Consider the following 72,089-nt stretch of genomic DNA (forward strand, 5'->3'; position numbering starts at 1 on the left):
AATCCTAAGCAAAAAGAACAAAGCAGGAGATATCACGCTACCTAACTTCAAACTAAACCACAGGGCTACAGCAACCAAAACAGCATGGAACTGGCACAAAAACAGACCCACAGATCAATGGAACAAAACAGAGAGCCCAGAAATAAGGCCACACACCTGCAACTATCTAATCTTCAACAAGGCTGACAAAAATAAGCAATTGGGAAAGGATTCCCTATTTAATAAATGGTGCTAGAATAATTAGCTAGCCATATGCAGAAGATTGAAAGTGGACCCTTTCCTTAAACCATACACAAAAAGTAACTCAAGATGGATTAATGACTTAAATGTAAAATCCAAAATTATTTTTAAAAACCCTGGAAGACAACCTAGGCAATACCATTCTGGACATAAGAACTCGCAAAAATTTCATGACGAAGACGCCTAAAGCAACTGCAACAAAAGCAAAAAAGTATAAATGAGATCTAATTACACTAAAGAGCTCCTGCACAGCAAAAATAAACTGTCAGTAAACAGACCACCTACAGAATTTGCGAAAATATTTGAAAACTATGCATCTAACAAAGGTCTAATATCCAGTATCTATAAGGAACTTAAACAAATATACAAGAGAAAAACAAACAACTCCATTAAAAAGTGGATAAAGGACATGAACATAAACTTTTCAAAAGAAGACATGCATGAAGCCAACAATCACATGAAAAAAAAACTCAATATCACTGATCATTAAAGAAATGCAAATCAAAACCACAATGAGATGCCATCTCACAGCAATCATAATGGAAAACACATGCACACATATGTTCACTGCAGCACTATTCACAATAGCAAAGACATGGAATCAACCTAAATGACCATCAATGACAGACTGGTTGAAAAAAGACGTGGTACATATACATCATGGAATACTATGCAGTCATAACAAAGAACAAGGTCATGTGCTTTGCAACAACATGGAGAAAGCTGAAGGCCATTATCCTTAGCAAACTAACGCAGAAACAGAAAAACAAATATTGCATGTTCTCACTTATAAGTGAGAGCTAAATTATGAGAACACATGGACATAAAGAGAGAAACACCAGACACTGAGGCCTAAAAAACTATGAAGGCTGGGAGGGAGAGGAGCAGAAAAAATAACTATTGGGTACTAGGCTTAGTATCTGGGTGACAAAATAATCTTTATATCAAACTCCCATTACATTAGTTTACCTGTATTACAAACCTGCACATGTACCCCGAATCTAAAATAATTTTTATTTATTTATTTATTTTTGAGATGGAGTCTCCCACTGTCACAGACTAGAGTGCAGTGGCACGATCTCGGCTCACTGCAACCTCCACCTGCTGGGTTCAAGTGATTCTTTCTCAGCCTCCCAAGCAATTGGGACTACAGGCACAAACCACCATGCCCAGCTAAACTTTTTTGTATTTTTAGTAGAGACGGGGTTTCGCCATGTTGGCCAGGCTGGTCTCAAACCCCAGACCTCAAGTGATCAGCCCGCCTCGGCCTCCCAAAGTGCTCAGATTACAGGTGTGAGCCATTGTGCTCAGCCTAAATTTTTTTTTTTTTTAAATAAAAAGACCCCTACCAAGTTTTTTTTCTTCACCCTCACCACAGCAAAGCTCAAGAGACTTGAAACTTGGGTCTACAAGTCACAACTTAAGAGGGCCCCTCCAGGCTCCTGAAACTGCGCACCTGTTTGAGACTCTAAGGTAATGTTAACCAAAGAAATTCTTTCCCAGAAACAGATGGAATTGTAATACATGGACAGCTTTCCTAAGATCATGGACCAAGACTTCTCTGCAATTATGAAGACCTTAATTTTCCTCCTGTTTTCTGCTATTCTCACCCTTTCTCTTTCATGTAGGAAAATTCATGGGACAATAACCTGCGGATGGCTTTAGCAAAAGCTTATGCTCTAGCAAGAAACCAAATAATTGTTGGATTTGTGGTCTAACGCAAAAAGAAAAACTCTTAAGAAATCATTCCATTATTGCCAATACCTCTTCATGTTCCCATACTCACCTTGAAAACCTCAAAGGAAGAGTGAAAAGTTATCCCTGATATGTTAAACATCACCACTTATTGTTTTCCTATGATCTATAGAAGCAGTACTCTTACTTTTTCAATCAATAGCCTACTTGCTACGAGGAACAAGTAGGCTATTGATTGAAAAAAATCCTCTCTGGGTGATGCCTTTTACAAGGTATACTGGTATACTGGTATACTTTTACAAGGTATACTGTGCTTTCTGGCATCAAATATTAGAGACCCAGGAACTACCTATGCGGGTACAAGTAACTGCCTATATAACACTGCTCACCAATAGGTGTGGTTATGCACAGCTACAGTATACAACAGAGGGGCCACCTAAGAGCAAATTTCTTTTTGTATTTTATTCAGGAGCTATGATTATTGACTGAGAAGATATAACTGACCTTCGCTCAAACGCCACTAGGTGGCCTTCCTTTCCAGCTCCCGAGGGCCTATACTGGGTCTGCCTCTTCACTTTAAAATCTTGCTGTTTGTCCAGTTTCCCTTCTGCCTTCCAGACAGCTTTTCCTAAAAATCTTCTTAGTATTTTCTATAATCAGACATCAAAAAGGTCAATAATCAAAATTCGTATCCATGTTGAAATGAATATGGACAAATTTGCTTCCAATGAGGAAAGGTTCCTGTCGTGTTTCTGGGGCCTCACTTTTGGCAGTAGTGGGGTGCCAGTTGTATGAAATTTAAAACTAATTCATAGATTGGGAAAAAATGTGGACTTTGTGGCCAATCAAACCTCTCAGGGATTCAGATGCATAGAGGCTACCCTCTGACAAATGGATGGCAAGCTTGGCTGCTCCAAGGTTTTCTAATATTTACATTTCTGTTAATGGATCTCCAGATCACTAGGAATTGTGTCACCAGACTAACCACAAAATTGAATGCCTCTTTAGATCAATCTTTTTTTTTTTAATTTTTTTTATTATTATTATACTTTAAGTTCTAGGGTACATGTGCATAACGTGCAGGTTTATTACATATGTATACTTGTGCCATGTTGGTGTGCTGCACCCATCAACTCATCAGCACCCATCAACTCGGCTGGAAACCATCATTCTTAGCAAACTATCACTAGATCAGACAATCTTGCAGCATGCTATGGGCCTCGTTCTCCATCATATTCCAAACAAGGAGTATGACCAATGGGACTCAAACACTAATGAATTATACTTAGTGCCTGAATTTTCAGTTGTTCAGTTTTGATTAGTTAATTCATGGAGACTCCTGCTGAAAGGTGAGTTTCAGTTTCTTGGCATTGGATTGTGTTGTCCTCACTCAAACATTTTAAATACCCATATACAGCTGTCTTCTATGCATTGGATGGCAATAACAAAAACATAAGAGTCATCTAACTTATTTTACATCGTGAAATTGTAAATTCTTGACAATTGCTGGATCCAGAAGAGTGATCATGAAGACTGCAGAGGATGGTGTAACTCCCCATGTCTATGGCTTTGGTCAGTCTCTTTTGGATGAGAGGATGACCAAATGGGGGGAATTGTTAAACTAAGTATGGTTTAAAGTGGCATTTTTACATAATGAACTGTGGCCTAGCTTGATGTGTAAACAAGTTGTCAGTATACACAGTAGTATGCCCTTGTAACAAAGCGACAGCGTCTCAGTCAACAGTAACAGCCGGACACTCAGCTGAAGGTCTGAAAGCTGCTAAAAGCTGCTGAAAGCTGCTAAATTATTCCCAAATAAGGCAAATGCAAACTGCACCAATCAAGTAATCCCTATATGTCATTTTCTGTTTTCTGGTTGTAAATATAGCTCACCGCATTCGAGGTGGGTGCATTCTGAATAATCTTTGGTCCAGAATGCTGCCTGTTCTAGAAGCTACTGCTTGCTCAAATAAACTTTGTTGAATTTAACTTGTCTTAGGTTTTTCCTTAATAAACTCCATGAGTTATATGCTGTTTTATCTCCATGAAACATAGCAATTTGAAGATTACAAAGGTTAAATACCCTGTCTAAGCTCTCACAATAAGTTGTAGAGCAGCACTATTGCACCTGTCCTCTCTAAATGTTAAAGCAATTTTAAGTTGAAGATTAAAGAAGATTTCATCTTCCTTGCAAATAATTTCAGTATTTTCAAAGTGCCCAAATGGTAAAATCACTTATATTTTCTAGCAAGCAAACAATTTATAATTTATTCATCAAGTTATCCTGAATAAGCAATTTAGTTTTTTTGATGATTAAGACATATTGCTATGTCTTAGCATAAGTATCAGCATAAGACAGTATTAGTGTAAGACACATATTACCCAGATAGTTAACTAGCTAATCTCTATGATAGGGGATGGGATTTCAAAGTTTCTTAAGACTTAGTGTCTGTTCTTAAAAAACTAGTAGCAGAGTCAGAAAGATAGGTAAAGTGATGATGAAATGTGGCAAGTTCTATAGTTAAACATTTGTGTAATATGCTATGGGAAATCAAATGAGGGAATGAGAATACCTCTATCAGAAAATAACAGTATGTTTCAGAGAAGGAATATTGAAAAGTGAGTAGGAGTTGATCAGATAGAAAAAGGGAGAAAGACATGCTAGACAGTGGGAACAACACAGAAGTATAAAAGTACATGACATGAAAAAGGCATGAATGGTGAAGAGACTCTTTCAATAAAGCAGATGTATATGGTATGTGGTAAAGAACAGTGGGGAAGGAAGCAAATAAGGTTAACTGTGATCAGGTCATGAAGGACTTTGTTTACAATGACTAATTTATCTTTATAGTGAAAACATTTGGAGCCGCCGGGCGCGGTGGTTCAAGCCTGTAATCCCAGCACTTTGGGAGGCCAAGACGGGCAGATCACGAGGTCAGGAGATCGAGACCATCCTGGCTAACACGGTGAAACCCCGTCTCTACTAAAAAATACAAAAAAACTAGCCGGTCGAGGTGGCGGGTGCCTGTAGTCCCAGCTACTGGGGAGGCTGAGGCAGGAGAATGGCTAAACCCGGGAGGTGGAGCTTGCAGTGAGCTGAGATCCGGCCACTGCACTCCAGCCCGGGCGACAGAGCGAGACTCCATCTCAAAAAAAAAAAAAGAAAATATTTGGAGCCACAGAAGATGTTCAAGCAAGAGATGAACAAAATTGTATTTGCATTTTACTTTCAGATTCTAGTCTACAAATTTTACATTTACATTCTATTCTGCAAACAAATAATTCTATTTACACTACCTTTAGATTATTCTTGTGCCAATGTAAGTGATGGGATGAGAACAGAGAATCCTGGAGGTAAGAAGACTAAATATATGAATGCTCCACTAAACCATGTGAGAGATTACAATTACCTGAGCTAATACACGGATATAAAAAAAGATGGAAAATGTATTAAGAAGTAGAAATAGATTTAATTAAGACATAGGAAGGAGCGCTCCCAAGGAAACTTGGGAGTATGTCACAGGCTGCCGTCCATTAAAAACAAACAAACAAACAAACAAAAAAACAAAACAGACATAGGTATTGAGTAGTCCATGAATGGTAAAGAAGAGGAGGAACCATCAATGACCTCACAGCAGTTTCTCTTGGAAGTGATTGAATATGAAGTTCATATATAAATGAAAACATAACTTGCATTATGACTTAGTTTTGTTCAACAGATCAGAGTCCAATTACCTTTTGTTATCCTCATGGGAATTGATTGCACAGCTAACCTCAACGGGCTTAAAAATTCTTCCCACCAGTACAATAATTATGTGAGAAGCTTTGCATAAATTAACAGTAATCTAATCCAACTAAAATTTGTTATTTGATTACACCTTATCTAATTTCTAAAAGAATTGAAATAACTGGCACTGAAAGGCAGAGAAATATTGTTTTATTTTATAAAAAGACTTCGAAAACCACTATGGAAAATAGGGAACGTGTTTGTTTTGTTCATCACTATCACTTGTTTACTATTATAGTGCTTGGTCCATAGTGAATATTTGTTAAATAAATAAATTGAAAGCAAGTAAAAGACTCACACTAAGTAGCTACAATATAAGTAGAAGAAGTGTTACTGAAAAACTTTGAGTACATTAAGTTTTTTAAATTTGAAACATATTTTCCAAGAATTTTCAATGCAGTCAATGCTGAAGACTTTCCATAGAAAACCTGTAGCAAAACATTACATTTATCATAGCAAACATTTTTAAATTTTGTATTTAACACAAAAAATACTTTAATTATAACAGGAGGTGCAATGTGCCACTAGCTAAATATTATCTTAAAACATACTACCATGCATTACCATAAACTTCTCATTGTCAAACAGTTTTAGGAAGGGTCAGGACTAGTTTTGCCAGTAAAATATTGTGGATCTGGGGGAATATTGTATTAAATAAACGTTAAACTGCAAATCAACGGACATTTCATTTTGCTGTTGAAGTTTCTTCCTAGAGTTTTCTTCTTTCACATTGTTACATTTTGCCAGCCAGCTGTAGATGAAAACACAATGCAATATGTTACACTCACAGTCAATGGATTCTGTTTCTAAGTTATGCTTCTCACAAAGTCCACACTTTTAATACATACTATGTGTTATGTTGTAACTTAATTATTATCAGAATTATTTTGAAATGAGAGGCAAAGACCAAAAGAATAATAAGATGTGACTACAGAAACTATTAAAGAAGCCAAATGATTTACTAAGAAAGCCAAATTAGAAAACAAAGAGTTTTATATTAAGGATGACAGAAAGATGACTTCTCATGAAATACATTTATTTGCCAACTGCCTAAAATTCATTCATGAATTGTAATCCAAAATATATACTTCGAAGCTTTAAGACACTCTGAAGCTAGAGTGATCAATTCCTCTTAGTTTTCCTTAGACTTTACTACTTTTAGCACTGAAAGTCCCAATATCCCATGAAACCTCTCTGTTCCACATTAGCAGGGACGGTTAATCACTCTATCTGAAACACATCGGAAAAAAAACAAGAAAAATGTGATTTTATACCATGTACATTCATTCATTCATGTTTTATTAAGCTCTGACCTAACCAAACTATTCATTTCAATGTAAAATAAAAGCAATTAACCTGAATCCACTTATTAAAGTAAAAAAAGGAACTATGTCCTTCAGTTTCATTATATGTTTTCAAGTAGTTTATTATCCTGACTTGTAACTGAAAAGAATTAAGTAGTTCCAGTAAATTCAGAACTATACCTTTCATTGCAAAATAATTATGTTACGGCTAGATCGAATACAGCAGACTTCACATGTCTATTTTTACTCTGTCTCTCACATACTGCTCCTCCGTAGTTATAAATTTCACAAGTGATAACAGTTTAAACTAAGAAATTAACTCAACAAAAAACTCATGGTTAAGATAGTTCTCTTCTTCACGTATTGAAGAACTGGTAGCAAATAAAAATTAAATTATATCAGCAAAGCTTATCATTGGGGAGATACATTTAGAATATGCATATAAAAAGCAACTTCAATGTTGAAATGCTAAATTTCATGTAGAAGTAAAATATTTTTCCTTAATAGGCCATTTTATTCCAAAAAAAATTATAAACACTATTCTCATATTCTTACTCAGACATAGACATAAACATCCTCGATTTTTATGGTGCCCTAATGTTTATATCTGATTCTTCACTAGGATTTGAGGCTGAAAACCAACTGGGGCCAATGGAACCCAAGAAGAAATCTTCTGTGCTGGGATATGGCTTCAGAAAAAGGTTTTCTTCCACGATTAGGAGTGAAAAACTAGGCAAATGTTCTACCTTGCCCTTCCCTGCATCAAATATAGTCTGTCAGCTTGAGATTCCTGGGGCTTCAGTTATAAGTATGTGAGGATGAGATCCTTCAAAGGGAAGACTGAGAGAATAAAAGAAGCCATTTAACCAACACCTGAACCATCTCTCTCTGGTATTTTTTATGTGAAAGTAATAAACCTCTAGGGTTTAATTCCATTTCAGTCTGGTATTCTAATACATGTGGCTCAAAGTATCTTAATTGATACCCCAGTTTTCCAACCACAAAAACAAAAATACTGTAGCTGTCAACTTGATAAAAGGCAACTTGTTGGATAAACAACTAAACTTATCACTTTGGCATTTGTCTTTACCTATTTCATTGTTTTTATATAGTTAGGGTTTTTTTCTCTGAATTGAACTTTTATTCTGCCTCAAGATGCACAGGACTTGTAATTTCTCCCGAGGACTAACATCATGCCAGCTTCCACTCATAAATAACCGAAAATCTTGTTATAAGAATTACTGCCGGGAGCGGTGGCTTACGCCTGTAATCCTAGCACTTTGGGAGGCCGAGGCAGGCAGATCGCCTGAGGTCAGGAGTTTGAGACAAGCCTGACAAACATGGAGAAACCCCTGCTCTACTAAAAATACAAAAATTAGCTGGGTGTGGTGGCAAGCGCTTGTAATCCCAGCTACTCTGTAGGCTGAGGCAGGAGAATCGCTTGAACCCGGGAGGCAGATGTTGCAGTGAGCCAAAATTGTGCCACTGCACTCCAGCCTGGGCGACAAGAACGAAACTCCACCTCAAAAAAAAAAAAAAAAAAAGGACTAACATGTCAATACAGAGACAAAAAGGTCCCAGAAAACTTTCCCACTTGAAATGTTCATAAAGGGAATTTCCAGTTTCCAGTTAATCATGTAAAGAATGTGGAGGTCAACAGTCCTGTCCACACAACAACAACAAAAGCTGAACAAACTGAAAATCAACACCATATTATTGATTCATCAGAGAACCTAGGTCATAGGGCAAACCACTGTCCCCAAAATTGTAGAAGAAGATAAGCAGATAGAATAACAACTTATTGAAGCAGAAATGCATGCACAGAAATACCTACGTTAACCAATCCGGAGTAGAAAAATCTAAACAATAATTAATACATTCCTGGAGGATTTGTGTGAAAAAAGTTTGAGAGTTAAAAGCTCCAAAGTGGGGGTAGTCTTAGAGATGCTTTCACATTTTTGTGAGTTTTACTGCCAAGAGATAACTAGGTTCTCACAGTGAACATCAGAGAAAAATGTCTTAGTTATTTCAGCAGGAGGAGAGGAAAAGCAGCCATTAGGAAATACTCTGAGAGCATTCAGTTTTTCACAAGGCCCGCCCTCAAGAAAGACTATTTTGTTAAAGCTGTATTCACTGGGGCTTTACCAGAGGCTAACCAACCTGGAAGGAAAGTATTTAACTCCAGCAATATCTGGAGCCCCTGTATCACCTAGGTGGTGGAGGAATGATGAGAAGCAATTACAAAGGTCATAGCTCAGGGAAACAGGCTCACTAAAAGGCTGAGGTCAAACCACAGGGCAATATGATGATTCTCCTTCCACCCACATTCTAGCAATACATCAGTGAAGACCTATATGCCACAGTTATCCAGTATATCATGACTTCCTTCCAACAAAAAAATCACAAAAGACCACACAATTTGAAGAGACAAAGCAAATGTAAGATCTGGATTCAGATATGACACAGAGGATTATCTGACAGAAAATTTAAAATAACTGATTTAATAAGCCAAATATTCTAATGAAAAAAGTGTCAACATGCAAGAACAGATGGATAATGTAAGCCGTGAGAAGGAAATTTTAAGAAAGAATACAAGGAAATGCTAGAAATCAAAAACGCTGTAACGAAAAAGAAGAATACCTTTGATGGGTTCATTAGTAAACTGAACATGGCCCGTGAAGGAAACAGTGAACTGGAAGATAATGTCAATAGAAATTTCACAAACTGAAATGCAAAGAACAAAAATACAGAAAAAAAAATAGAACAGAAATGTGAGATGACTACAAAAGGTATAACATATATGTAATGAGAATACTGGGAAAAGAAGAAAAAGAGAAAGGAACAGGAGAAATACTTGAAGCAATAATGACTGAGAATCTACTAGGATTAATTTCAGACACCAAACCACGGTTACAGGCATTTCAAAGCACACAGAGCAATATAAATGTCAAAAAGTCTACACCTGCGAAAATTATATAAAGAAAATCAAAGACAGAAAAAACACTGAAAAAGATCATAAGAGACAAAAATACCTTAACCAGAAAGCAATAAGGATAAGAATTATATTGGACTTCTTTTTTTAAATTGCAACCTGTGCCATCAGAACCAACTGCTGCAGCCACATAGGTAGCCAGAATCATAGGAAAGGTGGGCAGGGCTGGGCAGGGCTGGGCAGGGCTGTGCAAGGTAAGGCAGGTTTCTGGCTGCCCACCATGCACTGCTTTGGAGAAGGCTGGAAGCTTCTCAGCCCAGAAGGAATTCCTAGCTAGTTTTAAAGTCAGTGCCTCCAGAGCCAGCATGGTGGCCGTAGACAACAAGATAGAGCAGGCCATGGATCCCTGGATCTGATGAAGAATCATCTGATGCATGCTGTGTGAGAAGAGGTGGAGATTCTGAAGGAGCAGATACTAGAGCTGGTGGAGATGAACTCCCAGCTGGAGTGCAAGAACACCCTCTTGAAAACCCTGGCAAGCCAGAGCAGCTGGAGAAGTTCCAGTCTGGTCTGAGCCCTAAAGAGCAAGCTGCTGAATCCCAAGTGCCTGAGGCCCTTGGTGGTTCTGCAGTGTAAGTGGTTCTGTCCTCAGAGTGAGCAAAGCCACTAAACTTGTTTTACCTAGTTATTTCCAGTTTATTTTTGGCTTCCCAAGCATCATCTCATGAGAAGTTTACACCTTGTATAGCTGGTGTCAAGAGACGTCCTAAGAACATGGCCAGGCCGGGCACAGTGGTTCATGCCAGCAATTCCAGCATTTTGGGAGGCTGAGGCAGGCAGATCACTTGAGGCAAGGAGTTCGAGACCAGCCTGGCCAAGTTGGTGAAACCCCATCTCTACTAAAAAAATACAAATATTAGCGGGGTATGGTGGCGCACACCCGTAATACCAACTACTCAGGAGGCTGAGGCACGAGAATTGCTTGAACCTGGTAGGTGGAGGCTGCAGTGAGCCGAGATTGTGCCATTGCACTCCAGCCTGGGTGACAGAGCGAGACTCTGTCAAAAAAAAATAAATAAATAAATAAGAAAAAGGAAAAAAAAGAAAAAGGGACATGGCCACCTGGGTCCACTCTAGTGACAGATCCCCGACAAAGAGTAGATCTCTGGAGGCTGAGTTGCATGGGGTCTAGTAACTCCAAGCCAGTGAGCCTCTAATGCTACTGCACCCTGGGGGCTCCCAGGGACTGGGCAACTTAGTTGCACCTGGCAAAGAGGAAGGGTAGTTTGAGATGTGACACCAGTTTTCTCCAGAAAGTATAAGGGGCCTATTTCTCATTCCATGGACGTCTTCAACAACTTCACCTGACAGCAACTGTTCCTATAAATAAGTCGCTTGTGTTTTAAGCAGAGGCAGCCTCCCTTTTCTCCTCTGCTTTGTGAAAGCAGAGGACACAGAAGGGACAGATTGAGCCAAGTCAGCCTTCTGTTGGTTAATATGGTATAAAGCATGGTTTTGTACACAGTGCAGTGTGAGATTACAGCTTTAAGATGACTGCTTACAAAGTTCTGCTTGGTTAGTATTGGCATAGTTTTTCTTAAAGTCACAAATGCACACACACACACACATGCGCACACACACACACACACACACACACATAGGGCTTGATCTGTGTCTTAGTGTAGTGATGTATACATACACTCATCCACCTACATGTCAAAGGGTCTAAACAGCTTTGGGAGTATTGACTGGTATCTTATCTCTTAAGGCTAAGTCTTTTGACTGTATTCATTTGCCATATTGATTCCGTTTCTCCTTTAGGTTAAGTAAATCTCGTAAGTAAAGACAGGGAGGGTGCCAGCCTCTGAATGCAGCCACAGATGCCTTACTGCTGCAATCCTTTCCCCAGCTGTCCACTGAAGACACATGAAGTCATTAGAATGCCAAACCCACCATTCAGTGGTGCTGACTTCATAGAATGGGGTTAACAGATCAGTTTGCACTTCACAGTATCATTTAAATTATGTTTAATTATTTTAAAATAAAGAAATAATTATGTGGAAAACTTACAAGTGAAAAGAAGGAAGGTGTCCTACTGTGGATGAAGGATGGACAAGGGAATGGCTTTAATCCAGTGGAGCCTGGGAGGTGTATGCAGGGAGCTTGTCTGTAGGGGAGTGATATGGTTTGGCTCTGTGTCCCTACCCAAATCTCAACTTGAATTGTAATAATCCCCGTGTCAAGGGCGGGACCAAGTGAAGATAACTGAATCACGGTAGTGGATTTCCCTATGCTGTTCTCATGATAGTGAGTGAGTTCTCACGAGATCTGATGGTTTTATAAAGTGCTTCCCCCTCCACTTGGCATTCATTCTCTCTCCTGCTGCCCTGTAAAGAGATGACTTCCACCACGTTTCTAAGTTTCCTGAGGCATTTTCCCAGCCATGTGGAGCTGTGAGTCAGTTAAAACCTCTCTTCTCTATAAATGATGAAGTCTCCGGTATTTCTTCATAGCAGCACGAGAAAGGACTAATACAGGGAGTGTGTGATAGTTTCTAAAACTTTATCCTGATGTATGTTTCCAGGATTTGAATTTTGATTTTTCAAATGTAGCTTGAAATTTCAATAAACTTTCCTCTTTTTTTGTTAAAAAAATAACTGTCCTAACAACAAGAAAGTACAATAAAATATTTAAAGTCTTGAAAACAACCCACCAACCTCGAATTATCCATCCGGCCAAATTAATTTTCAAAAGTGAAGGACAAATAAAGACTCTTCCAGACAAACAAAAACTGAGGCAATTGTTGCCAGTAACACTACCTGGCAAGAAAGCTTAAAAACAATTATTTAAAGATAAGGAAAATAACACAGGTCAGAAACGTGGATCTAAATAAAGAAAATGAGAACATTAGTAAATGAATAAATGAAGATAAAATAAAACATATTTCTTATTTTTAATAGTCTAACAAATAAGTTTGTTCAAAATAATAATAGCAGCAATGCATACAATTATTATAGCTATAGATAAGTTAAATGAATGACAGTTATTACAGAAGGAATGGGAGGGAGAAATTAGCAATACTTCATTAGAGGGTAATTGTACTACTTCCAAAGTGGCATAGTGTTATTTGAAACTAGAGTTGCATTTATTGTAAATACATATTTTAATCTCTACAGCAACCAATAAGTAAAAGCAGTTTAAAGAAGAGTAAAGTATAAAAAAAGTATAATGTATATGCTAAGAAAGGTGAGAAAACAAAATCATATCAAATCATCAATTAAGATTGAGGAGGCAGAATAAAAATGGAAGATAAAAATCAAAAGAAAGAAGGATAATGAATAGAAAACAGTAAACAATGTTGCAGATATTAACCAAATTATATCAGTAGTCACCTTAAACATCAATGATTTAAATATACCAATTAAAAGACAGAGACTGTCAGAGTGGATTAAGAAAAGAAGACCCAACTGTGTGTTGTCTTTAAAAAAAAAAAAAAAAAACTATTTTCAATATAAAGACACATCTAGATTAAAAGTAAAGGAATAAAGAAAGTGAGTGGCTATATCAATTTCAAAGAGAGTAGACTTCAGAGCAAGAAAACATGTCAAGGATAAACAGGACTGTTATCTAGTGATAAAAAAGTCAATTACTCAAAGAGACATAATAATATTTAATGAATGTGTCTAAAAACAGAGTGTCAATATAGATGTGGCAAAACTAATAGAAATGCAAGGAGAACGATACTATCTACTATTACATTGGAATACTTCAACATCCCTCTATCAGAAATAAACAGATCCAGCCAGAAGAGCATCAGGAAAGATACAGTTGAACTTAACACTATCAACCAATTGTATCTAATAGACACTTATAGTATATTTTACCCAGCAACAGGAGAAAACACATTATCCTCAGGCTTACACTGATTCAGCAAGATAGACCTTATTCTAGGCCACAAAACACACTAAATCAAATTTAAAAGAATATAAATTATACAATGTGTGCTCTCAGAGCACAATGGAAATAATTAGAAACCAACAACAGAAAGATAGCCAGAAAACCACAAAATACAGAAAGATTAAGCAACACACTAATAAGTAAGACACACGGCTACAAAAAAGTCTCAAGATAAATTTAAAACTACTTTGAACTAAATGAAAATGAAAATACAACTTACCAAAAATCATTTGATGCCACAAAACTAGTGCTCACAAGGAAATCTATAGCAGTGAATTAATATGAATTTATATATTAAAAAGAAGAAAGATCTGAAATGAGTAATCTAAGCTTTCACCTCATGAAACTAGAAAAAGAGTAAACTGAATCCAAAGTAAGCAAAAGAAATAATATAACACATATTTGAAATAAACCAATGAATTTGGAAACAGGAAATCATAGTAAAATCAATGAAACCAAAAGTTGTTTCTTTGAGAAGATCAATAAAATTTATAATACTCTAGCCATGCTAACTAAATATAAAAGAGAAGACATAAATGACTAATATCAAAAATAAAAGGGAAGCCATAATGAGTGAACATCAAAGTGGTAAAAAAGAAATAAACTGTATGCCTACGAATTTTATAACATAGATGAAATAGACTAATTCCTTCCAAAATATAATTTTCTAAAACTCACACAAGAAGGAATAGATTATCTGAGTATGCCTGTGTCTATTAAAAATGTTTAATCAATAATTAAAAATCTTCAAATCAGAAAGCATTGTTCCCAAATGGGTTCACTGGTGAATTCTATCAAATATTTAAAGAAGAAATAGCAAATTATCTGCAATGTCCTCTAGCAAATAAAAGCAGAGAAAACCTATCCTAACTTGTTCTATGAGGTCAGTATTACTTTAAAGCAAAACTAGATAAAGACTCTACAAGAAAACAAAACTAAAGACGAATATCTCTCATGAATATAGGTGTAAAAACCCTCAATAAAATATTAGCAAATTAAATGCAAAATGTACACAAATAATTATTAACTTTCAGGTATGCAACATTGGTTCAACATCCAAAAATGAATTAGTATATTCCATTACATCAATAGATTACAGAATGTAAATCACCATATCATATCAACAGATGCAGAAAAAGCATTTGATAAAATCCAAAATCCATTAATAATAAAAATATATCAAAAAATTGTAATAGAGCAGAACTTCCTCCAACTGATAAAGAACATCTATAAAAAATATTCAATATTGTCAAGATATCAGCTTTTCTCAAATTGATCTACAGATTCACTGCAATCCCAATCTATATCACAGGAAGTTATTTTGTGGTTATCAAAAAACTGATCCCAAAGTGTATATGTAGAAGTAAAAACCCTAGAATAGCCAACACAATATTAAGGAGAAGAAGAAAGTTGGAGGACTGGCACTACTCAATTTCAAAACTTAAAATAAAACTATAGTAATTAAGGTAGTGTGGTACTGGCAATAGAATAGACGAATAGATCAGCGCAACAGAGCAGAGAACCAGAAATAAACCCACATAAATATAGTAAACAGATCTTTGACAAAGGAGAAAAGTGCAATTTAGCAAAGATAGTTTATTTCAACAAATAGTTCTGGAACCAGTAGATATACACGTGAAAAAATTAATCTAGACACAGACTTTACACCCTACACAAAACTTGTGGAGACTGTGAAAAGGGGTATCAGAGAAGAGAAAGATGAATGGGTGGAGTTCAGGGGACTTTTGGAGGAAAGTGATATATTTTGAATAATACTGTAATGGTGCATACTCGTCATTTACATTTGTACATTATAAAATGTACAACACAAAGAAGGAAATGTACTTTTGGTTGATAATGATGTGTCAATGTTCGATCATTGATTGTGACAAATGTAACATTTTGGTGCAAGATCATGGCAGGGAGGCTCTGTTTGCACTTTGCACTATCCACTCAATTTTGCTGAGCATCTAAAACTGCTCCAAAATAAAGTCTTGACCAGGTGCAGTGTCAAGGAGGCCGAGGCGGGTAGATCTCTAGGTCAGGAGTTCAAGACTAGCCTGGCCAAGATGGTGAAACCCGGTCTCTATTAAAACTACAAAAAATACCAGGGCGTGGTGGTGGGCGCCTATAATCCCAGCTACTTGGGAGGCTGAGGCAGGGAACTGCTTGAACCCAAGAGGTGGAAGTTGCAGTGAGCCAAGATTGTGCCACTGTACTCCAGCATGGCAGAGTGAGACTCCATCTCAAAAAATAAATAAATAAATACATGCATACATACATATAAATAAAGTCTTAATGTTTTTTAAAGGTCATAAAGAAAACTAGATGCTGTCTTGTGCCATCATGGACTGTGAAGCAAATGGGAAAGTTTCAACAGAATAAAAATAAGTATGGGCAAGTTCATGAGTGGCAGGAAAGCAATAAAAACAAGTTTGGGTCAAGTGTCTGATGCACGTTCTGATGGTGCGATTGTATAATTTGTACTTAGCCACCAAAATCAACTGACATACTTTGGACATTTGTCCCCACTATTTGTTGAAGTTGAAGAATCTAACTTCAAATTTCATGTTGAAATGTAATCCCCAATATCGGAGGTGGGGCCTTGTTGGAATTGACTGGATCACGGGGACAGATTTCTGACGGCTTGGTACTGTCTTGGAGACAATGAGTTGCAAGATCTGGTTGTTGAAAACTGCGGCACCCCACCCCCACCTTGCACCTGTTTTTCACCATGTGAAGTGCTTGCTCCTATTTCATCTTCCACCTTTAATAAAAGCTTCCTGAGGTCTCCCTAAAAACTGAGCAGAGGCCAGCACCATGCTTCTTTTAAGCGTGTCATAAATTAAAATTCACTTATTTCTTATTTTTTAAAATTATATTTCCCCTCTCTAGAATGTAAAAACTACTATGTACAGCTGAGACCATGTTTATCTTGTTCAACATTCTATCCCCTAGGCCAAGCATAGTGCCTGAAACATAGGAGTACCTTAATAAATATACTTTATATAAGTAAGGGGACTGCAGATAGATCTTAAAATGATCAAATAGATCTTAAAATGCACCTCAATATCATCATATATTCAATGTCATGAAAATGAGATAAGATCTATAAACAGTTATGTGAAGAAAAATACATGTCGTGTTGGTGGGGAGAAGAGTTGAAGCAAACGTGAACTACCTAGCAGTCAAACTGAAACAGAGAGCTCACTTAAGTTGACGAATAATGTATCCAAACATTTTAAAGGTTATTTCAGTATTACCGGAGCCACAAGGAGGTCAACAAATTAACCAAAACAAATGTTCCCACATTTTTAATGAATTTTTTTTGTCTTAATAGTAAATCAGTTTCAAGGGTATTTCAGCAACCAAAGCCTAGAATTAAGACTTTAACAATCATGAAAACAAATAAAGATAAAACTTGAGCCACAATCAGGACACTGCAGTCAACAGTAACAATACCAGAACCTCTTATATCCTTTGATTTTTTGAGGTCGGTTTGTCCCTTCTATTTAAATTTAAGTATAATTTTAATATTAAGTCCTACCTATTTATCTTTGGTTTTTTTGCATTTGTTTTTGAGTTATTGGTCATGAAGTCTTTGCCTAAGCCAATGTCTAGAAGGGTTTCTGCACAGCAAAAGGAACAGTCAGCAGAGTAAACAGACAACCCACAGAGTGGGAGAAAATCTTCACAATGTATACATCCAACAAAGGACTAATATCCACAAACTACAAGGAACTCAAATCAACAAGAAAAAAAGCAAACAATGCCATGAAAAAGTCAGCTAAAGATATAAACAGACAATTCTCAAAAGAAGATATACAAATGGCCAAGAAACATATTTAAAAATGCTCAGTATCACTAATGACCAGGGAAATGCAAATCAAAACCACAATGTGACACCACTTTACTCCTGCAAGAATGGTCATAATGAAAAAATTGAAAAATAATAGACATTGGCATGGATGCAGTGAAAAGAGGACACTTCTACACTGCTCGTGGGAATGTGAACTATTACAACCACTATGGAAAATAGTGTGGAGATTCCTTAAAGAACTAAAAGTAGAACTACCATTTGATCCAGCAATCCCACTACTGGGTATCTACCCAGAGGAAAAGAAGTCATTATATGAAAAAGATACTTGCACATGCAAGTTTATAGAAGCACAACTTACAATTGCAAAAATATGGAACCAGCCCAAATGCCCATCAATCAACAAGTGGATAAAGATATTATGTCTCACACACACACACACATATGAATGTGTGTGTGTGTATATATACACACATATGAATGTATATATGTATATGATGGAATACTACTCAGTCACAAAAAGAAATGAATTAATGACATTTGTGGTAACCTGGAGAGAACTGGAGACTATTATCCTAAGTGAAGTAACTCAGGAATGGAAAAGTAAACATCTCATGTTCTCACTCTTAAGTGGGAGCTAAGCTATCAGGATGCAAAGGGATAAGAATGATACAATGAACTTTGGGAACTCTGGGGGAAAGGGTAGGAGGGGGGTGAGAGCTAAAAGGCTACAAATTGTGTTTAGTGTATACTTCCGGGGCAATGACTGCAGCAAAATCTCACAAATCACCACTAAAGAACCTACTCAAGTAACCAAATACCACCTGTTCCCCCAAAAACCTATGGAAACAAAAAGTTTTAAAAAATAAAATAACCCTCAAAGAAATTATTTCTCCAATACTGCAATAATTCATATAAGATGCTCTTAAAAGAGCACCTGCCCAGTAATGACATTTCCACCAGTGAACTTACACCAACTCTGTCTTTGCTTCTCCAAAACCAATGAACTCTATTTCCAAGCAGTTTATGTGAACTTATTTTTTTTGCCAGTATCAGCCTCCTTTACTCTGCCTCTTCAGATGCATGCGTGACTTGGCATAGCTGTGCATCTCAGGTTATAAACTTCATTTCTAATTCCCAAATAAATTCAACATATTTGGAGAAATATATATATAATTTTTAAAACTGTATCTCTAATGGAATTGTGCTAGAGCTTCAGTATCACTCCAAGTCAACAAATAATTATTTTGATTATAATATAAACCAAAGGTAAGTATTACCGATGATTCTTTATTGAGAAAAATCTAAGTAATTAGAATGTGTGTTTCTTCTCCGATCAGATGCATTAGTTTACTTTAAGCCTTGGAGTTTCTTTGAGTTTTCACATTGTCAGATTCTGGTATTGTCATTTACACTCTCTGATATTGCACAGGAATTAGGTTTAAAGGACAAAGTAAGGAAGTAAATGTATAATATTAATAAAATCATAGTAGAAACATTCATCACATTTTATAAGAGTAAAATATTTTTATACCACCCCACCCCCAAAAAGAAATAATTATGGAAAGGAAATTTTATAATAAAAAATATTTTTAAGAGCATATTTTAGACAGTGGCAAAGGAGAAGTACTAAGGAATTAAAAGAGCAAATGGAAAATGAAGATATTTTACCCTGTAAATACAATGTGCAATTGATATAACTACTGTCATATGCAAAAAAGCAGAAAAATGATGATTACTCTCAGAAGAAAATGGGTACACAGTTCCTGTTTTCTATTATGTGGGTTAATGTGGATGACTGAGAACTATAAAAGAGGAGTCCCACCAACTTTCACAGGAATTGTCTTATTACTTAGTATGTTCATAAACACAAGGCAGAGATTTGGGGACACGGGATGCTTTAAGGGAAAGAAACTCTATGATTTTTCCATTGATATTGATTAAACAATAATGTATTGTTTTACATATGCAGTTTTTTGTAAGGAAAGACAGAGGCTTTTCCTCAATCATCTGCTTGTTACAATTTTAACTTTTCCTCATTGGCGGAGAAGTGTTATCCATGTTTTATATTTTTTAACAGACATTCCAGAAATGAGGACAAAATGTTAATATATGACAGTCAGTATTTGGAAGATGGTTTGGTTTGCTTTGACATTCTAACCAGAAGTCATCAATTAGCTTCCCACCACATATTCTCTTCTAAATCCTTACGAGCTAACATGTAATCCTGCTCATGCAATCAGCCAACCCTCACGCTCTCTACCCTGCCCCCCACACACCTAAATGAGTCCATATATAACCAAGTTCTACTGGTAAATGGACTAACCATGAATATATACATTAGTCTGCTTTGAAAAGAGGAGCCAAGTTTATGTGACTACTCGCTCAGAGATAAAGTTATAAAAATGATTCAGTAGGTTTTATGGTGAGACATGCATTTTTATGGTTGGAATGCCATTGGCTGTACATATATTTTCTTTCTTTATTTTTGAGACAGGGTCTTGCTCTGTTGCCTAGGCTGGAGTGTAGTGACATGAACATGGCTTGCTGCGGCCTCCGCCTCCTGAGCTCAAGCGATCCTCTCACCTCACTGAGTAGCTGCTAACACAGGTGCCTGCCACCACACCCAGCTGATTGTTTAATTAGCTGGGGTCTTTCCATGTTGAACAGGCTGCTCTTGAACTCCTGGGCTCAAGCAATTTTCCTGCCTCGGCCTCCCAAAGTGCTGGGATTGTAAGAGTGAGCCACCATGCCTTATGTTTTCTTGAAGGTTATATAACAGTACTCAACTACAAAATCACCTGTTGTTGTTTGTTTTATTAGTAGCACATGTGTAATCATTCTGTAATTTTTTCTAAGACAATTGTTCTTTTTTCCTTTCAATAAAATTTGGTAATTTCTATTTTGCTAGAAATTCCAAGTTCCTCCAATTTTTCATGTTTTTGGCAAAATAGATAAATTGCTACAGCATATTTTAAACAAGTCTGACAGTATATAACAACATTTAATGACATACATACCATTTAATTGTGCAATTCCCACTTCTGATAATCTACTTAATAGAAACAGAATGAATAATATAAAAAATTACGTAATGTGGATGTTTATGATAGCATTGTTTGTTATAATACTAAAATAACTAAAAGCAGCTTTAATGTCCAACAATAGAGAAACGGTATAATGTATTTTAAGTGTCATCTAAAAGCACAGGTTAATAGGTATAGAGTTTCAGTTTAACAAGATAAAAAGGGTTCTGGAGATAGATAGTGGTGATGGTTGCACAACAATATGAATGTTCCTAATACCGCTAAAACACTTAAAAATCATTAAGATGGTAATTTTTGTTACATGTATTTTACAATTTTACAATTTAAAATAAAGCATAATGTTCACATCTTTTAAAATTATTATTCTTTTATTTATTCTTCCAGGTCAAGTGAAAGGACTACAAATCAAGATTTTAAATCACAGAATGTGCTAAATATATATTTTCCCTACATGAGACATGTGTTCGGTTAACAAGCACTAGCGAGGAAACAGAAATTTGTCTGAGACTATCTGCTAAGTAGGCAATACTCGCCTACCTTATTTCAATGTATCATAACAGAAAATAGCTTAATTATATATAAAACTCTAAAGACACTGAATTCTGAATACATAGTAATTATATAAATTCACATGTACTATTCTAAGTATTTATTTTAAACTAATAGTATCTAATTAAAAGGGCACCCTAAGCTGTGCTCATCTAATTTTAGTCATCATTACACAATGTATACTTAAAGCAAATCATCACATTGCACATCTTGAATATATGCAATCTTTGTCAATTAAATATTTTAAAATAAAAAATCACCCTGGGGAGATGCCATACTAACTCAAAATATACTCAAAGTTGTTATATTACTTTTATTATACGTTTTCAATACCCATATTTCTTCATAGTTGAATTATTTAAAATAAGCTGTACTAAGAACACTTAACATGTGATCAACCCTTCTAACAAACTTTTTAAGAGCACAATAGAGTATTTTTAAATATAGGCACAATGTTATACAGTAGATCTCTAGAACTTACTCATCTTGTGTAACTAAAATTTTATATACACTGAATTCCCCAGTTCCCCTCCAGCAGTCACTCCCAACCACCACTCTACTCTGTTTCTATGAGTCTAACTATTCTAAATATGTCATTGACATGGAACCATGCACTATTTGTCCTTCTGTGATTGGCTTATTTCACTTCACAAAATATTCTTGAGGTCCATCCCCGTTGCCACATGTTGCAGGATTTCTTTTTTTGTAGGCTGAATAATATTCCATTGTATGTTTATACCACATTTTCTTTATGCAATCAACCATCAGTGGACATTTATGTCGTTTTCAAGACTTAGCTATGGTAAATAATACTGTAATTAACACGGGAGTGCAAATATCTCTGAGATTCTGATTTCAATTACTTTGGATATATACCTAAATATATGTGACTACTATCCAGTAGAACTTGGATACATATTAACTCAATAACTTGTGTGTGGGGAGGGGTAGAGAGCATGAATGTTGGCAGATTGCAGGAGTAGGGTTACATGTTACCTTGTAAGGATTTAGTAATCCTAGTAGGATTGCTGTTTCATATGAAATTTCTACTTTTAACTTTCTGAAGAACCTCCGTACTGTTTACCACGGCAGTTGCACCACTTTACATTGCCTCCAACAGTGATGGATTCCAATTCTTCCACATCCTGGCCAACGTTAGTTACTTTTTGATTTTTTATAATAGCCATATCAACAGATGTGAGGTGACATCTCATTAAGGGTTTGATTTTCATTTCAATGATGATTATGATGTTGAGCATCTTTTCATTTACTCATTAGCCATTTATATTCCTTCTTTTGAGAGATGGCTATTCAAGTTTTCTTTGTTTTTGCTATTAAGTTGTAAAAGTTCCTTTTATTTTGGGGATGATAACCCCTTATCAAATACTTGTTTTACAAAAATTTTCTCCCATTCTGTAAGTTGCTTTTACACTGTTGATTGTTTATTTTGCTGTGCAGAAGCCTTTTAATTTGATGTAGTCTCACTTTTCTATATATTTTTTTGGCTTGTGTTTTGGTGTCATATACAAGAAGTCATTGATAACACCAATGTCAGGAAGCTCTTACCCAGTTTTCTTCTAAAATTGTATAGTTTCGGATCTTAGGTTGAAAGTCTGTATTTTGAGTTGATTTTTGTGTACAGTGTAGGATAAGGATCCAATTTTACATATATCCAAGTTTTTAACACTATTTGTGAAAGAGACAATACTTTCTTCATTGTGTTTTCTTGGCACCTTTGTCAAAGACCAGTTAACTGTACATGTGTGAGTTTATTTCTGGGCTCTATATTCTGCTTCATTGGCCTATATGTCTGTTTTTTATGACAGTGCTATAGCATTGTGATTACTGTAGCTTTGTAATATGTTTTGAAATCAGGAAGAATGGTGTCTCCAGCTTTTTTCTTCTTTCTCAGATTGCTTTGGTTATTCAGGGTGTTTTTTGTTGTTGTTGTTGTTTTTGTTTTTTTTGTTTGTTTGCTTCTTTTTGTGGCTCCAAATGAATTTTAGGTTGTTTTTTTCTATTTCTGTAAGAAAAAAAAAAAAAGTCATTGGGTTTTTGATAGGGATTATATTGATCAATTTGGATAGTATGGAGATTTTAAGAATATTAGACTTTAGGGTTTTCTACAGATAAGATCATGCCATCTGCAAATAAAGATTAATTTACTTTTTTCCTTTCTGATTTTGATGCTTTTATTTCCTTCTCTTGCCTAATTGCTCTGCCTAAGGTTTCCAGTACTATGTTGAATGGAAGTGGTAAGTGTAGAGAAGTGATTATTTTGAAAATGTGTATTTTAACAAATCAATTCTAATTATAATCTTAGAGAAAATATGTACAAATAAATTTGAATATGGACAACATTTAGTTAGTTACAGGAATAGATGAAAACATTGATTTGAATCAATGATGAGATTGTGGGAATTGGATTTATGTTGTTATTTTACTATTTTCAATAAGGCAATTTTAAAAATGAGAAAAGTCAAAAATAGACTAGAATTCTAACCCATTGTTAATTATGCATATAAGCAAATATGTTTATAAAAATAGATTTAAAATGCAATGAACTAAGCAGATGTTCACAAGTGTTTCCACATGTTGGTCACTCTGGTCACAGTGAAAAAGCAATTTATTAGTCTACAATATCGTTGTTCATATTTGCCTTTTCTCAAAATCTCCATGTCTTAGTTAACCAAAGACACTAGAAAGCAAGCAAAAAAAAAAAAAAAAAAAAAGTAAATTACTAAGTTTCTGAGTAAATAATGAAGTTTAATGTCTCAATTCTACAGTCTAATAGACACTGTAAAATGTATAAAGTGAATCAACACGTTAATTTAGCCTCTTTTTCTGAGGACTTATTAGGAAAACACCCACTAAGGTAATGTCCTTCTCTTGCACTCTTTTTTTCCCAGGATCTTTTCCAGCCTAAGAGTAGTGATAGATGTTTTGTTTGGATTTTTCTGGAGCGGTAGAAAGTGTGGAAGGAGCTCCTTGAAGTGTTGTTTGTGTATGCTAGATATCAGTGAATTTCTGAAAACACGGTCAAAATTTCTCTCCACAAGGATTTCTCAAATACTCTGAAGAAAGATATTGTTGAGAAACCGCTGAGTTGAGTCCATTCTGATGGCACTGTTTCCTGCAAGGGTTTCAAGTTGACAACTCATGCTGAAATTCACAATTGTGTAAAGTGCATACATCTTAATATGTTTATTTCATCTATAAATATTAATTATATATTTTGTATTGGTTCTGTGGCTTTTATCTCTTTAACTGAGATTTTGTAAATGTAATTTTCGCGGCAGCTCAACAGTTTCAACGTTTTGTGGCACTAAACACCATCAAAAGCCCTTATATGGCTCTCCAATCATTAAAACCTGAGTATTATGGGATCAGAGAAAAGATCTCTTTGCCTACCACCTGGGGAAAACATTACCATTATGTTGGAGATTAATAAAGTAAGGCTAAAGGCCAAAGGCAACATGACCCTGTGTCCTACTTGACCCCGTGATCCTTTAGCACTGGACTGGGAAGCCAGGGCAGTTGTAAACTTTGACTTTCCAATGTACTCAGGAAAGTATGCAACCTATCTTTTTCCCTAAGCTAAAATTAAATTGATAATTAGTTTTTTAAAACTTATTATTTTTGCCCAGGTCATCATCTTCTTATGTGATTTTTAGATGTTCAGCTTAAATATAGTATTTTAATTAATAAATAACATTTAAAATATAAGAAACATCTAAAAGCCATCTTACATTTTTCTTTCTCTCCTTCTCTCTCTCTCTCTCTCTCTCTCTCTCTCTCTCTCCCTTTCTCTCTTTCTTTCTGTTTTTTAATCTTGGCATAGAGGAAGCGGGAAGTTACTTAGCACGGTTCCGGGTTTCTCGCGCCCCGCCCGTCCCCCCTCCCTATCACTGCTACTGGCTCTTGGTCCCTCCGTTGGACTGTCCTGCGGAGAGAAACCCCAGCCCATCGGTCTGCGCTGGGACCGCCCGCCGCGCATCTGCCCTTCTTCGCTGACTCCGCCCCGCATCTGGCCAGACCCGCCTCGCGTCAGAGCTGACCCACTCACTGCGCGTTTGCCAGTCAGTCTCTCCGGACCTGCCTCGAGCCTCAGGCTGCTGAAATCACCGCGCCTCACTCGGTCCGTACCCAGTGGGCATCTTGGGTATCTGGGCGGTCTTCGATCCCCCGCGCGTGTGTCTGTCTGTCTGTCTCTGTGTCCTATCCGCTGCCTGCAGCCTGCCTGCCGGTCTTATCGCACCAAGTGTCTAGTGTACCCGTTCGCAGACGCTGAGTGCGGAGAGGCCTTAGCGAAAGGCTAGCCAGCCCGAGACTGGCCAGGCAGCCGGCGGAGGAATACGCGCTCGGTCCCTGCCCTTGTTGATATCATTTTAAACCAAGAGGAGCTCTAGGCCTGTATTTATGCAGAAAACGGGTCGGGAGGCCTCTGCCTGCAATGCTAGTTGTGGGGAGCCAGCCAGCTGCTTGGTGGCTTCTCACAATTTCACGGGGACAGGAAAATTACGTTTCCGGTACTGGCTTTTGAAACTGATTTTAAATCTGAACGGGTGACAATTTTAAGTCCCCGCAGGGAGAATAGATTCGTATTTGGGGCGCCTTTTTGTCTGATGTGTTTGTTCTGAGCCTGCTGACCAGCTGTTTCTGAACTTCATTTTCTCAGCCTCGACAGTGATTCTGAGTCTGCTTTTAGCTTCCTTTTGCCTGCCTTGGCTTTTTCTGTTCCTGAACAGCTGTTTGGCCCATAGCTTAGAGAAAGCAGCCTTTTTTCTCTTCAAAGAGAACCTCCTCCCAGTGCTCAGAGAGATGGGGAGCGGGGAGCCTAATCCTGCTGGCAAGAAAAAGAAGTATCTCAAGGCCGCTCTGTACGTGGGTGACTTGGACCCAGATGTCACCGAGGACATGCTCTATAAGAAGTTCAGGCCTGCTGGCCCTCTGCGATTCACCCGAATCTGCCGTGATCCGGTGACCCGCAGCCCCCTGGGCTATGGCTATGTTAACTTCCGCTTTCCCGCGGATGCAGAGTGGGCCTTGAACACCATGAATTTTGATTTGATTAATGGAAAACCATTCCGCCTTATGTGGTCTCAGCCAGATGACCGTTTAAGAAAGTCTGGAGTGGGAAATATATTCATCAAAAACCTGGACAAATCCATAGACAATAGGGCCCTGTTTTACTTATTTTCTGCTTTTGGGAACATTCTGTCCTGCAAAGTCGTATGCGATGACAACGGCTCTAAGGGTTATGCCTATGTGCACTTTGACAGCCTGGCCGCTGCCAATAGAGCCATCTGGCACATGAATGGAGTGCGGCTCAACAACCGCCAGGTGTATGTTGGCAGATTCAAATTCCCAGAAGAGCGGGCGGCTGAGGTCAGAACCAGGGATAGAGCAACTTTCACCAATGTTTTCGTTAAAAACATTGGAGACGACATAGATGACGAAAAACTGAAGGAACTTTTCTGTGAATATGGGCCAACTGAGAGTGTTAAAGTAATAAGAGATGCCAGTGGGAAATCTAAAGGCTTTGGATTTGTGAGATATGAGACACACGAGGCTGCCCAAAAGGCTGTGCTAGACTTGCATGGAAAGTCCATCGATGGAAAAGTCCTCTATGTAGGGCGAGCACAGAAGAAAATTGAACGTCTGGCTGAGTTGAGGCGGAGATTTGAACGGCTGAGGTTAAAAGAAAAAAGTCGGCCCCCAGGGGTGCCTATCTATATTAAGAACTTGGATGAGACAATCAATGATGAAAAACTGAAGGAGGAATTTTCTTCCTTTGGGTCAATTAGTCGGGCCAAAGTGATGATGGAAGTGGGGCAAGGCAAAGGATTTGGTGTGGTCTGCTTTTCCTCTTTTGAAGAGGCTACCAAAGCAGTGGATGAGATGAATGGCCGCGTAGTGGGCTCCAAGCCCCTGCACGTCACCCTGGGCCAGGCCAGGCGCAGGTGCTGAGAATAAGAATGCTCAGTTCGTTTCAGCCTTAGTTGGTGCCTCCTTAGTTTGGGCTCCTTTGTGATAAGGGGTTATTTTATGCTAATTCACAAGTTTCTTTTTTTTTTTTTTAAAGTGAATTCTTTCTTTTGAAAAAAAAAAAAGCAAAACTAGAAAACTGTTCAATTTAGAATGGAACATAATTTCTAATTGTAAAATTGTCGTTTTGTATTTTTTTGATGTAATATCCTTAGAAATATGTAGAATAAAGTGTATTCCTCCACTTTTTTTTTTCCTGAACAGTCAAGGTGAGGCAATTGATTGAGTATATTTCCCTTCTTATTTCAATAATACTCTATTATTTTTCATGAAAATATTTTCAACATGGTTCTTCTGAATCTATCACAGTGAAAAGTTCTAACTTGCTTTTTGAGAAGTCAGTACAGCAGGGAAAATCATATGTGATCCAATTAACATCTGCATAATTTCACTTAAAATTTTTATGCAAAATGAATTTTTTTAACGTGAAATTTATTTTATTTTCTTTATTTATTTGTATTCTTGTTTCATTTTTTAATATGTTGTGAACATACTACAGACTTGATAATACTTTTGACTAATTGTTGGGAGTGGTTGTATTAACTTCTCGCCCAAATAAGTAAGCATATTGGTGTTTTCTCAATTAGTCACTTAGAAAATTAACACTTAAGGCAGTGGCTATTTAAAGTAAGAATTGCATCTTAAAAACCTTTCCTAAAGATTTGGTATTTGAGGATACTTTCAGTACCACTCCTACCATCCATTTTTCTGAATTCCTTAGTACATATACTTGGATCATGTTAAATTAACAAGAAAAATGAATAACTGCACTGAATTGCCTTTACCTATAAATAATTTAATCTTTTACCTTCAGCTTTTATCAACTGTCAATATAAAAGGCAAATAATCCACAGAATGATGTTGAAAAACTTCTTGGAAGAACACCTTCTATTAAACTTGTTATCTCTTGTAAATTATTGAGTGTATCCTTTTGATAATGTTCACAGATGTTTCAAAGGTAAGGAATAGGTTGTCTCTTGGATTAAGTCATATGCCTCCAGCTATTATATGAGAACTGTGAAACCAATATGGTTTTCTTTATGTCTTGGCTGCTTGAAAATTCAAAAAAAAAAAAAGGTTTTGTTCAATATTGCAGTTACGTTAATTAGCCTGTAATTTCTAAATTAGAGATTCTCTACATTTCACTTGTGGTTTCCTGTTCTCCTCATTGCCGGCCTTCCATTCATATTACACTTATTTTTCTATTTTTTGTATTACCTTTTTAAAAATATATACCTGTTCAAGTCCTTTTAGGAAGAAGAAAATACCTAATTTATGTAAAATTTAATAATTACTTTTTTATAATATGATTCACTTATGCCACAGATTTGACCATTAGAATATGTTTTTGTCTCTACTGTCAGTTTTATTACCTTATATACAAATCTTCATTTTCATACATAGTACAATGTAAATAAATAATTTTGTTAACACTTTTGTTAGCTCTTTGACCATAAAATAATGACAATAAGCTGTTTCTATGTATTTGTTTATCTACAAATTACAGGTTTATTCGTTTTCAAATATTTTCAAAATGGAAATCACTGTTTTTATTGATTATAAACGTAACACATGCTCATTGTAAAAAATGTACACAGTGCAGAAGGAAGTAAAATTTCCACAGTTCAGAAATAACCACAATGAACATTTTCAATGTGTAAATATCTTTTTGTATTTTTTGCTATGTATACACAAACATTTTGACCAAAAATCCATACTATATTTACTGTTCTGTATTTTTAATTTTAAACTGAACCATAATCATCTTTTCATGACAGTAAATATCAATCTCTATCATCATCTTAGTGACTGCATAGTATTCCCTTGTGTTGACATATTATAATTTATCTAAACAGTTTGCTACTGAATCTAATTTATGTGATTTTTCACATATTTACATGCGTAAACAATGCCGTGATGAACATCACTTGCTTAAAACCGTTATTAATTCCATGACTGCAAAAAAATTTATATAATTTGCAAAAGCTTAAATCTGATGAAAAAAATATGTGCACATCATATTGATATATGTATCAAAATTTTGGAATACTTTCAAGATATATTCTGCATTTAGATTGACAAATGGAAAACTAAAAACAAATCTTATTTTTCATTTTTCTGAGCCAAATTGCTTTACACCATTGTGATTATTAACGTATATCAAAACTATGAAACTACAAATAAAATTTAAAATGTTTATGTTGGTAATTATTTATCATATATACTCTCGATTTGTTTTTACCCATTACCAGTCTTCAGTTAAATTTATAAACCTGAAGTATCAGTGTTAGCCTGCAGCCTTTACAAATGCTTTGATTCAATATAAATCTAGACAGGTATCTATAATGTAGAAATTATCAAATAAAAGCATTTAACATATTTTTGGAACAATGGATTTAAACTATTACTATTTTTGAAAAGCTAGCCAGTGTAAAGAAAAGAAGAAATTAAAATATACCTAAGAACAGATAAAATATATATGTTTAGTGCTTTGATAAACTGTTGAAAAAAACACTGTAAATTCCGTTGGTGAAAATCAAAGCGAAAACATAAAGGAAAGATATTCTCTATTTGAATGTAAACACCAGGGTAGTTTTTCAATCCTGTACTTTTGCTCATCATTTCTTTTATCACAAGATAATTAGTACAAATTAAATAGTTAGGTTACGAATGCACCATTTAGTACAAATTTTGTTTTGTTCTGTTTGGCTTTTCAAAACAGTCACTTGTATAAACTTTAAATGTACCCAAGGAGAAGAAAACTAAAAATATTGTTTTGTAATTGCAAGCCATCACAGTCAAGGTTATTTTGAGGAGGCTTTTTTGTACAAGAAGTTGGCACATACTGCTGCCTATCTAGTAATAATGGTGAAGGAGAAAAATAAAATATTACACATGTAAGTGATATCTTTAGGCCAGTGGGAAAAAGTTACAGTATTTTTTTAAGGGGAGAGAGGAATGGAGTGAATACCCTCTTCCCTATAAATAAGTGGCCTAATTTAAGGGAATAATTAGAAATCTATCAATATATGACTGCAGACAGATAAAACAAGTTTTTTCAGCACTTATGATAATAGCTGGAATATAGGAGGCATTCCACAAATATTTGTGGAATGAATGAATTCATAATCTGAATTATACCCCTCCATTTGTTTGCTTTTCAATTCCCTCAATATTTGATAAAAGAAATGAGTTATTACAGAATAAGCCATTTGTATTAAAGCCCATCTTATGAAGAAATAATTGAGAAATGATTGGTTACATAGACTGGTGCTTATACATAGTGTTATTGGTTACATAGACTAGTGCTTACAGTGTTAAGGTTTCTCAATGCTTTCCTTCTTCTCATGCTCGTTTTTTCATGGTTTTTGTGTTTCATACTTGATTGATGAGCCTGTCTTAAACAGACAAAGCTTCTAATAATTGGCATAACTTAAATCAAACAGTCTATTTGTAGAGCAACACTTTTTATAAGTTAATGGGGTGCTCCATCGAGTCCAATGCTATTTCACAAAGTCGTGCTCCTGAATCCAACAGTATGACCACAATCATCCTTGAGATACAAGAGCATGCTCATTTGAAGTGAATTAATTCTTACACATTTTAGGGTTTTATTTACTGCCCATGAAATGTAACTTAACAAATGATTCCTTGCAGCCTCATGAGAGTTAATGTATCCCTCTTGGTTCCAGGGAATCACAGTAAGTATTTAAAAATCGTCTAGCTACCATTGGAAAGATGAGAAAATAAAGCCCTGATGAATTCAAAGTATCAATACTGAAGATATCATTCTTATAAAACTTTAAAAAACTAACTCCAAATACTTTCACCCTCAAAAGTCGCAGTCAACTTCAAAATATCTCCCATCTGGTAGAAAAAAAGATCAGTTTACTCACTAAATTTCTCATCAAAATTTGGGAACTTCACAGTTTATTTATTTTTAAAAATTAGTGCTTAAGGGAGATAAGGATGAGTGCTGATAAGGGATGAGTGCTGATATTGTATGGCATGACTGGCTCTGTTTTAGAGCTAATGTAAGTGAAACACAAGATGTTGGCATCTTTTGTATGAAAAAATAAGTCTTCTATAATGTAAACTAAATAATTTTACATCCTTTCGTGATTGAATTGAAACTTCTAAAAGGATAAATTATGCTTTTGAAAAATCAAGAACTGTACAAATCAGTATTTTAAAAAGTAATGTAAGCGAATTTACACAGAATGACAGCCAACTTTTTTTAAGTCACCTCTCTCTGAGGATATTGAGCAGACTAACTCCCTGACTAAAACAAATACAGAGAGGAATTTACAAATATTTCTTTTTCAGTGTCTCAGGAAGCCCAGAGTATATCAGTAAATGGTCTTATTGCACAAAAATCTATCATATATTAATATTTATAAATAAAGAAAGAAGAACCTACTTTAGTCTTTTTGTCTCAATGGGCAGTTTTATTACATTAAAGATTGTTACAGAGCAAAGCAAGTCAGGATGAATAATTTGTTTCCTATTTTATTGATGAATTAAAAAAAATAGGGGAGTTGCAAATTAAGTCAAGAAGAATTAAAAAGAAAGGATGTACAGAAATAAATAGTAATTTAAATGTTAGAAGTGTAAATACTTTAAAGGCATTAAAATTCTGCCTATTTTGATACTTAATTGAAGGTAAAACATCACAAACCGTTTGTATTCAATTTGTATGGTTATTTTTATCACTGATTTGACTACTACAGTGACACTAAGCCTCAGGAGTATTTCATTTGTAAGTGAATTTGCTTAAATAATTATTGGTGCTAATCTACTTCCGTCTACTCTCTTACCTCCCTCACTGAATCTCAATCCCATCCTTGCTGAGTATTCAAAAATACATGAGGTATTTCTGGATTATATAGTCTGTCTAAACATCAGCTCAGAAATTTATTTGTAGCTATTAGATGTGCATGTGTTTGATATTGTACAATTCGGTGAGACAAAGCTTCAGGACTTGCATGGTAAGTTGTACATGGTGGGAAACTTGTCTACTGTTTAGGTGTGAGTGAATGTATTTAGCTAAAGATATTCTTTTAAAAAATGTAAATTTCATAATGATGGGAATTAAACCAACGACAAAGCCATGGGGTCTGTTTGGAATTGTGGTTTCATAATGTATAAATGTGCTGAAGCATATGAATAGCAAAGACTAGGGAATATATCTAGAAATATATATTGCTAATGTGGGATAAATTTTGTGGTATGAAATCATACTCCAAGCATAACAAGAGATATTGCTAAGAGAAACTGCCCAATACTTCTGAAGTGTAACATAGGCAATGAAATTATCCACTTGTTTCATGGAGACATATTGCAATAGTGTGACCCCTCTCAGTTAAAGAGTAAAAGTATGTAGGAAGATACGTTTTTCTGAAACTTCTATTATATTTTGATATAAGTGAAACAAACCGTGAAAGGATGAAAAAGTATAAACTAGGTATGTCTCTTATTTTAGTCTCCAAAATGAAAAACAGTTTTACTTTAGGCAGAATAATTTTCTCAGACTACTGAGTACTGTTTGTATTATCTTTAGATTGTGAGAGCTGCATGTATAAAATTTATTGTAATGGTCAAGGACAAAAATATCTCCTGAGTACATTTTAAGGTAATACATAAACTGGTAAACAGGACTACAACCTCCCCTCAGCAGCAATTTTCATCATAAATATCATTTAAGCTGAGTTTCTGATTGAAGTAATTGCTTGCTTGAAATTTTAACTGGAATCTGGGGCTGAGAACTTGGGGTCGTGACAATTATGTTTTAATTGATCTTGGAACATACGTTTTTAGAGTATTGCTAACCTTGTCTGGTAAAGCAGTTTATCTTGCTATATATGCAAAGGTTATCTATTGTTCAAGTTGTTAGATAAAATTTCAAATGTTACTCAATACATAAAACAATATGGAATCTGTCCCTAAAAAAATTCCTCAGTGAATAATTAAGAACGTTATATTAAATAACTTAAGTCAGTATTAAGAATTCATAATTTAAACAGAGAGGAGTTTCAGATCAATTGAATACACATTTTGAATGCAAAAAAAAATGAATTTTACAGTTGAAAAAATGGAAAACATGTCTGTGTCAGATACTAGTTAATACATTCTCTCTAAAGAGAGAGCCCTCACAGAAATTTGTAAAGGTGATGATTAGATACAAAAAGGATTTAAAAAAAAGTCATGGAAATCTTTCATAACAACTCTGAAAGGGGAGTCATGTTTCTCTGTTGCACCATCAATGTAGATCCCAAGAAACAATGAGAATGCAGAAAAGGTGGCAAAAAGAAAGACTTGGCCCTTGGAAATACAAACTTGTGGCACACATCGAAAGTTCATTAAAAAGTATCAGTATTTAATGCTAGAAATTATCTCAGAAGATACATTACTGCTTGCTTGCTTAATTTCATATGTACTACCTAAAAGCTCCAGAACTTCCTACAATCATTAAGGTATTAAAGCAATAATTTTTAACTTATAATAACAATGATTCTGAAATGTGTTATAATGGTTTGAGTTTTAAAGCTCCCTATGTTTTGCTGTTTGTACTGAGTTAGACATCCAAAATTTGCTCTTTCCAAGGTTCATTGGTAAATTTTTTAAATTTTCTATGGCACAAATGGTAGATCATACCTATTAAAAACTCAGGATGTGCATGGCAATTGGGCTGGAGGACTGTTCTAAATATAGTCAAGTTAAAATCTTCATGTTTGTAAGAAAATTGGATGGACAAATGGATCAATGGATGGATGAATTTGAGGGTGGATGCATGCATATATACCTGCATACATATATAAATAATAATAAAGATGATATAGAAAGGGAGATAAGAACAAATACAAGGATCCCAGGACTAACAACACATCAATTATCATATGGGCTCAAATTAGGAACCACAGACCTCTTCGTCCAAAAACAAAGCTTTGGTTCCCAAACAAGTCTATGGTCCAAAGAAAGGTGATTGGGCAAGTGGACAGAACCATCCGCAAGTGTAATCCCTGTGGCAATTCACTCCAGTAAAATCTTTGTGATGAACTAATATTTACCGGCATGCTGGTGGGGAAGCACTGGCCCACATTTAGTTAAATGACAGTATTGAAACCTGTTCAACATTTTTGTGTTTCTCAAACTGTGTTTCAAAGTGTATCAGAATCAATGGTAGTATTAGCTAAAATTTGGATTCCTAGGACTCACCCTTGGCTTACTGAATCAAATTTGATGTAGCAGTGGTGATGTTGGGTTGAAGAACAGAAATCTACATTTTTTTCTCATAGCTCCCAGGAGATTTTTATGCATACTTTTTCTAGAACAGGAGTCAGCAAATTGTTTATATAGAAGCCCAGATAACAAATATTGCAGCCATTGTGGGCCAAGAGAAAACATCAAGGATATTATGCAGGCTTTCATATAACAAGAAAAAACACATCTCCACAAATGTTAAATTTGACGAAATTCAAAATATAGTGATGATATTGAGAAGAAAAGAATACTATAATAAAATTATCCTACAGAGTAGAATTTGAGAGGGTTATATTTCACTTAATTAAGGTTCAAAGTTAGTGTTCTCAATCACTCAATCATCAGATCAATTGTAAATATGTTCACCTGTAAAACCCTTTTGTAGCTGTGGCAATACAAAAAACAAGTGGCGGCCTGCAAGTTCTCATTTTGCAACTTCTAATCTAGAAACACTGTTCCAGAGGCTTGTCTTAGTTTCTGCCGTTATTACAAAATACCATAAATTGGGTAGTTTATAAACAACGAAAATGTATTTCTCACAGTTATGGAGGTTAACACCATGGAATACTATGCAACCATAAAAAAGGATGAGTTCGTGTCCTTTGTAGGGACATGGATGCACCATGAATATACACCATGGAACACTATGCAGCCATAAAAAGGATGAGTTCGTGTCCTTTGTAGGGACATGGATGCAGCTGGAAACCATCATTCTCAGCGAACTATTGCAAGAACGGAAAACCAAACACCGCATGTTCTCACTCATAGGTGGGAATTGAACAATGAGATCACTTGGACACAGGAAGGGGAACATCAGACATCGGGGCCTGTTGTGGAGTGTGGGGAGAGGGGAGGCATAACATTAGGAGATATACCTAATGTAAATGACTAGTTAATGGGTGCAGCACACCAACTTGGCACATGTACACATATGTAACAAACCTGCACGTTGTGCACATGTACCCTAGAACATAAAGTATAATAATAAAAAATAATAATAATAATTAAAAAGATACAATCTGGGATCAGGAGTTACCAAGATTCTAAAAAAAAAAAAAAAAAAAAAAGGAGTAGGAAGATGCTCTTGATGGTACTGAGGATTTACAGTACTCTGGATTCATCTAGAGAAAATCAGTTTCTTTAAAATATAAAAATAAATGCATCCATAAGAGGTAAAATACAGACATTACCTTAAAAATACAAATCAATACCAGGGTTGGAGGTATCATATGGAAATACAGTACCAAACTGACAGAATTAATTTAAACTTTTCCTTACTGCGTTAGGAGATTAGTCCCCATTCACTGAATCATCTGAATTTTGCTGATTACGTCTGAAATCATTAAAGACCACTTTTGTTTATGAAAAAAAAAAAAATCCAAGATCAAGGCAGGTTAGGTGTCTCGTGAGGGCCTATTGATCATAGACAGTGCCTTCTCCCTGCAGTCTCACCTGGTGGGAGGGGCAAATAAGCTCCCTTGGGCCTCTTTTGTAAGGATATCAACTCTATTCATGAGGACCTCACCCTCATTCTCTAATCACCTCCCAAGAGACCCTACTGCCTAATATCACTGCTTTGGACATTAGGATTTTAACATGAATTTTGGAAATACACAAATATTCCCACCATAGCAAGCTGAAGTGTAGAATATTTTCAATAAAGAAAAACTATTTGAAATTATAATTACAAACACCTTGTAATAACTGAACTCTTATCTCCTCACATTCCAAACTTATTCCTCCATCCTTGAATATTTTTCATCTCAGTAAATGTCAGCTTTTTTCTTGAAGTTTTTAGGCCAAAGACCTTGGAGTTTTTCTTTACTCCTTTCTTCTTCTCATGCCCGCCAAGTCCACTCTGTCGGGAAATCACGATGGCTAAGTTTTCAATATATATTCAAAATTTTAGAATTTTGTATCACCTCTGTTGGCAACCTCCCAGTCCAAACCACCATCACCTCTAATTCTCTAATATAGGTTATTTATGTAGGCCATTATGTAGCCTATTAAGATAGGCTATTTATTACGGTAGATTATTTTGATAGTCTCCTAAAAGGTTTTCCAGCTCTCCTTGTTTTCTTCCTATAGTCTATTCTCCACAAAACTACCAAGGTGAATCTTTACAAGTCATATCATGTAACTTCTCCCTCTAAATGATCAATGGCAGCCTATCTCATATTCGATGAAGTTCAAAGTTCTTACTGTGACCTTACCTCTTTGATTAAATCTCCTACCGCTCTTCCCCTCCCTCATGCCACTCTTGTCACACTGTCACTTCACTGTTCTCTGAAACGTCAAGCACATTCCTATCTCAGCTCTTTTGTTCCTGCTCTGTCCCTTTGCCTGGGATTCTCTTCTCTCATTCTGTCATTTCACTCAGATCTCTGCTAAAGTATCACCAAATAAGGGTTTTCCTCAAACCCTGTACTAAATTGCAACCCCTCCTTCCAAAACTCTTTGTTACTATTCCTTAACTGACTTTCCTTTTCTTCATAGCACTAAAAAATACCCAGTATGTTTTATGTTGATATGTGTTTTTGTCCCCCACCATACTATCACTAGAAAGTATTTTCCATGTGATCAAAAACTGTTCACAGCTGCATTCCAGTACCTGGAAAAGTGGCTGATATTTAATGATGATAAATAAATGTTTATTTAATAAATGAATTGTATGACATGACAGGAAGAAACATGACATGAAAGAGCAGTTATTATATCATATGCTGTTAACAGAATGAACCAGAATGCATCGTTCTAAAAGGCAGAAAATAGCAATAGCAAAAGAAAACTTTTTTTACTCTTCTATTTTTTTGGATATTCCAAATTGTCTTTAATGAACATATATGATTTTATCAGGGATAAAATTGTTGAACTTCAAAAAATCATTAAAATAGAAGAAATAAAACATTAAAGCTCAATGAATATAACTATATTAACATTTTACTCTTATATTTCTATTAGCTAAATAAAATTTTGAAGGAAAACCTGAAAAATATTCACATCTGCTATGCCAAATCAATTGGTACATTATTTGTTTTTATATAAAGAGGTCACACAAATCAATACAAGAGCACATGGACAAAAGTAGTTTTTGGGAAAACATAACAACAGACAACTATAAAAGAACAAAAAAGGATAAAACAACTAGACAACAGACATATGGCAATGACAATGTCTAAAGTAACTGGCTAAGATACAATTTTAGTGAGATACTATTTTCACCCATGAAATTAGTAACACTGAAGAAAGTGTCAATATTGGTGAGGCGATAGTTAAAACAGGCACTCTCAGTATTGCTTATCAAGGTTTAAATTTATAAAACCCTTTTGAAACTATTTTATTAAATAGCAATATGTTTTAGTATCTCTAAAGTTGTTCATAGGTTTTGAACAAGTCGTTATCATCTGAAAAGTCATATTAGAATGGAAAATCACATTTTCAAACCTCATTAAAGATCTTTGGAGTAATCTTCATGCTTCATCATTCTTCTATAGCCATGCCCCCACTCCGCCTTCATGTCACAACATATGCTAAAAAAGTGCATTGTGTTTGCAAGTATAACTATTACATGCCAGACAAACTCATTATTCTTTACATATAACATCCTTTTTTTTCTATCTGCTTTTCCCAAGTAGCTACATCTACCACAGACGTGAGATCATAGAAGGCATATAGTATCTATTTGTTAATCAAATTATTGAAAATACACATCTGGTTTTCTTCTAACCATGAAATTATTTTCTGTTGTTAGAAATAGAGGATAACATCCAAAGAGAAAAGAGAATCAATGTAGTTATCCTCTGCCAACCCAGAACCAATAACTTCACCTTGATTTTAACCTTTCCTCTATGGTGGTGTCCAACTTATACCAAATATCAATTTGATGCTTTACATAAACTAAGTGTCTTTTTGCACACACGTGTGTGTGTGTATGTGCGCTTGTTCGTGTGTTTTTGTGTGCTCAGGGAAAAGAAAGATTATCAAAATTGCCTGGTTAATGTGATTAAGTAGGCAAACCAGTTATAGGAGTAGAGATAATATTATCTGACTTGTACAACCTCAGCATTAACTAACTCAGAACAGAAACAGAAAAGAAAGTGCAAATTAAAAGGCATCACCAAATGAAGTATATTTGGAGGAGAATAAAAGTGTTAAAGAAAGACCATTATTAAAAGAAATACTTTGTGTTTTGAGCTATTATACATAAAACATAATACTCTATATAATTCCCCCAGAAAAGCAAGTAGTAGAGATTCTTGAGAGTGAGGAAGACATAGACGTGAAGCTCAATCTGTGTCTGTAGTCACTTGTAAAATGAATTGTTGAACCAGCAGAGCAACTCTTGTTAGGTAAATAAAGCAAACATACAATTAATCTAATTAAAGGAATGGCAAGAACTGAAACAAATGATTAGATTTGCTCCAAATTGAGGAGACAACTTTGACAACTTTTTTCATCTAGCTAAAAGAAAGTTATTTAATATGATATCTAATGTTTCTTTTCAAATCTAAATATATTTCTAAAATATATTTTATTCTAGTGTCTAATATTTCTTTTTAAATGTAAATCTATTTCTAAACTATATTATATTCCCAAATGTTTATTAGTGATAGGTAAAATCATTTCAGTGAATGTAAAATATTGACAATTTTATGTTTTTAATTTCGACAACCACAGCTCTATGTTTCCCTTTATATTAAAAAAATAATAATACATATAATGGATGTTGCTTTTATCACCAACCAGAATAGGCTATGCAGTCCTGCCTTCTGAGCCATTTATTCTTTCTTATCTGGCAGTATGTTTGACAACAAACGCAGTATATAATTAAACTCAGATTTTGCATAAAACATTAGGTTGTAGGCTGGGGTGAGGCAGTCACAGAGCTTTTAACTCCTTGAACCATGTTGAATTATGATACATTTTCTCTTATCTATGAATAAAATGTTTGGATCATTTGCAGTATGGGGAGATAATCGTCATCTTTTAGCAACTGAAGAACAGTATTCACAAAATGTAAGGATGACCAATAATATATGTGTATTTTCCCCCAGGATTAATTCTAAGTCTTTAAACATAAGTCTATAGATTTTTGTCTTTGGAACATGTCTAAATATCTTCAGTCTCTTCACATAAGGGTAGGTGAGAAACCTCTCCTGCTTTAAAATTACTCTAATAGAGAGAAGATGAGGCAACTACCTAAATAATTTACATACGTACTCAAATCAATTATTAAATTTATGTCACCCTTGTGAAAATAGTACCACCCTCTCCAAAATCACATCCTTATACAATAAGCTTTTCGTTCCTTACCCCTATCTTACTATATTAATGTTGGGTTGGTGCCTAGATCAGAAAGGCATTTCTAACTACCACCATTTCATCCTAAAGGAATTTTCAAGCTCTGTTCCTCTTAATAGGAGCTTGTAGTTACTATGTAGCTTTATACCTATTTGCCTTCACAGATACCTACATAGAATATATAAGTATACTCTATAAAAATGCAGACATGTAAAAAACAGTCCAAATTTTTTTCATAAATTTCAGTATTATCTAAAAATTAAAAAATTTGACATATGCAAGTATAACTGAGAAAGGCTAATTAAAAGCAGTAAAAATAAAAAAGTTAATAGTCAAAGCACTTCTGAGTTAGCAAAGAGTTCATAAAGAATGAAGGAAGTCATACATTTGGTGATTTCAAACATAGACTGTTTCATTAACTTAAGTAGTTTGGAATTCATTGCATTCCAAGTCAACATAAAAAATGATTTTTAAGTTGGCCTTGTTTTATATATCCTGAAGTCAACTTTCTCAGCACAGGAGTGGGAGAAGAATGTTGCTATCACCATTTCTATTTAACAGTGTACCAGGGCGGGGCGCGGTGGCTCATGCCTGCAATCCCAGCACTTTGGGAGGCTGAGGAGGGCGGATCATAAGGTCAGGGGATCGAGACCATCCTGGCCAACACGGTGAAACCTCATCTCTACTAAAAATACAAAAAATTAGCCAGGCGTAGTGGCACGTGCCTGTAGTCCCGGATACTTGGGAGGCTGAGGCAGGAGAATCGCTGGAACCCAGGAGGCGGATGTTGCAGTGAGTCGAGAACACGCCACTGCACTCCAGCCTGGGTGACAGAGCGAGACTCCGTCTAAAATAAATAAATGAATAAAAACAGTGTACCATATGTCTTAGGTAGTTCAGTAAGTCATAAATAAATGGATAAATGAATATTTGTACAAACAAATAAGAGGTAAAATGGTCAGAAAGAAATAAAACTCATTATCCACAGAATATATGATTTTATTAATTGAAAATAAAAATGAATCTGCAAATAAACTCAGGATGAAAATTGGTTTTCTAATATGTGCTAAATACAAGGACATTGTAAAGTAATTTGTCTTTCTTAAAAAATTATAAATTTTTAAATATTTTATACAGTCCCAAAATATCAAATAACTAGAAAAAAAAAAAAACACAACAGAAACTTAGAAAAAATTTAAAACTTTATTGTTAGTTATTTAAAGGAGACCAAAATAAATGAGAGAACTACAGTGTTCATAAATTAAAGACATGAATTGTAAAGGTCAGCTATCAAAAATTGATTTATAGATTAAATTTCATATCAGTAAAATGTCCAACTACTTTTCTTGTGTACAACTTGATAAGCTGACTCCAAAATTTATATGAAAATTCAAAGGGCCATGTATAGCCAGAATAATGTTGCAAAAGAACATGATGGTAGAAAAAGCTCTGCCAAATATCAATAACCATATAAACTTATTATCCAAGATTATTATAAAGCTGTAGTAATTAATATGGTGAGTTAATTATTGGGCACTATAGCTCAATAGAACAGAAAAGAAAGCACAGAATGTTACTTTCACACACTTACATATGGAAACTTGATTTATGAACAGAGGTTGTGGTGATGAAAAGATGTAATAAGAAGGCTTTTTAAAATTAAATAAAGGGCAATAGAACAATATGAAAGTGTAAAAAATAATTGGATACCATACACCACACGCAAACATCAATTCCAGGTGCATTAAGCACCAACATTTGTAAGAGAAAACAACAAAGCCATTTAGAGACAAAGTTGGAGATTTTTATGACAATATAGAATGTTTGATAAATTAAAATAAGTTACATTTAAAACTTCTATTCATCAAAAAAAATAAAAAACATTAACATATAAGTCACAAAGTGAGCATAGATATTTACTGTACATATAACCAACAAGAATATAAAATAAACCTATATAAATTTTTAAAAAAGAACAGGTAACAATGCCAATTTTTTTAAAATGGACAATCGACTTGAATGAAACTTCACAAGAAGAAAATCAAAATGGACAATAACTATATGAAGAAGTGCTTGACCATATTCATGATGAAGAAAATACAAATTAACAACTCAGAGTGATTAACACCACTAGCATGATGAAATTTCAAAAGTCTAAATTTACTAACTGGTTCTTTTAATGTTCTCATCCACTCTCAATTAAAAACATGTAGAGTGCTATTAACAAGGTGAATTCATTTAATCCAATAAGAATTATCTAAAAAACTATAAAGTATCATTCTTAATGGTAAAATATTGAAAGCAATCACTTTAAGATAGGGAACTTCATATTCTCCTGGTGAGAGTATAAGCTTGTAAAATCACTTTGGAGAATAATTTGGAAATTACCTAATAAAATTGAAGGAAATCATATCCTACCACCCAGCAATTCCACTACCCCTTTTATGTGAGAAAATATATGCAGTACCATTCATAACATCCCCAACAGAAAAAAACCCACATAGCCATCAAAAAGTGTATAATGGTAGAATTATAGTATATTCATATAAACATCACACTATGAAGCAATAAAAATGAAGGAAACACAACTATACACAACAACAGAAATAAATTTTACAAACATGATATTATGCAAAAGAGGCTAGGCTCAAGAGAACACATATATTCAAAAGTATATAAAAAGCCCCAAAACATATCCTTTTAAAAAATTTAACAGAGTTTAATTGAGCAAAGAATGATTCGCATAACAGGCAGCATCCCAAGCCAGAGTAGTCTCAGAGTGCAGCCACGTGGTAGAAGATTTATGGACAGAAAAAGAAAGTGATGTACAGAAAATGGAAGTGGGGTGCAGAAACAGTCAGATTGAGTAGAGCTCAGCATTTGGCTTATTTGAAATTGGTTTGAACAGTTGACAGTCTTTGTTTGGCTGAAACTCGGTGATGGGCACAAGAGTAGGTTACCATCAGTTTACATGTCCACTTAGGTTACAGTTTGATAAGTATGGAGAAAATTTTAGGCAGAACTTATTAATAAAATATGTGAGGCAGCTTTAGGCTAAACTTACTTTAACTATTCCCTCCTTTTTATCATCCTCTCAGTTTTGATAGACCAAAACTTTTAAGCACTGATGCCACTCTGTCACCATTGTAAATGCACTTATTTGTTCTCAAATCCCACTGGGAAACAGCAAAACAGTGGGTTTTGTAAGGTAGGGACAAGGACTTTATGTGATTAGTTTTTAAATGTTTAGAGAAGAGGTGAACTTTTGTGCTGTAATCTCTGATTTACAAGAGAAACACAAAACCCAGTCTGTTTTAGGATCTATCTGTTTTGCTAAAGTTTTCGTTTGATTATGTCACATTTAGCATAGATGACTCCATTTTTGTTTGGTTTAGTCTGCTGGGGCCTAGTACATGAGCTCAGTCCAAAACAATGGCTTCCCATAAGTTTCTTTAAAAATTCTTCAGTTTTGGTAAGGTTCTCATTTAGATGAGAGTGTAACCAAAACATAGAGCCTTAGCATCACTCAGTTACTATCATTTTGGGTTCCTGGCCTCAGCACGTCACTGATGAGTTATGGTGTCCTCATGGTCACATCTCTTCTTTTGAGTTTATGTCAGTACAGTCAAAGAGAGACCTTGACATTCTAGAGATGGCTGCATGCAAGTGTTTAAAGCTTTTGCAAGAATAAAGCACACCAGGGAAACTACTGTTATGACTATCAGGAAGATAATACCAAGAGTTTGGAGCATGTACACTAGCCAGAATCTCCATGAACCAAATCAACTAAAATCAAATAGATCAAAGAATGAGCTATATAGAATACACTTCTTTTAATCAAGCAGACTGTTGGTTGATCCCCTATAACTGAACCTCTAAAATACTTGATGTATTCCTCCATGTGCTACTGGAACTATTAAAAACTGCACAGCCACTTCTCTGTTTAGCCAGTAAGTAAACTAGAGCAATTATATTATTTAGCACAAGTTTAGCAACAGAATTTAAAATGTGTTGTGTGATCATAGCCTTTACAGTATAATCTGCTATACAACTTATTATGAGGGATACATTTCTAATCATTGTTTCATTTACTCAAAACCATGAAAAAGGAGGCCTAACACATGATGCCCATCCAGAAGACTGAAAGCCTTCTGACAATGTTCTCTTTAATCTATGATGTAGGTTAACAGGAGTAGACCAATGTTATATTTCTGACTGATTATGAAGTAACAAAGGTACCATTTCTCATCCACATTGGCCCTTCATATTTTAGCTATCAAGGCATATGGTTGTCCACGTATAAGGCTGGCTAAAAAATCCTGCACAAATAAAAGTATACCTTATGAATGAACAAAAGGGACCTCATTTTCAGTTCTATTGTTCATTGAGGCATAAGCAGGGGAAAATAATGAGAAATAAGAGTTTCCTGATAGCAGAGAAGTATTGATCTGCAATCTGAGGATAAAACCAGTCCATGTCTGGGATGCCATTTGCTTCTGGGGAGAAATTTCCCTGGGTTCCTTTACCTTAAGGTCTCCAATCAACATACAGAGAAGGGTCCTTCTGAGTTGTGAGATTCCAACCCAAAGTTTCAAGGTCCTGAAATTTGGTGGCAGTGTGGCTGGCAAGGTCCGTCTTTCTCTGATGTCATTCTCAGAAAACCCAATATGCAGGTTCCAGATTGTGAATGGCTTGAATGTGGAACATGAAAAGTTTTCTTTACCTGGTGAAAATACATTTTAGCACATTGCATTAAAGTCTGGTAGCATTTAGTCATATCAGAGCTTAGAAGCAGAAGACATTGTAAATGCACTTATTTGTTCTCAAATCCCACTGGGAAACAGCAAAACAGTGGGTTTTGTAAGGTAGGGACAAGGACTTTATGTGATTAGTTTTTAAATGTTTAGAGAAGAGGTGAACTTTTGTGCTGTAATCTCTGATTTACAAGAGAAACACAAAACCCAGTCTGTTTTAGGATCTATCTGTTTTGCTAAAGTTTTCGTTTGATTATGTCACATTTAGCATAGATGACTCCATTTTTGTTTGGTTTAGTCTGCTGGGGCCTAGTACATGAGCTCAGTCCAAAACAATGGCTTCCCATAAGTTTCTTTAAAAATTCTTCAGTTTTGGTAAGGTTCTCATTTAGATGAGAGTGTAACCAAAACATAGAGCCTTAGCATCACTCAGTTACTATCATTTTGGGTTCCTGGCCTCAGCACGTCACTGATGAGTTATGGTGTCCTCATGGTCACATCTCTTCTTTTGAGTTTATGTCAGTACAGTCAAAGAGAGACCTTGACATTCTAGAGATGGCTGCATGCAAGTGTTTAAAGCTTTTGCAAGAATAAAGCACACCAGGGAAACTACTGTTATGACTATCAGGAAGATAATACCAAGAGTTTGGAGCATGTACACTAGCCAGAATCTCCATGAACCAAATCAACTAAAATCAAATAGATCAAAGAATGAGCTATATAGAATACACTTCTTTTAATCAAGCAGACTGTTGGTTGATCCCCTATAACTGAACCTCTAAAATACTTGATGTATTCCTCCATGTGCTACTGGAACTATTAAAAACTGCACAGCCACTTCTCTGTTTAGCCAGTAAGTAAACTAGAGCAATTATATTATTTAGCACAAGTTTAGCAACAGAATTTAAAATGTGTTGTGTGATCATAGCCTTTACAGTATAATCTGCTATACAACTTATTATGAGGGATACATTTCTAATCATTGTTTCATTTACTCAAAACCATGAAAAAGGAGGCCTAACACATGATGCCCATCCAGAAGACTGAAAGCCTTCTGACAATGTTCTCTTTAATCTATGATGTAGGTTAACAGGAGTAGACCAATGTTATATTTCTGACTGATTATGAAGTAACAAAGGTACCATTTCTCATCCACATTGGCCCTTCATATTTTAGCTATCAAGGCATATGGTTGTCCACGTATAAGGCTGGCTAAAAAATCCTGCACAAATAAAAGTATACCTTATGAATGAACAAAAGGGACCTCATTTTCAGTTCTATTGTTCATTGAGGCATAAGCAGGGGAAAATAATGAGAAATAAGAGTTTCCTGATAGCAGAGAAGTATTGATCTGCAATCTGAGGATAAAACCAGTCCATGTCTGGGATGCCACTTGCTTCTGGGGAGAAATTTCCCTGGGTTCCTTTACCTTAAGGTCTCCAATCAACATACAGAGAAGGGTCCTTCTGAGTTGTGAGATTCCAACCCAAAGTTTCAAGGTCCTGAAATTTGGTGGCAGTGTGGCTGGCAAGGTCCGTCTTTCTCTGATGTCATTCTCAGAAAACCCAATATGCAGGTTCCAGATTGTGAATGGCTTGAATGTGGAACATGAAAAGTTTTCTTTACCTGGTGAAAATACATTTTAGCACATTGCATTAAAGTCTGGTAGCATTTAGTCATATCAGAGCTTAGAAGCAGAAGACACGTAAGTTTTTACTATTAGGTACATAGGCCTTCCAGCGACTATTTTACAAGATATCCACTTATTTTTCCACAGGAAGTGAATCTGTCATTAATCTACAATACCTTTGATGAAGGTAATCCAGTCAATTCAGTTAACTTTGCTTAATGCTATCGTATCTGCAATACCTTATTTAACTGTTTTACAACTTTTCTAGTGAAACAAGTACTTATATCACTAGAGATTTCTTCAAGAACATCCCATGAGGAAAACATGTTTCCTAATACTGTTTCAGCTATCATTATAAGAGGGAAAGCTTTTACATAAACATAAAACATGGATTGAAAATGACAATGGTAAGAAATCCCTCTATAAATGCTTGGATGGCCCATCAGCTATCAGAGCTGTACCTGAAGTTTGATTGTCTTCCCAGGATTATGGGTTTGACAAACCAAACAAAGGTCAAAAACCACTTTAGCAATTTAGAAGTCTCTCTCTCTCTCTCTCTCTCTCTCTCTCTATATATATATATATATATACACACACACACACACACACACACACACACAGACACACACATACACATATGTGTGTATATATATGTGTATATATATATGCACACACACACATATATATAGCAACTTCTAAAAATATATATATTTAATTTGAATCATCTTATTTCTTTCATAATGAGTTGTGGAATACAGAGCTTTTAATAATGAAAGCTTTAAGGACTCAAGAAAGACCACACAGAGTCATCCAGTTTCTCTGTGAGTCCACACTTAATATTGGACTTATATCTTAAATACAAATTTTGCTTCTCCAACTTAGGTGCACACTATTTATCAGATGGGTTATCATGGATAATTTGACTTGGATCATGAAGTTTATTAAAACTGAATGTCTAAACATTTTTGGTACTGGTAGACTTAGCATAAAAATCTAGCAAAGTATTTACTTGGTATTCAATTAATTTTTGTTCTGCTGGGGTTAGCAGTATTATCAACCAGTCAGTCTTTTTATTGGAGTTAGGGGAATTATTACTCAGTCCAAATGATATAATCCTAAAGTTATCAGAACCTTGTATTCAAGAGCACTTGTCAGGGTTCTTTCCATCCTTTCATGAACCTCCCTGAAAACACAATACTCTAAGATTTTACTTGTTTGTGATGTTTTCAAAAAATGCATCAGAATTAAGCAACTAACTATGGAAAGAACTTAAGCATAAAGACACAAATGCCAAGAAAATTTTGTAACTTTGTGGCCTACAAAAATTTAAAATAATAACCATAATTACAACTGATAACATGTACCCAGATATCATAATTTCAGGAATCACATACAATTTTGGAACACATATTAATAGCATATTCAATACAATACATCCCAAAGAAAGTTGAACATCATTTCTTATTTGACAATGCTTTCCAAGTAATTTAACATATCAAATAATGCTTTTTATCTCTCTATTTGATATTGCAGATGCCCTCTGTAACATTCTGAAGTTAACAATTTAAAAAACAAAAGACTTAATTTTGTAGTTGAAATTGGACTTTGGGAGCCTTGTCAAATGTGTCAAAAGTTTACAACACTTGCCAAAAACATGTATTAAAGTAGATTAATTTTGGTCCAAGATTCCCTAGGTACTTTGAGCTCCTACGTAGCAGACTGCAACCTAACTTGGTATATAAACAAACTGCATCCGAATTTAAGGATATATTCCATTAAGGACTAGCTGAGTCTCAGCCAATCATAACAGCCAAGCTTCAGCCAATCACAGGCTACCAACTGATCACATCATGTACATAAAAGTCAAAGACCTCCTTACATTGTGCTCAAATAAGGCAAATGCCAAGTTGTAATCAATCAATTTGTTTCTGTATGTAACCTCCTTTTTATGTCTATAAATACTGCTTGCCCATGTTGTTGGGCGTTCTCTGAACCTCTCCTGGTTCAAAGTGATGCCCAATTCATGAATTATTCTTTGCTCAAATAAGTTCTGCTTCATTTAACTTGTTGAAGATTTTATCTTAACACAGGGAATTGTAAGAATAGTGTTTAAGGATGTGTGAATCAGTAGCAAAACTATAAAGAATGTAAAGAAGCAATTTTCACCAAGAAACAGAAGTCTATTTATCCTTAAGGGAGATAAAAAAGTTTGTGATAAAAAAGATGCTCTATTTCCTGAACTTAGTTATGGTTACTGGATGTTCACTTTATAATCAACTGCTAAACTCTACAAATATTTTATATAGTTTTCCTTATATGTGTTATACTTCCCAATAAATGTGTTTAAAAAAAAAATCCAGTTCAATGTATTACCAAGGTTTATCCTAGCCAATAATCTTGATACATAGCTGTTGGACATTCACATCTTCTTAAAAACACAAAGGAGATTTTATTTCCAAGACAATGGATTGAAGACATTATTAACATGCCTCTCCCACTTGGGAAGACAAAATGGTGTGTGGAGATATATGTTGTGAACTTTTTTTTCAAGAAGTAACACAAGAACTTAACAGAAAAACTGAAAGAAACCACAGATCCTTTGCAAAAAGCAGCAGGCAGGAGCATACACCATGAACCATGCAGAAAACTATGAGTTTCCAGAGTGTCAAAGGGAGACTCCCTCCACGACACACGATCTCGCAGGGAGGCCAGCTAATCCAGGCCATGGAGTAATGCTTTAATCCTACCCAGTACTAGAGCTGATTCACTGAGCAGTGTGAAGTATACGGAGCAGCATCAGGACATGCTTTGCGTGTACTCCAAGATTCCAGTGGTGATGGAGAAAAGCCACTCCTGATCTTACCTCATAGGGGACCCTGTGGAAGTCTACCAGCTAAATCAGGCTGTGGTCACAGGTTGAGAGAAGTTCTCAGTTGAATTATGTGATATATTCTTGAGTGGGGATAAATCCCCTTGGCCGGACCCAAGGGACTAATGAGAACTGTTCTATAGCTACAGGAGCAGAAGCTGAGTGCCCTTGCTTCCTGGTTGGACTGGGAGGGGCATGACCTGAAACACATTGTTTCTGACTTCGTGGAGAAGGCTTTATGACCTGAGGCAGTTTTGAGTTCTAAGCGAAGGCTTCCTGTTTCCCAGCTAGCTGCTGCCAGCAAAATAATGCGGATGTGGAACCTGCCTTAATATGTGCATGGAAGTTGAATGGGTCTTACTGTCACCTGCTGCTCTCTGCTCCCCGTGTGGATTCTTTTGTGGAGCAGAGACAGCTGCATTCTAATCTAGAACATTACTCCAGTGGCCAGGGAACTTCCATCTGATTCTTATTGGGGCTGCTGTTTGTACCCAAACATAGGAAACCAGAATGTGGACTTGCCTGACTCAGCCCCAACTTGGCTTTTTCCCTCCCCACACCCTAGTAGCATAACACAATGGTCAAAGACTTTTGGGAACTCCGTGGCTTCCAGCCATTGCCTAAAACACTGGAGTCCTTCCCTTGTAAGGCAAACACAGATCCCAACACTACCATTGCAGCTGGAACTCCTCTGCACCACCTCCTGGCTGAAGGCCAAGCAGCACAGCCCATTACAACTGTGGGCACAGTAACACAGCACTCAAGAGCCAGAAAAGTTTGTCAAGACCTCAGCTATCAGAATGGCTGCATCATACTGGATAACCAGGAGGTCTTGAGTTTGGCCATGTGCCCAGTACATTATTACTGAAGCTGGCATTTAAGAAAGCCAACACAGTAAGGCTATTTATAACCAAGGAAATCTCACAGAGTCTACATCACTCCCCTCCCAGCCTCAACAGAACTGCTGCTGGTACCCATTCTAGGAGACTAGAGGACAGGCTAAATAACTAGATCCCTTGCAGACATTCTCCCAAACCAGCCTGCAGTGTGGCAGCTCCACTGGGTAGCTACACCCAGAGGAGCAGCAACATTCACAGTAGTCTTGCCCTCAGGATTGCTACTCCTAGGAAAAGAAGATGTGTATCACATTAAGGGAAAAGCCAGCGAGACAAAAGAGAGCAGACTGTGATCCTTGAGTCCCTGAACTTTCCACTTGTGGATAGTTTCTTCCCATAGGCACAGATGCAATGCTGGGCTCAGTGGAGAAAGTTTGCAAGTCTAACCCAATTGTTAGACAGCCCTGGTGCTCATGAAGGGTCTTGGAGAAGGGTACTAATTTTCCCCCTCACCCAGTACTACAGACATAGTTGGGGCTTCTCAGATGGGAGCTAAGCATGGGTGCATCTGCCGACAGCCTTTCTGGAACATTTCATGGTGACTGCATTCCCACAGGAAGAGTGCACTCCAGGTTCATGCTTGCACAATAGGTAGAGTCAAAATCCCTCTCTACATGGAAAATCACAACTGAAACACTGGGTAAAGAAAGTGACTGGAAGATGGATTGCTGTGCAGCAGGCCTGGAAGAGAGGCTGTGGCAGCTCCCTCCCTTCCCCCTAAAAAGTCTTCTGGGCCGGGCGCGGTGGCTCAAGCCTGTAATCCCAGCACTTTGGGAGGCCGAGACGGGCGAATCACGAGGTCAGGAGATCGAAACCATCCTGGCTAACACGGTGAAACCCCGTCTCTACTAAAAAAAAATACAAAAAACTAGCCGGGCGAGGTGGTGGGCGCCTGTAGTCCCAGCTACCTGGGAGGCTGAGGCAGGAGAATGGCGTGAACCCGGGAGGTGGAGCTTGCAGTGAGCCCAGACGGCGCCACTGCACTCCAGCCTGGGCGACAGAGCGAGACTCCGTCTCAAAAAAAAAAAAAAAAGTCTTCTGTTCATTTTACTGAGTTTCCTCAGTTTCCTCTGTCAAAACTGGGACATTGGTCCACCATTCAGATTTTGCATTTATGCACCTGCTTTAGCCATAGTGAAGTTTTACCCATGGGCACTTCCTACTTTCCTGAAGCTGAACTGTTTAATCCCATGAATGAAATATGGGGATTTTTTTAAGTACACTCCAGTTGATAATGAGATAAGCTTCATGAGACTTCTTCGATGACAGCTCCAAAGGAGAATGAACATCCTCACACACATAGCACACTGCTACCATAACTACCATCTGAGAAAGCCATTGCTCAAAGATTCTCCATAACCAAGGAACACACACAAAATCTATCTCTGAAATCAACTAGAGCCAAAGCTAAGTGACAATAAACTGTAAATATTAAAGTCACATTCTCTAGGAGAAAAGAAAACCAGTCAAATCAAAAATAAATTCAAAAATAATTAGAAAAAACATTGAATCCAAATGAGAAGAAACCAGAAAAATAATTTTCATAATATGAAAAAACAGAGTTTTATAAAACCCCAAAAGATCACACTAACTCCGGCAGTAGACACAAACCAAGATGAATTTTTTGAAATATCAGAAAAGGAATTCAAAATTTTATTATGTTACTCAAAGAGACACAAAAGAAAGGTGGAAACCAACAACATTTTAAAAATTAAAAATTTAAAATTCAGGATATAAATGAAAAATTTTCTGAAGATATAGAAATTTTAAAGAAAATCCAATCAAAACTTATGGAAATAAAAAGACACATTTGGAATACTGCAAAATGCAGTAGAAATTTGTAGTAATAGGCTACACTAAGTAGAAGAAAAAAAAATTAGAGTTAAAAACAAGGCTTTTGAATTAACTCAATCAGACTAAATTTAAGAAAAAAATAAAATAAATGAACAAAGTCTCCTAGAAATATAAAATTATGTAAAACTGACAAACCTAAGAATCACAAATTTTGAAGAACCTACTTGAGGGAATAACTGAGGAAAATTCCCCTTGCCTTGCTAGACTTAGACATCCAAATACAAGAAGCTCAAATAAATCATGGGAGATTCATTGCAAAAAAGACATCACCAAGGCATACAGTCATGCTATCTAGTCAACATAAAGGAGATAATTCTATGAGCATTGAGACAAAAGCATCAGTTAACCTGTAAATAAAAACCTATAAGACAAACAGAAGACTTCTCAGCAGAAGTTTTAGAAGCTAGAAGAGACTGGGAGCCTAGCTTTAGTCTCCTTAAACAGAAAAAACTGACAGCCAGGAATTTTGTACCCAGTAAAACTGTTTCATGATTACAGGAGAAATAGTTTTTTTTTTTTTCAGACAAGCAAATGCTAAGTTAATTTGTCAATATTAGACCAGTCCTATAAGAAATGCTAAAAGGAGTTCTAAAACTTAAAGCAAAAGCAATACACACTAGAATATAAGCTCCTGCAAGCATAAAAATCATAGGCATAATAGAACAATAACACAATGAATAAAACAAAATCACTTGGTAAAAATTAACATGATGACTAGAATAGTACCTCACATCTCAATATTAATATTGAATGTAAATGGTCTAAATGCTCCACTTTAAAGATACAGATTGGCAGAATGGATAAAAAAATAAAAATAAAACAAACAACTATCTGCTGTCTTCAGGAGACACACCTAACACAAAGATTCTTATAGACTCGAGGTAAAGGGATGAAAATAATATTTCATGCAAATGGAAAATAAAAGCAAGCAGGAATATCTATGTTTAAGTTAGATATAACAGACTTTAAAGCAACAACTCTTAAAAAGGCAAAGAAGAGTCATTACATATTGATAAAAGAATCAATTCAACAAAAATATATAACAATCCTAAATATAAATATACTTAATATATATTCGGAGCTCCTAGATTCATAAAGCAATTACTGGTAGACCTAAAAAAGAGATAGACGGCAAAATAATAACAGCGGAGGACTTCAATACTTCACTGACACCACTAGACAGGTCACTGAGGCAGAAAGTCAACAAAGAAACACTGAACTTAAGTTGCACTCTCGAAACAAATGGATCTAACAAAAATGAACCTGGCTTCCCATTATTACACAGAGAATTCTATGAGACAGACCAAATGATAGTTCACAAAATAAGTCATAATAAATTTTTAAAAACTGAACAAATATCAAGTATATTCTGAGACTATAGTGGAATAAAACCAGAAATCAATTTCAAAAGTAACCGTCAAAACTGTACAAATAAGTGGAAATTAAACAATCAGAAGCTGGGCATGGTGGCTCACACCTGTAATCCTAGCACTTTGGGAAGCCTTGGCAGGTATATCAATTGAGGCCAAGTTTGAGACAAGCCTGGCCAATATGGCAAAACCCTGTCTCTACTAAAAATACAAAAATTAGCCAGGCATGGTGGTGCATGCTTGTAATCACAGCTGCTGGGTGGCTAAGGCAGGAGAATCACTTGAACCCCATGAGGCAGAGGTTGCAGTGAGCCGAGATCATACTATTGCATTCCAGCTTGGGCAACAGAGCAATACTCTGCCTCAAAAAAAAAAAAAAAAAAAAAAAAAAATCTTTTTTTGAGAAAAAACAAACTCAAAGGTAGAAAAAAGAAGAAAAATAAAGAAAAAGAAAGAAAGAGAAAAGAAAAGAAAAGAAATAACAAAGATCAGAGCATAACTAAATGAAATTGCAAACGCACAACACAAAAGACCAATGCAACAAAATGCTGGCTCTTTGAAAAGATTAACAAATTGGCAGGCCACTAGCAAGATTAACCAAAAAATGAAGACAGAAGATTCAAGAAAGATTGATTATAAATGAAAATGGGCAAATTACAACTTCCACCATTAAAATACAGAAGATCATTTGAAACCACTGCGAACACCTCTATGCAAACAATCTAGAAAATTTGGAGGAAATGAATAAATTCCTGGAAGCATAGAACTCCATAGCTTGAATCAGGAAGTAATAGAAATCATAGCAAACAGTGAGATGGAATCAATAATTAAAAAAAGAAAAACATGGGGCCATACAGATTCACAGACAAATTCTACCAGACATTCAAATATAAATTGGTATCAATTATACTGGAACAATTTCAAAAGATTGAGAAAGAAGAAATTCTCCCTAACTCATTCTATGAAGCCAGTCTCACCCTGATACCAAATCTCAGAAATAACATAATAAAAACAAAAACTACAGACTAATATCCCAGATAAATAAAGGTGAAAAAGTCCTGAACAAGATACTAGGAAACTTAATCCATCAGCACAAGAAAAATAAATTAAAAAAAAAAAATTCACCATGATCACATGGGTTTTATCCCGAGAATGCAGGGGTGGTTCAACATATGCAAGTCAATAAATGTGATTCATTACATAAAAAGAATTCAAAGCAAAACATATATATATATATATATATATATATATGTATATCATCTCAATAGATGTAGAAATAGCGTTAGATAAAATTCAGCATGAGTATATGATAAAACTCTCAACAAACTAGGTATAGAAACTAGGTATAGAAGGAAAACATCTCAAAATAATAAAAGCCATATATGACAAACATACAACCAACATCCTACTAAATGGGAGAAAGTTAAAATCATCCCCACACATACTGGAACAAGACAGAGATGCCAACTTTCACCACTTACATTCAACACAATATTGAATGACCTATCCAGAGCAATCTTGCATGATAAGAAAATAAAGACCATTCAAATTGGAAAAGAGGAAGTCAAACTGATGACACAATAGATGCTGTGTGGATGTGATGAAAAGTGAACACTTATACACGGCTTGTGGGAATGTCAATTAGTACCAACTCTATGGAAAACAATATGGAGATTTGTCATAATAACCAAAAAGTAGGTAAGTGATCATGGTACTTTATTTTAACATCATATCAAGAAAAGAGGCAATAAAGAGGGTAGAAAAGACAGTCGTGGCTTGCATACACCACCACTCTTCCATCCCTTATTAGTGCCATATGGCATGGAGAAAGAAACTTTGTGCTTATGGATGGGAGAGCTTATTGCTATCAACTTCCTCTTAGTACTACTTTTGTTGTATCCTATAGGTTTTTGTACATTGTGTTTCCATATTCATTTGTTTCAGAAAAATTTTAATATTGTTATTAATTTTTTCATGGACCCAGTTGTCATTCAGGAGCATATTGTTAATAATTCTATGTATTTTATACTTTTGAAAGTTCCAGCTGCTATTCATTTCTTAGTTTATTTCATTGTGGGCAGAGAAGATACTTGATATAATTTCAATTTTTAAACAATTTTGACATATGTTTTATGTAATAACATATGGTCTATCCTTGAGAGTGATTTATTTGCTGAGGAGAAAAATGCGTATTTTGCAGCCAATGGATGAAATGTTCTTTAAGTATCTATTAGTTTTAGTTGGTCTAGAGTGTAGATTAAGTCTGTTTCTTTGTCGATTTTTTTTCTGGATAATCTGTCCAATGCTGAAAACAGTGGTTGAAACCTCCAAGTCTTATTCCCTTAGGGTATCACTCTCTCTCTCTTTAGCTCTGATAATATTTGCTTTATGTATTTGTTTGTTGCACTGTTGGGTGCATTTATATTTACCATATTACATCCTCTTGCTAAATTGATTCCTTTATCATTATATAATGACCTTCCTTATATCTTTTTACAGTTTTTGTCTGGACATGTATTTTGTATAAGTATAGCTACTCCTGCTTGCTTTTGGTTTATTTTCACATGTAATATCTTTGTCATTCTTTTATTTTAAGTCTATGTGGGTCTTTATATGTCATGTATGGTTCTTGTAGGCAACATATTACTGTGTCTTGTTTTTTCATCCATTCAGCCAGTCTGTGTCTCTTTGTTGCAGAGTTGAGTTCATTTACAGTCTATGTTATTATTGATAAGTAAGGACTTACTCCTGCCATTTTGTTATTTGTTTACTCCTTGTTTTGTGGCATTCCTTCCTTCTTGTTCTTCTTTTTAAAAACTGATTTTCTCTACCAATATGTTTTAATATTTTGCTTTATATATATTGTATACATGTTATATGTTTTTGGTTTGAGATTACCATGAGGCTTACAAATACTATATTATAATCCATTATTTTAAACAGCTGTCCACTCTGCAGAAACAAACAAGCAAAGAGGAAGCGAATAAATACTCTAAACTTTAACATCATCTCCTCTGCTTTTTAACATTTTATTGTTTCTATTTATCTTATTGTACTATGATTTTAAAAGTTTCTGTAGTTATTAATATTATTATTATTATTGAAATAGGGTCTCACCTCCATTACACAGGTTAGAGCACAGTGATGCCATCAAGGTTCACTGTAGCCTCAACTTCCTAGGCTCACATGGTCCTACCACCTCAGCATCCTGAGTAGCTGAGACTACAGGCATGTGCCACTATGCCAGGCCAATTTTTGTAGTTTTAGTAGACACGGGGTTTCACCATATTGCACAGGCTGGTCTTGAACTCCTGGGCTCAAGTGATCCACCCACCTCAACCTCCCAAAGTGCTAGATTACAAGTATGAACTATAATACCCAGCCAGTTATTATTTTTCATAGTTTTGTTTTTTGTCTTCCTATACAAAGTACAAGATTACAATAATCACACTTTGGGAACATAATTGGATAAAAATGAAAACCACTACTGAAAATGTCAACACTATACAATTACATGGAAGCTAAACATCCTCCTCATTGAATGACTTTTATTCAAACAATAATTTTTTAAAAAATAATAAAAGTATTTTAAACTAATAAAAAAGAATCACAACATACCAGAATATTTGAGACACAGTTAAAACAGTGTTAAGAGGAAAGTTTGTAGTGCTGATTGCCTACATCAAAGAAGTTAAAAAGATTTCAAACTAACAATCTATTGTTGCACCTAGAGTAACAAGATAAGCAAGAGCAAATAAAATCCCAAGCTAGCAGAAGAAAAGGAAAAATAAAAATCTGAGCTGAGCTGGACAAAACTGAGACATGAAAATTCACATCACAAGAAAATCAATGAAACTAAAAGTTGGTTCTTCAACAGATTAAACAAGATTGATAGACTGCTAGCTAGATTAATAAAGAAAAAAATATAGAAGATCCAAATAAACATAATCAGAAATGACAAAGTTGACATTACAATTGACCCCACAGAAATACAGAAAATCCTCAGGGACTACTGTGAAAACCTCTATGTACACAAACTAGAAAGCATAGAAAAAATGAATAAATTTATGGAAACACAAAGTCTCCCAGTATTCAACCAGGAAAAACTTAAATTCCTGAATAGACAAATAACAAGTTCCAAAATTGAATCAGTTATAGAATGCATCCAACCAAAACAAGCCCTGGACCAAATGGATTCACAGCCAAATTTTAGCAGATATGTAAAGTGTAGGTGCCAATTCTTCTAAAACTATTACAAAAAATGGAAGAGAAGGGACTCCTCCCTAACTCATTATATGATACCAAAGTTCTGCAGCAGACGTACCCGTGCATGCACATGGGTGCACACACGCATGCGCACACACACGCTTCAGAACAATATCCCTAATGAACATAGATGCAAAAATCCTCAATGAAATACAAGCAAACCAAATCCAGCAGTACATCAAACAGCTATTTCACCATAATCAAGTAGACTTTTTTGCTGGGATGCAAGGTTGCTTACATGTACATAAACCAATAAGTGTGATTCACTACAAAAACAGAATTAACAACAAAACCCACATGATCATCTCAATAGATGCAAAAAAAGCCTTTGACAAAATTCAACATCCATTAATGTTTAGCTACTGTGGAAAGCAGTATGGAGATGTCTCACAGAACTTAAAACAGAAATATCATTTGGTTCAGCAGTCCCACTATTGGGTGTATAGGGAAAGAAAAATAAATCACTCTACCAAAAAGATATATGCAGTTATATGTTCATCACAGTACTATTCATAAGACTAAAAACATGTAATCAACAAAGATACCCATCAACAGTGGAATGGATATAGAAAATGTGGTATATATACACCATCAAATACTACACAGCCATATAAAAGAATAAAATTATGCCATTTACAGCAACATGGATGCAGCTGGAAACCATTATTCTAAGCGAACTAATACAGGAACAGACATCAATATTGCATTTTCTCACTTGTAAGTGGGAGCTAAATATTGAATACACATGAACAGGAAAAAGGAAACAACAGCCTCTGGGAACTTCTTGAGGGGAAACGTGGGGAGGGGAGCATGGTTTGGAAGGCTACCTATTGGTATTTGCTCATGACCTTGGCAGTAAAATCATTGATATGCCGAGCCTCAATGACACACAATTTACCCATGGAACAAAACTTTTCATGTACCCTCTGAACCTAAAGTACATACTTTAAACAACTAGACCTCCCTCTCTCTCAAAATACACAAAAATCAAATAAAAATGGATTGAAGACTTAAATCTAGTACCTCAAATTATGAAACAACTAAAAGAAAACAGTGGGGACACTTTCCAGGACATTGTAAAGGGCAAAATTTTTGGAGTAATACTTCCAAAGAACATGCAACCAAAGCAAAAACAGACAAATTGAATTACATTAAGTTAAGAAGTTTCTGTACAGCAAAGAAAACAATCAACAAAGTGAAAAAACAACGGACAGAATGGGAGAAAATATTTTCAAACGGCCCATATGACAAGGAATTTATAACCAGAATATATACGGAGTTCACACAACTCTATAGAAAAGAATCTAATAATCCCATTAAAAAAGGGCAAAAGATCTGAATAGACATTTCTCAAAACATGACATAGAAATGTCACACAGGTATATGAAAAGGTGCTCAAAATCTCTGATTATCAGAGAAGTGCATATCAAAATGACAATAATTCTCCATGATGTGATTATGTCACATTGCACTCCTGTATCAAAACATCTCATGTATTCCATAAACGTATACACCTATCAAAAGATCTGAATATACAAAACTTAAAAACAAATTAAAAATCTGTAATTAGATATCATTTCATCCTAGTTAAAATACCTTTTATCTAAAAGTCAGATGATAAGGAGGGCTGGCAAAGATGTGGAGAAAGGGGAATTCTTGTAAATTGTTGATGGAAATGTAACTTAGTACAGCCACTATGGATTAGAGTATGGAGGTTCCTTAAACAACTGAAAATAGAACTACCATATGATACAGCAAGAGCACTGAAAGGTATTTATCTCAAAGAAAGGAAATTAGTATATTCAAGAGATATCTGCACTCCTATGTTTATTTCAGCACTATTAACAGCATCCAATATTTGGAAGCAACCTAATTATCCATCAGCAGATGAATTAATAAAGAAAATGTGATGCATATACACAATGAAGTACTATACAGCTATGAAAACGAATGAGATTCTCTCATTTGGAACAATATGGATGGAACAAGAGTACACTATACTGAGTGAAGTAAACCAGGCACAGAAAGACAGACTCTGCATGTTCTCACTTATTTGTGGGAGCTGAAAATTAATACAAATGAATTCATGAAGATAAAGAGAAGATTCATGGTTACCACTGGCTAGGAAAGGTAGTTGATATGGTTTGGCTCTGTGTTCCCACCCAAATATCATCTTGAATTGTAATACCATGATCCTCCTATGTTGTGACAGGGACCCGGTGGGAAGTAATTGAATCATGTGGATGGTCACCCCTTTGCTGTCCTCATGATAGTGAGTGAGTTCTCATGGGATCTGATGCTTTCAAAAGGGGCTTTCCCCTCTTTGCTCAACACTTCTCCTTCTTGCCATCATGTGAACAAGGATGTGTTTGCTTCCCCTTTCGCAATAATTGTAAGTTTCCTGAGGCTTCCCCAGGCCTGCAAAACTGTGAGTTAATTAAGCCTCTTTCTTTGATAAATTACCCAATCTCAGGCAGTTCTTTCTAGCAGCGTGATAACAGACTAATACAGTAAATTTGTACCACAGAGAGGAGAATGCTGCTGTAAAGATACCCAAAAATGTGGAAGCAACTTGGGACTGGGTAACAGGCAGAGGTTGGAACAGTTCAGAGGGCTCAGAAGAAGAAAAGAAAATGTGGGAAAGTCTGGGACTTCCTAGAGACTTGGAGGGCCCAGAAGCCAGGAAGATGTGGGAAAGATTGAAACTTCCTAGAGACTTGTTGAATGGCTTTGACCAAAATACTCATAGTGATATGGACAATGAAGTCCAGGCTAAGGTGGCTGCAGATAGCGATGAGGAACTGGAGCAAAGGTGACTCTTGTTATGCATTAGCAAAGAGACTGGTGGCATTTCCCCATGCCCTAGAGATCTGTGGAACTTTGAACTTGAGAGAGATGATTTAGGGTATCTGGCAGAAGAAATTTCTAAGGTGCAAAGCATTCAAGAGGAAGCAGAGTGTAAAAGTTTGGAAAATTTGCAGCTTCACAATGTGATAGAAAAAGAAAACTCATTTTCTGGGGAGAAATTCATACTGGCAGCAAAAATTTCCATAAGTAACAAGGAGCCCAATGTTAATCAACAAGAGAGTGTTGAAAATGTCGCCAGAACATGTCAGAAGACTTTCATGGCAGCCCCTCCCATCACAGGCCTGGAAGCAAAAATTGTTTCCTCAGCTGGATGAAGGGACCGCTGCTCTGTGCAGCCTTGTGACATGGTGCTGTACATCCCAGCTGCTTCAGCTCCAGCTGTGGCTAAAAGGGGCCAAGGTACAACTCAGGCTGTTGCTTCAGAGTGTGCAAGACCCAAGCCTTGGCAGCTTCCACGTAGTATTGGGCCTGCAGGTACACAAAAGTCAAGAATTGAGGTTTGGGAGCCTCTGCCTAGGTCAGAGGATGTATGGGAACACTTGGATGTCCAGGCAGAAGTCTGCTGCAGGTGTGGATCCCTCATGGAGAACCTCTTCTGTGACAATGCGGAATGAAAATGTGGGGTCAGAGCCCCCACAGAAAGTCCCCACTGGAGCACTACATAATAGAGATGTAAGAAAATGGCTACCATCCTCCAGAACCCAGAATGGTAGATCCAATGACAGCTTGCACTGTGCACCTGGAAAAGTCACAGATACTCAATGATATCCCATGAAAGCAGCTGGAAGGGAGACTGTACCTTGCAAAGGAATAGAGGCAGAGCTACCCAAGGCCATGGGAACCCACCTCTTGCATCAGTGTGACCTGGATGTGAGAAACAGGGTCAAAAGAGATAATTTTGGAACTTCAAGTTTTAATGATTGCCCTATCAGATTTTGGACTTGCATGGGGCCTGTAGTCCCTATGTTTTGGTCAATTTCTCCCATTTGGAACAGGTCTATTTACCCAATGCCTGCACCTATATTATACCTAGGATGTAACTAACTTGCTTTTGATCTTACAGGCTCATAGGCAGAAAGGACTTGCCTTGTCTCAAATGAGAGTTTTGGACTTAGACTTTTGGGTTAATGCTGGAATGAACTAAGACTTTGGAGGACTGTTGGAAAGGCATGATTGTGTTTTGAAATGTGAGGACACGACATTTGGGAGGGGTCAGGGCAGAATGATATAGTTTGGTTCTGTGTCCCCACCCAAATCTCATCTTAAACTGTAATCCCATGACCCCCACGTGTCATGGTAGGAACCCAGTGGGAAGTAATTGAATGATGGGAGCAGTTGCCCTTATGCTGTTCTCATGATAGTGAGTGAGTTCTCAGGACATTTGATGGTTTTATAAGGGGCTTTCCTCACTTTACTCAGCACTTCTCCTTCCTGCTACCATGTGAAGAAGGACGTGTTTGCTTCCACTTCTGCCACAATTGTAAGTTCCCTGAGGTCTCCACAGGCCTGTGGAACTGAGTAAATTAAACCTCTTTTCTTTATAAATTACTCAGTCTCAGACAGTTCTTTACAGCAGCTTGAGAAAGGACTAGTACAGTAGTGGAATGTGGGAAGTCAGGATACTAAATGGATACAAAAATATAGTTAGATACAATGAATAAGACTTAGTATTTGATAGCACAATAGGGTGACTACAGTCAGCAATAATTTGTTTTACATTTTAGAATAACCAACAGAGTACAACTGGAATGTTTGTAACACAAAAGAATGATGAATTGTTGAGGTGACGGATACCTCATTTACCCTGATGTGATTATTACACATTGCATGCCTGTATCAAAATATCTCATGTGCCCCATAATTAAGTACATTTATGATGTACCCATAATTTTTTTTAATTTTTAAAATTAGAAATGTAATGTTGTAATAATTAAATGTTATATATGGACTGTGATGTAGATGTTGCACCTTACCACTTACCTTATGAGTTAATTTACAATAGAAAAAATAACTACATCCATGTGATATCTATATATTATGTGATAGATTATTGTAGGTTCTTTCTATGATATTGAAAATCGTAACCCCATTCCATGTCTATTATTCTTGTCTCACAATTATCTTCTTCAAATATCCGCTGCTGTCTGCTTCTTTACCTGAGAGGTTTCTCCTGCAGATGAACTTATTCAGCATAAAGGAATAGCAACACCAAGGCGGGGAGATTTAATTATCACAGAGTAATCTTCAAAGGCAAAGACTGGAAAGAATTTTTTAGATAAATACATATCATTATGCTGCTTTTTGCTAATGTATCTGTATCTTACTACTGTCTATAATACAATGAATAAATTATATTAATAAATAGGCCTGTTTGATTACTCCAATATGTAATTCCATGCATAAAACTTCAATCAAAGGAAATAAAACATTCTAATTAAGGAAGTAATGAATTCTTTATTTATGTTTCCTCAATTTCTTAAATATCACATTGGAAGGTTACCTTGAGAATACTGATAGGATTACTATCCTCCAAAAATAGCATTTTAAAAATATAAGACTTCAATTTTCTACACCAGAGTGCAAAGAGCTTAGAAATTTTCATTCAACCCTATCTACAAGTAAACAGCTAAGCAAACTAAAAAATCAACAACTTTTCTTAGAACAATGGGTAAAGAGAAATACACAACTCTAGACCCTTTCAATAATTCTGTCTTACCTAAGTGGGGGTGAGGAAAGCTGAGAAGCTCTTCTGAAGTTCACAGTACAGAGGCTCAGGCTCAGCCAGAGCAATCAGGCAACAGAAAGAAATAAAAGTCAACCAAGTTGGAAAAGAGGAAGTCAAAATTTCTCAGTTTTATATTCCATAATCTTATACCTACAAAACTCTAAAGGTTCCCCAAAGAGACTCCTAGGTTAAATAAATGACTTCAACAATGTTTCAAGATATAAAATTAATGCACAAAATTAGTAGCACTTCTATACATCAGTAATATCCAAACTGAGAACCAAATTAATTACTCAATTCCATTTACTGTAGCCATACACAGAAAATCAAATACTCATTAATATATTTTCCTGAAGACATGAAAGATTTCTACAAGGAGAGCTTGTAAAACACTGATGAAAGAAATTGTAGGTGTAATAAACAAATGGAAAAACAGCCTAAGCTCATGGATTAGAAAAATCAATTTCATTAAAATGACTATACTTCCCAAAACAATCTATAGATTCAATGCAATTTCTATCAAATTACAAATAATATTTTCAACAGAATTAAAAAATATTTGAAACCAAAAAAAGAGCCCAAATAGCTAAAGCAATTTTAATCAAAAAGAACAAAGCTGGAGCCATCAAATTACCTGAGTTCAAATTACACTGTAAGGCTAGAATAGCCAAAACATCATGATACTGACACAAAAATAGACACATAGATCCATTGAACAGAATAGAAAACCCAAAAGTAAATACACATACTTGCAACCAACTGATCTTCAACAAAGTCAATGAAAATAACCAATGGATGAAAGAACACCCTATTCAACAAATGGTGCTGAGAAAACTGAACAACCTTATGTAGAATAATAAAACTGGACCCCTATCTCTAATGATATACAAAAATCAATTCAAGATGGATTAAAGACTTAAATGTAATACTCAATACTATAAAATCCTGGAACAAGCCTAGGAAAAACTCTTTAGGACATTGGCTTAGGGAAAGAATTTGTGACATTGGTGACTAAGACTTCACAGGCAAGTGCAAATAAAATCTAAAATAGACAAACGGGACTTAATTTAAGCAAAGAGCTTCTGCAGAGCAAAATAAATAATCAACACATTAAACAGACAAGCTACAGAATGGGAGAAAATATTTGCAAATTATGCATTCAACAAAGGACTAATATCCAGAACCTACAAGGAACTCAAACAACTAAACAAGAGAAAAAACAAACAAACAAAATAAATAAATAAATAAAAGTGGGCAAAAGACATAAACAGACATTTCTTAAAAGAAGACATACAGGTGGCCAACAAACATGAAAAAATGCTCAACAAAATTAATCATCACATAAATGTGCATAAAATCCCCAGTGAAGTACCATTTCACAGCAGTCAAAATGGATAACATTAAAAAGTCAAAAAAAGAAAAAAACCAAAACAGATTTTGATGTGGATGCAGGAAAAAAAGGAACACTTACACATTGTTGTTGGAATTGTATATTAGTATAACCTCTATGGAAAACAGTATGAAGATTTCCCAAAAAGTTAAAAATAGAACTACCATCTCACTAATAGGTATCTACCTGAAGAAATAGCAATCATTATATTAAATAGACACCTTAATTTATATATTTATCACAGCCGTATTCACAATAGCAAAATTATGGACTCAAGTGTCCATCAATAGATGATTGTGTAAATGTTGTACATATACACCATGAAACACCAGGTAGCCATGAGAATAATAAAATCATGTCTTTGACAGCAACATGGATGCAACTAGAGTTCATTATCCTGGATAAAATAACTCAGAAACAGAACAACAAATACTGCATATTCTCACTTATAAGTGAGAGCTAAATAGTAATTACATGGGCACATATAGAAGAATAGAATAGACACTGGGGACTCTAAAAAAGAGGGAGATTGACGGGGGTGAGGGTTGATAAATTATCTGTTAGGTGCAATGTTCACTATTTGGGTGATGGGTACACTAGAAACCCGAACCTCACAATGATGGAATATATCCATGTAACAAATGCACATAATTACTTCCTGAATCTAACATAATGAAAATAATAATGTTGGTTTCTTTTTGTCTGTTTTAATCCTCTCATAGTGACACTGAATGCCTAATTAAGTGTAGATTTGTATGTACAGTCTTTATTCTTAATTAGTACACTTGATCCTCATAATTCTCAGATTCCATATTTACAACTTCACCTGCTCACTGCAATTTATTAGTAATTTCAAAATCAATACTTGCAGGGCTTTCATGATCAGTCACAGATATGCACAGGGTGACAAAAAAATTTGAGTCACTCTATGAACACATTCTTAGCTGAGGCTGAATAAAGGGACACCCTGCCTTCTTGTTTCAAAAATAAAAATAATATAATAAAATACATTAAAAATTTTAAAAGACACATATGGACTAAAAGTGAATGGATATAGAGGTATACTATGCTAATACTAATGAAAAGAGAGTGGAAGTACGTTTATTAATTTCAGACAGAAAAGTCTTCAGAATAAGAAAGGTTTTTAGGAATAATGAGATGCAGTACATAATAATAAAAAATTCAGTAGACTTCAAGAAGACATAAATATCCTTAATGTGTATGTATCCAGCAACACAGTGTCAAAATGGATCAGAAAAGAACTTATAGAAGCACAAGGGTAAATAAATAAATATCATATCACACTTGGTGAATTGAACACCTTCTTACCAGAAATAGATTCAACAGATCAATAAGGACATAGTTGAACACAACAATATCACTAATCAACTGCATATAACCAACATCTGTAGACTACTTTATCCAACAAGAGCAGAATATACATTCTTCTCTAGTTCTAGTTCAAGTAGAAGGGGAACATTCAACAAGATAGACTGTATTCTGGACCATAAATCATCTTTTAACAAATTTTATAAAACAGAAATCATATAATGTCTGCTCTTAGATCACAATGACATTAAACTAGAAATCAATAACAGAAAGGTAACTGAAAAATCCCCCATATACTTGAAGATTAGTTAATGCTTCTAATTAACACATAGGTTAAAGAAGAATTCTCAAGTAAAATTAATACGTATTTTGGAATGTATGAAAATTTTAAAAACTTACCAACATTTGTGGAATGCAATGAATGCATGCAGTACTTAGGAGTAAATTGTATACATATATTAGAAAAGAAGAAAGATCTAAAATCAATCACCTATGTTTTCAACTTACAAATCCACAAGAGTAATCTGAGTACAAAATAAGAAGAAAAAGACATATACAAATTTAGGGCAGAAATCGATGAAATTGAAAATGGGAAATCAATAGAAAAAATCAATAAAACCCAAACCTAATTATTTGAAAGCTTAATAAAATTGATAAGCCTACAGTAGGCCAACTAAGAAATATAGAGAGAAGACACAAATTACTATTATCAGAAATGAAATAGGGATATCACTACAGAACTCATGGACAGATAATAAAAGAGAATTATGAACAACAGTTCATCTACACATTTAGTTACCTAGATGAAGGAATAAATTCCTTGAAACGCATGATGTGCCAATATTTACACAAGAAGAAATACACAACATAAATGAGCCTATATCTACTAAATAAATTGAATTAAAAATTAATAAATATCAAAAACAGGAAGAAGCAGACCCAGATAAATTACATGTTGAATTGTACTAAACAATTTGGGAAGAAATACCAATTTTATACAATCTCATTCAAAACATGGAAACAGAGGTAATTCTTACTCATTCTATGAAGCGAACATTACCTTAATACCTAAGCCAGACAAAACATTACAAGGAAAGACAACTACAGACCAATAACTGTCATATACGTAGATGCAAAAAATCCTCAACAGAAAATTAGTGAATCAAATGCAACAATATTTAAAATGAATTATGCACCATGACCAAGTGGGATTTCTTCCAGGTATGCAAGACTGGGAACATTTGAAAAACAATTAATTTAATCAATCATATCAACAGAATACAGAAAAAAAAATAACATGGTCATATTAACAGCTGCAGAAAAAGCATTTGGCAAAATGAAACACACATTTATAGTAAAAACTCTCAGCAAACTAGGAATAAGGGTGAACTTCCTCATCTTGAGAAAGAACATGTATGAAAAGCCTACAGCAAAAATTATAATTAATGGTGAGAAACTCAAAAGTTTTCCTACTGAGATCAGAAGCAATAATGTCCCCTTTTACCATTGTTTTTCAACATCATAGTGAAAGTCCTAGCTCATGCAATCAAACCAGAAAAAGGAAATAGAGGTATATAGATTAGGAATAAAGAAATAAAATTGTCTTTGTTCACAAATAACATGATCATCTGTGAGAAAGTCCCAAAGAAATCAACAAAAAATTCCTAGAAGTAATAAGTTATCATAGTAAGGTTACAGGTTACAAGATTAATATTTAAGAAAATTCTATTGCTGTCTTATATACCAGCAATAAATAAGTGGAACTTGAAATTAAAAGTGCATTATCACTTAAGTTATATCAAAAAACATACATAGATATAAATTTAATGAAATAGGTACAAGATTGATATGAAGAAAACTATAAAATCTTGATGAAAGATATCAAAAAAAAAGAATGGAGAGATACTCCATGTTTATCAATAAAAGACTAAATATTGTCAAAATGTCAGTTCTTACCAAATTGTCTATAGATCCCAAACAAAATCCCAGCAAGTTATTTGTGGATATCAACAAATTGATTCTAAAGTTTAAATGGAGAAGCAGAAGTTTTAGAATACCAACAAAATATTAAAAGGTGTTCAGTATTATACATCATCTGTGAAAATTGCAAGTTAAAATGGCAATGAGATAACACTATATCCTTCTTTAGAATGTTCAAAGTCCAAACTATTGACAACGCCAAATATTGGCAAAGATCAACAGAAACTCTCATTAATTGCTGATGGGAATGCAAAATTAAATAGCACTTTTAAAGACAGTTTTACAGTCTTTCACAAAATAAATCATATTCTCACCATATGATCCAGCATTCATGCCCTATGGTATTTACCCAGAAGAGTTAAAAATTTATGTTCACACACACACACAAAAACTGCAGTCATGTTTACAGAACCATCATTTATAATTGCCAAAACTTGGAAGCATCCAAGATGTCCTTCAGGAGATGAATGGATAAATAAATTGTGATACATCCATAAAATGAAATATCATTCAGTGCTAAAAATCCATGAGTTAACAGGCCATGAAAAGACATTGAAGAAGCTTAAATCTATATTACTAAGTAAAATAAACCAGTCTGAAAAGCTACCATTATTGTATGATTTCAACTATATGATATTCAGAAAAAGGCAAATCTATGGAGGAAGTAAAGAGATCGCTTGTTGCCAGGAGTAAAGGAGATGGGAGGATTGAATAGGCAGAGCACAGAGAATTTTGGGGCGCAGTGAAAGTATTTTGTGTGATAACTACAGTGATGAATATATGTCATTATACATTTGACATATCCAACGCCAAGAGCAAACCCTAATGTGAACTATTGACTTTGGGTGATAATGGTGTGTCAATATATGTTTGTCAATTGTAACAAATGTACCACTCTGGTAAGAGATGTTGGTAGCTGGGTTAGTTGTTTATATTTGGGAACAGAGGGCACAGTATAAGGGAGGTCTCTGTACCTTCTGTTCAATTGTGTTGTGAAATTGAAGCTGCTCTATAAAATGAAATGCATTAATTGAAAAAAATGGGACAATGGAAAGAAGATAATTCCACTATATATTTTTAAGTGCTTAGTGATCCTGAAAGAAAATATTTTATGTAGATACAAAAAAACGTTTTATGTATTATGGGAACTTTTAAGAGCACAAAATGGTTAAGAGTACAGATTCTAGAATGAAACTCCCTGCCGGTATAGTACTTATTAGCTGTATAACTTCAAACAAATTATTTACCCTTTTGAAGAAACATCAAAAGAAAAATCAACTTAAAGTTGTGCCATATTATTGGTAGAGCAAATTTGATTAAGCGAGATTGAGAAAACATACAGCTTTTTAAGTGTGAGTAAACAAGTTCCTTTCTCTACATAAGCAACTAATTTCAAGAGATCCATCTGGTTCCAGTGTTTCTCCTTGTCCCTTATCACTTTTTTTTTTTTTTTTTTGCTTCAATTTGGGGACTGTTTGCCTGAGCATGCAAAATGTGATTGGCATAGGACTCAACAAGAAACGATTATTTTTACAAATCATGAAATGGCATGCTTACTACCCAGAAGGCCAACAATACCAAGAAAAAGCTTCTTGTCCATATGTCAGGTTATGTGAAAATGGTTCATGTAATACTTGTGGTTATTTGGGACTCTTAGGTCCTGCTCTTTTGAATCATATATAAGTTGTATTTTAATTTGTTGTCAAAGGAGTCTCCGTATGGACAACTTTTCCTAACTTACTCGAAAAATAAAAATTCTAGTACTTAAACTTCTGTGTGGGAAACTCACAGAAACTTAGAAATGATAACGAAAATTGTTAATCTTCAACTTCGACTTGGAAAAAAGGAGCCACATGATAGAGGGACACAGGGGGATTGACAAGATAATGAGCAATTCAAGTTTACAAAGCGTGTAATTTGTGTAGAATTTTGAGGTGAACAACGTTAGAAAGGAAACAAGAATACATTTATTCCTTTTAGCAAAGCATTGACAGTGTATTTGAGAGCTAAGTGAACAAGTCAGTAAAGTTGCTAAATTACATATATTCCTATTCCAAAATGTTCAGTGTAGGCTACGTGCGTTCTGAAGAATTAAGGCAGGGACAGTCCAATTTTGACCTTAGGCTTAGATTTGAAATCAGGGAAAGCTTTACAGAAGGTTCACATTAAATCACTTTCTCTTTGATTCTCACTTGTTGGTACGTAATTTCAAAATGACTCCAAGAAAATTAGTTTGCACTTTTCAAAAAAAAATAAAAATATGATTTCCAAGAAAAAAACCTTATTTAAAATTACCGTGAGCTTCAAGTCACGCTGTACTTCAATGATAGCTCAAAGTGCCTATCATTATTATTAAACTGCCAGTAATTTTGATGGTGAGAAAAATTTTGATGGTTACAAGCCAAGTCACTTGTAACCTCCTTAAATTTATCTACAATTGTCTTCCATTTTGCTCAAAATAAATGTGAAGTTCTTATTTGCTATTTGTTTCATTAATACCTGTGCAATGACACCATAAATTATTACCTCTTCTTCAATGAAGCTTTATTTTAAAAAACTGATAATAACATTCACGAGAAAGAAAGGTTATGCCAAATACCATATTGAGCAGTTAAAATGGATTTGTCAACTTTTCACCATCATTGTTCCTAGAGAACAAATGTAGTATGAGGACATTTAGATCCTGAGGGAAAAAAGACCAGAAATTTCTCTACAGGGAAAGTTAAAAAAAAATAATTTTTACTATTTATTTTTAACTTTATTTCTAAATATTTGCATTCCATAGCAATTTATGTTAAATTAATAGTACTATTCATTTTTCTTTCTGTATTAAGATAAACTGAGACATGCACATGGCCACATGTATATGTTTGTGTGTAATGGTGATTATCTTTTTATCCAAGGGCATTCATTTGCAACAACAGCAAAACATGTTTACCTTAACAAAAGGAAGAAAACTGTTTAACTTTAAGAAATTAGTTGAATAATGACCTCAAACTATGGTAAGGTAATTTCGCTCCATAGGAGAAATAACACAAACGCAAAAAGTTCTAATGGGGTTGTTCTTTTGTGTGGGTCCTGTTCTCTTATTTCAAATAGAAGAGAACGATGAACAATGAACAAAAATGTATCTGAAGTCACAGATAACTAGAGGGTGAATTCGCGGAAGATCTAAATGTTACCTAACAACATTGACATCAACAAATGCTGCACCTTCAAAATTCTAACAATTGATAATCTAACCAAATATATGCACTACCAAACCTCAAGTTTTTATATAAATATTACAGATTGCCTCAGTATTTCTAAGAATAACTGGTTTTTCATTAGGTAATTTCAAACTTGTTAGGTGTATATTTTAACTATTATTTCCAAGTTTTTAATGAGAAGATCTCTCACAGATCAATCACTACACTGAACAATTTGAGGAGAAGCCTAGAGCAAACATCCTTAGCTCCTCTCAGAGCCGTATACATTCTGCTCTGCTTTTGTATCCAGTTTATTTAAAACATATTTTTTAAGATTTGTCTCCTTAAATATCAGCTAAACATACTTACACTTTTTAATTTAATATATTTCAAATATACATAAAATATAGAGAATAATTTTTAAATTACAGCAAATAATTTAAAAATATTATAGCTACTGACCCACCAGCAAGCTTTATCAACTCTGAATATTCTGCTATCATTTAATATGCATTTTTGGTATAGATGCATTATAAATTCTTAGAAAATATATATTACAAATACATTGAAACATGCTTTATAAACTTCCTTTGTATATTCCCCTGTCTCCCTCACCAGTGTAAACTACTATCTTCAATTGAATGTTTATTGTTCCTATATTTTTATATGCTTAACACTTATTTGTCAATTAAACTACACAGTTTGTTGCCTTTAAGCTTTACAGCTTTATAATAAATAGTATGACACTATATATCATTTTTCTTTGCTGAGACTTATATTTTAAAGGTTTAACCATGTTTATATATGCAGCTCAAGATTGTCATATTAACTGCTTATTTGTTTTCCACAATATGAATATATCAGTATGTTCTCCTAGTGATAGGCATTTGTTATTTCAGATGGTTCACTATTATAAATACTACAAGCAAGTCTACAGGGTTATAACTAGAAGTATAACTGCTGGGTAGAAGAGTGGGGGCATTTTCAACTTTACCCGATATTGCAAGTGTGTTCACCTAAATAGTAGTATTAA

At 35.2% G+C, this 72,089-nt stretch overlaps 1 protein-coding gene and 1 pseudogene across 1 annotated transcript; both read left to right on the forward strand.

Annotated features, from left to right (window-relative positions):
• Positions 1-3,264: 3,264 nt before the first annotated feature.
• Positions 3,265-10,594, forward strand: LOC105550221 (annotated as a pseudogene).
• A 14,575-nt stretch (positions 10,595-25,169) lies between these two features.
• Positions 25,170-29,176, forward strand: PABPC5 (poly(A) binding protein, cytoplasmic 5). The gene is made up of 2 exons (XM_011995096.1): positions 25,170-25,466; positions 26,007-29,176. Exon 2 carries the CDS (start codon positions 26,150-26,152, stop codon positions 27,296-27,298), a length of 1,149 nt encoding a protein of 382 aa, XP_011850486.1. The 5' UTR covers positions 25,170-25,466; positions 26,007-26,149; the 3' UTR covers positions 27,299-29,176.
• The last annotated feature ends 42,913 nt before the right edge of the window (positions 29,177-72,089 follow it).

This window comes from Mandrillus leucophaeus, unplaced genomic scaffold (genome assembly GCF_000951045.1).
Source record: "Mandrillus leucophaeus isolate KB7577 unplaced genomic scaffold, Mleu.le_1.0 Scaffold470, whole genome shotgun sequence".
NCBI classification, from domain to species: Eukaryota; Metazoa; Chordata; class Mammalia; order Primates; family Cercopithecidae; genus Mandrillus; species Mandrillus leucophaeus.

What these genes read in the sequence shown, in the direction of transcription:
- PABPC5 (XM_011995096.1), top strand. Translation starts at nt 26,150, where the DNA reads ATGGGGAGCGGGGAGCCTAATCCTGCTGGCAAGAAAAAGAAGTATCTC.